The following is a 71,117-nucleotide window of genomic DNA, read 5'->3' as shown; positions in this document are numbered from 1 at the left end:
ACAAAAGGTGTCTCACTTTCACGCTGGTTTTAAAAGGATTATCTTTCCAGTTTATCTTGTGGTCCCATGTATGAAAAATCCAATATTAATCTGTCCAATCTACTCACAGGCCAGTCATGGTTGTTCAATATTTAGGACTGTAGTGTGGGGCTGTGGACGCTGACTGTTTCATGTAAAAACACAACCTTGATGTCATGTGTGAAAGACTCATATTCAATGAGCGCCACACTAAACTGTCATCCAGCATGTGTGTATTGATCCGATGCCACGTTTTGTTCTCAAGATCATTGATTTGTGAGCATACTCTGAAAGTGTGTGGTGTTTTATTTTGGACGAGTCTTGTAGTCTGGAGGGTCTAATGGCTGAAAAATCTATGAAATCTGTCATTCGATCTGGGTTCAGTATTGTACAGTATTAAAGGGGGGCAGTGGTGGCTTGGTGGTTAAGGCTCTGGGTTACTGATTGGAAGGTTGGGGGTTCAAGCCCCAGCACTGCAAAGCTGCCACTGTTGGGCCCTTGAGCAAAGCCCTTAACCCTCTCTGCTCCAGGGGTGCTGTATCATGGCTGACCCCAGCTTCCTGACAGGCTGGGGTATGCGAAGAAAAAAATTTCACTGTGCTGTAATGTATATGTCATTAATAAAGACTCATTATCATTATTATGTTCCAGGTGTAAGAGCCAGTCAAAAGAAACAGAGAGAGAGAGAGAGAGAGATAGACAGCAGCTCTCTGTCAAGAGTGAGACAGTGGTTTGTCCTGAGAAAGGCTATGTTTAGTACAACATACTGTGGTGAAGCTTGTTAAGAGACAGTAAGGGCTCCATCACAAATCAGTTACGGGTGAGGAAATAAACACCTTTGATGTCAGATGAAATTTCACACAACAGAGCACACACAATCAGATCTTAGCCCTGATGACTGGCATGCGCCAACCAAATACATTCCCCACCCGCTCGTACTGATAACTTCAACATAAGCAACACAATGCATGCCTTTGTGTGTGTGTGTGTGTGTGTGTGTGTGTCTTTGCCTGCATGTATGGGATTGCCAAGTTTGTTTTCTTTTACTGTGAATTACTGAACAACCTGCGTTTATGTGTCATCGTGTCTACATCTTGTCTATCTCTGGGTGTGAAAGCAAACACTGTGACATTAAGGCAATCTTGTTGTTTTAAATATTTACGCGTTGATGTCATTGTTGTGATGACAGATGAAGGAGTGGAGAGGAGGTTGACTGAAATCTAAAGCTAAGAGCTGATAAGTCTAACACACACATGACTGGCAGTGCAGAGAGATCAAGCTTAGCCAGGTGTGGGAAGATGAAAATAAAGAGGATTTCAGAAGCTATTAAGATGGATGGCAGATCTGTGCGTGTGTGTGTGTGTGTGTGTGTGTGTGTGTGTGTGTGTGTGTTTGCATACATTTTTCCCCTTTACAAAAATATCTATGAAGTCCTTAAACATGGTTTAACAAAATTACACCAAACCTTATTAAATTATGCCTCTTTATTTGACTAAATAAAACGTGTTTGGTGATTGTAGCTGTCTTGGTTTGTTGAGAGGATTTGATGAAAATCCTAAGCAAATTAAATTTTGTTGGCAGGAATATGAGAAGGGTTCATGTGAGAATACACTGTGTGCCTTTAATTTCCAATTTATACTGCCATTTCTTTCTTTCTTTTTTTTGACATGTTAAGAGCACATAAATAGAACGATTTCTATGTATTATTATGGATTAGTGAAAGATTTATCACAGGCTTTTTGAGCTGGGATGAAAGACAGAGTTCCTGGAACAATTTTATTGGGCAATAATAAATAAATTAAATCAAATAAAGAAGTACGGACAGATGTGTATGGTGGGTTTTTTTTTTTAGATGTTTTAAATATTTGAGAGTTATTTTAATAGAATTTAAAACACGCCATTTTCATGTACGTTCAGTAGCGTATGATGAATTGATGCTGCTTATAATGATCATATGTATTGTGCTTAATTTTATTACTAATCTGATTTTATTACTAATCTGTTTTTTTAGTAACTCACTCTCTTTTGTTATTTGGAACATTTTGTAATGTTTCTTAGCAGTTAAGTGAGAAATACAGATAGTTTTTTTTTTCTTTTCTTTAACATGTTTAAAGACTTGTTCTGCTCAAAGCAGCACATTTTTGAAGAACAACCATTAAAGTGTCATTAAAATGAAGTGCCCCTGTGTAGGTATAATGGCCATCAGGTCCACTTATCCATCCACAAGATTTATTGACCTCACAACTGGAGACCTGTTTGACCACCATCCACAACAGGAAACGGCAATCAGTCATTAACATGGTGACACATCTGTTGACGAGCAACTTCAAGGCGACCCATGAAACATCCCATAGCAATTCCCTATTGTTCCTACCATATCCCCTCTCAGACCCTTTCTCTCACCGGCCATTCGACTTTCCTCCCTCCTGCTGTCTTTTTATTCTCTCTTTCTCTTTCTCTCACCCCAGTCTCCTCCTCTCTGCTTGTTTCTCAAGCTTTTCAACTCAACCGCACCACCTTCACTCATCTGGATGACTGAAGTGAAAACAAACCCGGGTCGTAAATTATCTCTCTTTTTTTGTTGTTTTTCCCGTAACCAGTAATTAAAAATTACTAGGGGTATGTGAAAAGAGATAAAGAAACGTTTAGGAGGTGTGAAAGAAATAATAGAATGAGCATTCCATTGATTTAAGATCAGTGTGTCTGCTAGAGCAGTTCATATCTGAGGTCATGACCCTATGGTGAGGTCGTCCTTTGGTAACATTCCCGCTGGCAATAAAGCTAAGAGCATGATCAGGCTTGTGGTCTCATGGAGAGAACGATGAGATTATGATGAGATTAAAAGAAGATAATGAAGAAATGTAGAATGTCTTTCCTATATAAAACGTCAATGACAGTTCGCTTGATGAGTTGACAATGTTGAGATTAGGGTTAGGGAAGTACTCACTGTGCAAGTTTTGCACATACTAGTTTGACCGGTCATGTTTAATTTTTCCTGATAATCTAAAATAAATCAGTCTACTGATTTCAGAGTAACTTCCTATTTTGTTTTTTGACACTACTATGCACATGGTTTTGTCTGTTTCATTTGTCTAGCTCAGTGGTTCTCAAAGATGCATCTGTGAAGCAAAATCAGGGGGTCTGTGATTTTTTTTTTTTTTTTTTTAGTTAACGTTAAAGTGATGGAAATGACAACCCGCCATTGTCAAAGTTATTGTTTTAATCTTTTTGATCTCTATATATTAATAGTATTTAACTGGTCACTTTGGTTGAACAGGTTTAATCCAGACCTTAATAACTCAAAAACTAGTAGTCTTATAAACAATGCCAATTTGGTGCTGTGTCCTTGGAATGTTCAGGAATACAAAGCACTACGGCTATAAAAAAAAAAATAAATAAATAAATAAAAAGACAAAATATTACTGAACATGTCAAAATAATATTCATTTAGTAACCCTGTTCATGAAATAAATCTCTACTGAGGGGGTTTGCTGAATTTATCTTTTTTTTTTTTACAATTAAATGTATCCCTGGCTAAAAAATGTTTGAGAAACCCTTGTCAAATTATGTTGAACAAAATTAAGCAACATTGCTTATATCAACTTATAGCAACTTAACCCCTGACCTTTTTGCCCCCGCAATCTTCTTATCACTGCACTGACCTCAGCTAACCTCAGAGGGAGTCTGAAATGTCTGACAGAGGTCAGACATCAGTGTAGTACCCATAACACTACTGTCAAACATTATCTCGTGTTCACTAATAATCACTTAAAAGCAAATAATAATTTTCATCACAATAAAATTCTATTCAACTATTGTTTCTGATAGCAAACACGTACAAGCAGTTTATTATATCATATAATAAAACGTGAAAGGAACGTACACTGAAATATAAAGTGGGTCTTTTGACCAACAATGAATCATCTATGTCCTAATGCAGAATGAGAAGTCCAACATTCCTATTTGCAGAGTTGAGCGTCATGCGCATGTTATACAGAATGGATCTACATTTCTCACTCAACTGAGATGGCGAAAGGATTCTCAGCTTCAAAGCCACTCCAGCTGCGACTATTTCAGGCTGCCACTAATAGCACTTGTCAGGCATAATTTTTAAGCTCTTTAACCCATTCATTGTGTAATTAGGTTAACAAAATTAGCTCATTGCCAAATCAGTGAGGAGCAGCAATGCAATAAAGTTATTAACATTCCAGTTTTACAGACAGAACTACAGAGTCCTTCTTGTTTTATTACTGGGTTTTCTTCAGTGCACAATTGATACCAGAGGGCACTAGCAAATTACATTTCATTTACTTGAACGGAAATGTATAGAGCTGACGTAGGGGGCATGCTGAAGCATTATCATCCATAATTAAACCCTAATTTAAAAAGATTGGTGGAAACCAAAGATCATATAGGCTAGTGGAAATATATGGATATTGCTTCTAAAGCATTTGGCAGGATGTTAGTGCTCTGGCTATTCTTCTAAATGGGTTGCCTTGGTTCAAACTTATAGATCTATGATATAACAAATTGCTAGTCTCCAGTGTTGGTTTTAGATTTATAGCCCAATTTAAGTGTCAGCTTGGCGAGATATCCCCTTTGCTAGGGATTAGTGTAGGATTTTTCTGAATCGTGCGCCCTCTGTCTCTCCTGCGCTCCTCCAGCTAGTTCATTATCGCTGCTCTGTGGATCCTGAAGCAGGTAAGATCTCATTTATCAAGCACGAGTGTGCGGAGAGTCTGATCTATAATGACATTTGGAGAGCCTTGCTGTCACTCTGGTGCCATAATGAACATGGATATGACAAAGGATCGATGGGTGGGATCAAAGGAGATAGCCCCGCCCCGAACAGCCCCTCCCATCTCATTAGCGATGCAGCAAGCGCTGATTGGTCGGCGGCTCGCGGACTTGGAAGGTCCTCCTCGCGTTTCGTTTACTTGAATTACACAAGACGGAGCAGGAGCGTGTTGCAGGGCTGAGGAACGGAGAGCAAAGCGCATCGTGCTGTTCTTGGGTTGTTGTTTTTTTTTAATGGTTGTTCTTGTTCTTGCTGTTTTCTGTCTTTGTCTCTGCGTTATTGTGGATTAGCCTTTTCCCTCTTAACAGTTATCAAGTCAACTACTATATATATATATATTTAAAAAAAAAAAAAAAGAGTTGTATTTTGCGCTGTGGATGATCTGCGGCTTCACATCGCGCGCACGGAACGGACCGGAACTATGAACGGCTTTGGAGTAAACATTCATCACCTGTAAAAGCGAAAGAAAGAAAAAACAGGTTCTGGACATTCGTGTTGTGGATTATTTAAAAAGGTAGGCTACACCATGGGCGTTAAACCCAGCCAGTGAGTTTGTACTGTATGAAGATGTGTCGTCTGTGATCGTTCCGCTCCTCGCACCGCTCCTCGGCTCAGTCTCGCACCCAATGCACCACACTCTGAGTGGATCTACAGTTTCCGCTTCACGCAGCCCGACCTCCGAGACCCAACACGGTAACTTCACTTTCAGAAAGCTCGCTGGAATTAAGGACACGTCCACCGCTTTGTTAAAGCCCTCGGATCCTGTGCGTCAGGCGAAGCGTCTCCCCATTAAAGTAGTGAAGATGCTGACCGCGCACTCGGGCCACTTGCTCCACCCGGAGTACCTGCAGCCCCTCACATCTGCCCCCGTCAGCATCGAGGTATGTTATATAGCATACTATACTCTACTGCACTACTCACTTTTCTCTCTAGTGATACACTATACTCTACTATATACTACACTACGCACTATTTTATTACGCACTATATTAATATGGACTGCATTATTCACTTACTTATACTCTATTGTTGCTATTTACTGCATTATACACTTAATTGTACACAATAATACACACTACATCATTCACTTCATTCCATACTATAGTATATACTACATTATTCACTTTACTATGCACTATTCACATCACTATGCACTATCCAGCCAAGGCTTTCACTGTAGACATTTGTTTATATGATGATTTAATACATCATTTTCATTTCATCCAATGTAGCAGTTAAAACGCAGTCTAAAAGAGGACATATGATCTACTCTTAATACTCCAAATAACGTAAACCTTCTCTGTCATTAGACCGCATTACATTTTGGATTAATACAATTAGACAATGTACATATACGTCCAAGTAATCCAATAATAAAAATTATTATTCATATTTTCAGTATCAGCTAGATTTTTGACTTATTTTGTTTCTATTTTAATATTTGACATGTAAGATTTACAATAAATTTTCTGGTTTTAAGATATTTTAAGATAAAGATGCCTCTCTTTCTCGCTCTTTCCATCTGTATATATATAAAGTACAATTTACAAATTATTAAAACATACATTGCTGGGTCCTCAAGTCCTATTGTATTATATTTTACTTTATTTTTCAGTTAGGGGCAATTTTAATAACTTCTAAATCGTATAATTAAAATCCTTAAAAGTACATAAAACATCATTACTAGTGCTATTACTCTAAGCAAATGTACGTCTATATATAGTATACATATATTATATTATATTATATTATATTATATTATATTATATTATATATATTTTTGTCACTTCAGTGTGACCACTGTACTGCACATTATGGTACAATTAAGAAAATCTTTATTATTTTCTTAATACCTATTTACGTTCACTGAAATATATTTTTTTTATTTCCCTTCCAGCTGGATGCTAAGAAGAGTCCACTGGCCCTCTTGGCTCAGACGTGTTCTCAGATAGGTAAACCGGATCCTCCGTCTTCATCCAAACTTGCCTCCATTACGTCTAGTGGACTGGGTGAGAAAGAAGGCTCATCTCGCACTTCCTCCTCATCCCTAAAACTTGCAGAGCAACGTCCTTCATCGGATGACAAGTCCAGCTTCAAGCCTTACTCCAAAACAGGCCCAGACAGCCAGAGGGATGGGAGTATCAGCAGCAGCAGCAGTAACAAGCCTGGCTTTTGTCTTCCCGTGGGTGGAGGTAGTGGTGGCAGTAGCACACCGAGCTGTCAGTCCCACCATGCACGTACTGTTTCTCCAAGTTCCAGAGTGGGCTCGCCTTCACAGACTCAGGCGCACAGACACACTCTTTCACCTAGCACCATGCGTTCCACTGGACATTCACAGACTGGAAACGGGGAGGCAAAAAACACAGAAGTGGCACTCTCTGACAGCAGCAGCAACCCAAAGAAGGAGGCAGAGTCAAGTAAGGTGAGTCTGGACAGTCCTCAGTTGGCCAATTCGAGCCATACCAGAGCAAGTGTCAACTCCAGTAGCTCAAGCTCTGAAAGCAGCCCCAGTAACGAGGGCAAATCAGACCCACAACCATCTCAGCCTGGAGGACTCGGGCCTGTTTCTATCTCTCCTTTCAAGTCCAGTCACCCTGTCTTCCCCCTCCCATCGTCCAGCATGGGCTACCACGGTTCTATAGTGGGCACTTATGCTGGCTATCCCGGTCAGTTTGTTCCTGGCTTAGACCATACCAAGTCCAGCCTCGGAGGTGCTGGCGTAGGAGTTGCAGGTAAACACCCCAGCTCAAGCCCACTGACTGGAGCATCTCCACCTTCATTCATGCAGGGTTTGTGTCGGGACCCGTACTGTTTAAGCTACCCGAACACACCACACCTAGGTGGCAACTGTGGCACATGTGTTCATGACCCCTCCTCTTCAATAAAATCTGGCTTCCCATTGGTTTACCCCCATCATCCTCCATTGCACTCGCTTCACCAGAGCTCATTGTCTTCCAGCATCACACCATCACTTTCTCATCCACTCTACACGTATGGCTTCATGCTGCCCAATGAGCCTCTACCACATGCATGCAACTGGGTCTCAGCCAGCGGGCCATGCGATAAGCGTTTTGCCACCTCCGATGAGCTATTAGCCCACCTGCGCACACACACCTCACTGCCAGGCATGGATGGAAAGCTCCTGTCCACATATCCATCATCTTCCTCCGCATGTCACCTCCATCTGCCTCCCCAGAGCAGTCCAGCTTCTCTTCCTGCTTCCTTCTCATTGAGGGCACCTCCAAGTTTGGGCTTGGCTCGATACCATCCCTACAGTAAAATGCCACTGCCCACAGCACCAACACTGCCCATGCACTCTTTACCAACCTCTGCACCCTATTACTCCCACTACGCCCTCTACAGTCAGAGACTGGGATCTGCCTCAGCCCTGGGCTACCAGTAAAATGGACTCCATTGCTTCAGAATTCTAGAGCCAGAACAAGCAGCGCACTTGCATGATGACTGCTAAGACATCCCGCTTGGGATTTGACCCTGTCTCTATTTTCCCAATAATGGGAAAAGGAAAGTGAATGGAACAGAAAAGGTGGACAAAAAAGGAATCCATGGACTCCCCAACAGCTGAAATTATGGGTGTTCTAGGGTGCATGCAAGCTTGAGACTGTGTGAGACTGAAGCGCCAATGCAGTTTTTGAACAGAATTGTATTTATTTTTTAACAAGCGCTTGGCTTTTTCCAATTTATAATCCAAAACAGTTTACTTCCAGAAATACTGAGTTCATCTATTCATTTCACTCTTAATTTAACTGTTCTCTGCCCATTATTTGTACACACTATGCTGCAAATCTTACGCTTCAGACGTTTCTTTTCTTTTCATAAATCTGTCCTGTCTGAATCTGTCTGCTTATTGTGTCTGTGCGGTATGAATGTGCATGTCAAAAGTCCTCCTAGCCTTTCCAAATGCTTATTTTTTATTTTGAACAGCTTACAAATAAATGACTTAAAGAGCTGTAATATTTTTTGTAAAGTGTCGAAATTACTAGGCTGGTTAAGGTGCCGCTTCAATGAAAGAAAAAAAAAGGAAAAATAGCGATGGCAGAGCTGTCCAACTTTGGAGTTATAATTTTGTTAAATAAATGAAATGGTTATATTTAAACTCCATGCTTTTGTATTTCTTCATCCTTCCTTCAATGCAATATTAATCCTATCTCTGACTGAGGTTCTATGCTATATATTTGCTATTTAGTCTTTCACTATTGTGTATTTTCACAAATAATTAGAGTGTCTAGGATTATAGTATTAAGAACAAAATTTGTTCATTTCAGCATTACTAGCAACCAAAGTGAAATCTTATCAGCAACGTAAGACTGGTCCAGGCCTATCTTTATAAGACAGGTCTCTGGAGACCATATCATTAAGTGCGATATCTATCAACTTACCCGGGCAGTTTTTCCTTTACACTGAGTTATCTGGTTCTGTCTCATGTCACGACACACTGATTGAGTGTTGCAGTTAGAACTATTGTAGAAACCTTGAATTGTCAGCATTATCAGGTAATTAGGTTGACATATACAAGTATTTAAAGACTTATTAAACACAAATTTCATCACACATCATTTTCATATAATAATGTTGGCAAGATTAAATCTAATCAAGCTAACTGCCCATTGTCAATCTCAAGTTACAGGTCTGTTATTAACATTTCACTAGTCAGCTACACCCTATGCTTTTGTATTTGGCTACAAAGTTATAAATATAGAACACTGTCTTATTGCAGACCGTGCAACTGATTTCTGCCTCTCCATCATGCCATAGTGTGTCATCAGAATATTTTAGGTGTGGTACTGTTGTACAACCTTTGTGTCCTGCCTCAGTTGTCTTTTTGTCCAGTACCAAGGCTTTCTCTTTCATGTCACTTAGTGTGACACCAGATGTCAACGGACGTATTTGCAGCTGAGGTATCATTATGCAAACGTTTGCCTTGAAGATTATTGTTCCCAGTGTGCTATTACAGTCTCTGTTCTTACATGTTATTTTTCGTTCCCCATTCTTCCCTGTGTGTAGTAATTAATCCTCCCGGACTGCCATTCCACGGACATTTCAATTAAATTTAATTACATTGAGTCATTTTCGCTACTATGAATCACACTTTTGTAATTAACAGATTAACTTTGTGGTGTAAGCTGCCTATATTCCCTAAGGAAAGCCGCCTGGCCTTTCAGGTTCCAAAGAGGAACCGTAGCTGTTTCTGCCCAGGCATGTTTGTGTGTTCTAGCTCCTTTTTCATCATCTGAAAAATAATCTGTGCTTTTAACTGCCAGCAGCATGTAATGCTGGAGGATGGTGAGGGTAAAATAGGAAATGATGGTGGTGTCTGAGGCCATCACTGGGCAGGTGACAGATGAGGGCTAGTGATTAATGATGACTTTGCAGTGACTCTTCCATCACCCTGCGAGTCTTCAGCATTTCTTAGGCTCAACTGAGATCTGAGTAGTGAATCTTGTCGGTTTGACTGGTCCCAGGTCCCAGGTCATCAATGATAAGAAAAGGAAAGGCTTAAAATCGTTCATCTGATCCTGGAATATTGGTTTTGGACAACATTATCCCACTCCCATGGCTCACAATGGCAGCTTGATTGGAAACAATATTATTGTATAGCCTTGTAAAGAACCAAAACAGGGCCTGTCAGGTCAGTATCTGTATATCATCATTCACACATACTGGCAGCTAGCTTGCAAGGTTACAGTGCCTGGGCCCCTCGAGGCTCAGAATATGGTTACATTCTTATCCAAACTGATCTGGGACCACTCTGGGAGGTACTGCTTACTTAATGCAATCGACGTCAAAGCTTCCAATACTGAACCTGCCTCAGAGAAAAGGCATCATGTCTCCATCAGTTCCAGCCAGGTAACCTGAGATGTCGCCTAAGCTCATTTTTCCTAGACATTCTGTGAATCTCTATTTGTGATGCTGAGTGAAGGAACAGATCCACTTGGCTGGACATGAGTGGACATATTTGCCAGGCAAGCAGTTCACCTTACATCCACTCACTGCAAGTGATCAGCCTTTCAAGGGAACTAACATACCACAGTGACATCTACAAAAAAGGTCAAGGCATATCCACTGTACCACACATATTATTATCATTTTTGCTGTTAGCGTTCTTATTTTTCTAATCCCATGTGGCTTGGGTGCATGTCACTCATTCCAAGCTTTCATTTAGGTACTAGTGAACTCACAGAACAAATCTGAGCTAACATGACATGCCCATTGATGACTGTCTGTCCTAAATGAATAAAAGGTGTGGTAGATGAAATTTCCAGAGCAGAGGTCTGCTCTCGAGGGAAAGATGAATGCTGGCGCCGTTTTCCATTTTGCTGTAGCTCGTCCATCACATTGTCATCTGATCCATCTTCCCTTTCTTCCTCTTTCGCTTCTCATCAATCACTCTGTCCATCTCTCTCTCCTCCCCAGCTCCTAGCCATGGCAGGAATCAACACCCACACTCTATTTCTGTCATCCCTGCTGCTCATACTGAGGAGATATATCACTGCGGGCCCAAGGCAGAGACACAAGATGGACTACCGTGTCTCTGTGGAGCCGTACAGTGCTATTATTTACTGGTAAAAGCCCTGGATGGACACACATTCTTACACAGAGAGATGAGCTAAACTCATAAACACACAGAATCAAGACGTTCATGTACACTTATTGATTATGAGCCCTTCTCCCATGATGAGGGTAAAATGGGAAATGAGTGTGGTGTCTCAGGGTTGAAGACTGACAAGGGCTATTGAATAATGATGACTGAGTTTGGCATCACTGTGCCTGCAAGTGTTCATCATTTCTTAGGCTCAGCTGAGATCCGGACACAACACTGATCAAACCAATATTTCACAATATCTGAAAGCCTGGTGGCAACACTGCTTTGCAGAAGAGCAGATCAAGGTCAGTGTGTGGGTTATGGCATTTACTCCATGCCCTCATTAAAACTCTGATTAAACTTGTCCTTTCCAACCTTCTAAGTCTATAATTGTATTTTTGCAGTGAATGCCACAGTATCCTGCCACAGTTTCCTAATGCCCTAATGCCACAGTAAATTAACATGCCTTGTACATATTGGCATAAAAAGCCAGCTCCTTCCACAGTTCTCCCATTCCCCCGCTGGCCGTCTTCTGACACGCAACAAAACATACAGGCTTGGCCTTGATGGCCTACAAAAGGGCAATGGCAATTATGGCCAACCGCTAATATGCACGGCCCCAGCTGGTTTAGATCTGCGTGCACTCGGAGGGAACGCCGCTGACTTGTCAGCTTGTATGCGTCACGCGCAAGACTTTCGTGGAGAAACGTGCTTTGGCAGCATCATGGCTAACCGACTGGGCCTCGATTCGTCTCACAGTCTCGTTCGAACATTCCTCACGGTATATTCGGCCCCTTTTCATGGACATAACTGAGCCCAGATGCCTGTGCTGACCTGATTCAGAGCCGCTCCCTCTGGTTTGGAGGTTGGTCTTCAATCAAATTGTTCACAGCACGTATGCTTGTGTTTTTTGGAGGAAATATAGGCAATGATTTCATTGTATTTTTCATGACTGATGAGTGACTGCATTAGTGACAAAACAGTGAGTAATGACAGTTATGCCAGCTGACAACTTGTGTGGATGTGTGAAATAAAGAAATGAAACAATGAAATAATCATTTTAATATTAGTTATAATTTGTTTCTGGTATAATAATAAGAGAAACATAAGATAATACAATTGCAATGTTACTAACTTATTATATATTTAAAATAATGACTAATCAGAGGTTTACATATATCAACATTTACTTTGCTGTCAACTGTTATTAGAACACTGAATGGCCTGACTCTCTCTCTCTCTCTTTTTTCTCTATCTCTCTCTCTCACACACACGCTCTCTCTCACACACACATACACACTCTTTCTCTCCCCCTTTCTCTGTAGCCTTTTGGTAAGAAAAGAGCTCCTTTCAGAGGAAAAAAAAGAGGGCAGGAGCAATGCAAAGAGAGGAAGCAGACGTGATTCTCCAAATACAGTCATTAAAGGGGAAATGTGTTTTTCAAACTGTCAAGATGATTAATGGCTGAGTGCGAAGCAGCACAAATGCTCTTGTTTAGTCTGACTGGCAGACACGATCCTGTCCATTGATTTATGGCAGGTCCTGTGTGTGTGGCACTGCTGTGGTTTGAACAGCAGGAAGGTGGGGTCTGAGCACACTGCGGTAAAATAACAGAATAGAACCAAGCCAGAGAGAGAGAGAGAGAGAGAGAGAGAGAGAGAGAGAGAGCAAACTGCATTGTGTTTGCTTTTGCCCTTGGTGAAATTGCAGCTCATTAAACAAGAAAATATAAAATTGCTCTGTCAGTTCATGTGCCAGAGCAAATCAGCTTCAGATTTAAGTAATTTAGTTAATGTCCATACATGCTTGCACAATTTAGTAGATATTCATCTTTTCTTTTAACATCTGTATGTGGTGTCACATTTCATGAATTCTATCTACATGTCATTCATAAAGGAACGTACTTCATCTATGATATCTTTTTTTTTTCTTGTAATCGACATAGATTAGCCCTACAAATATACACTTGAACCCACAGTAAAACTCTTACATCACCATCTTTTTCTTGTCTCTCAGGTTGCTCCAGCCTTTTGACCTCATACTCTGCACAAATGAAGGTGTCTGATTCAATCAGCCTGTGGAAAAGCTTGCACAAGGAGAGCTTGCTGCAAGAGGGAAAAAAAAGAAAAGAAGAAAAATAAATAGGAATTACACTCACTTTTCATGTTACAATTTGTCTTCAAAGGTTTTTATTTAAAAAAAAAAAAAAAACTGCATTCTTTCCTGCCCTCCTGGCTCCACTTGATCTATTAACATGCTCCGCAAGATCCACAAGAATAATTACGGCTGTTAAAGTTAAAGTGGTAGAACTTCATCAAACAACCGCAATGTTGTTTGTCAAATGTAAAGTCGTTCCTGTCAGAGATTTAATGTACTCATGAAAGTTGAATATGATTTTAGATGAAAAAAAAAACAACTTACTGATGGGAAACAGGGAAACCAAAACCTCCAAGCTATGTAAGGACACCAAACAGGGAGATTTATTCTTTGGAGAAGAAAAGCAGCCATATTTCATGTGACAACTGAGGACCTACTGGTTTGAAATAGGCTTTTGAAATCCTCCCAGGACTCGCAGCCTATTTCTTATTTCTCAGTCCGGCTCATGAAAACTTGCTCAAAAAAACAAAACAAAGAACTCTCTAAAGCTTCCAGTTTATAACCAATCCCCAGGGCCTGTAAATCTGGAAATCAAGCGAGGAACCAGGCAAGGTTCATCTGGAATAAGTTACATATAGAAGACAAGCAAAAAGATTAAGGAAGATAAATGGAAGGAGAAAGAGAATGGCTGTGCTTAGTTTCTCAGAAATGCCCCCAGAACTTTGGAATCCTATTTTTGTGTGTGTGTGTGTGTGTGTGTGTGTGTGTGTGTGTGTGTGTGAGTGTGTGTGTGTGTGTGTGTATAAAGTTTGCATACTGAGGGAGGACCAAAAGTAGAATAAATGTGAGATCACTCGATGGATGGATGGCTGCCTGGATGGATGATGTCAGAGATTGAACAGACAGCTGATGCAAATGGATGGATGAGCGAAAGAAAGAGTGAATGGTCATCAAAAGAATGAGCAAAAGAAGGAAAGCAAGAGCAACAGAAGCTTGTGGGCTATGCACCTCCCGTGCCAGCAGTGTGGCCCAGCTGTATGCACAGGGGGGCTACAGCCCCTGCTTCGACATGTCAGAGGCCGTGATTAATGACCCAGAGGCCTTGCTCTTTCCCCCCTTAACCTCCCCAAAAACACCCACCTACATGCACCCACCTCAGCAGTCCCACTGCACTACTCCCCATCAACCTAATGCACTCAGGCAGATTGACATGACATGAAAGCCCTTAGTGCTCCTGGCAAAACACATACATACACAGAGCAAGTATTTATGGCCTCACAGCCATTTAAGATAATCAAGCAAATATGCATTTAAATAATATTTAACAGAATATCAAAGCCCTTCACATGTTCAATCCATAAACTTGGACTTTCAATCCTTGGACCAAAGTGAATCGAAATCTATCCTCATCTAAAAAAAAAACCTGGAAACCTAGCTCTTTGATGACTTGTTTTAGGCAGGCCTGTGTGTGTATATGTGTGTATGTGTGTGTGCGCATGTGTGTTTGCTCTAGCTTCAGATGTGCTGAGCGAGAGGAACGAGAAAAGGCGCCTGCATGTGCGCTAGTTCCCAGCCTGTCAGAGGCCTGTCGGCCTGTGATTTATGGCCACGAGACTCCAACCTGTCTTCACTGCCAGTTCAGTATTGTTACAACTGACAGCTAATGAGGCCAGACATGTTTTCAAGCCGAGCACTTAACAGAGCCTCAATCTCCTCCAGTCACGGGTCCATTATGTTCTCTCTCTCTCTTTCTCTTCTCTGTCTGCTCTCTGCTATCCTCAGAGGAGCCGACGCCACTGAATGCTGAAGTAAGGAGCAGCTCTGCATCATCAGGGATCCAATTCGCTGAAGAAAGATAATAAGAGATGCTCGAAATTTGAGGCTCTGAGCATCAGTAGACAAGTTATTTTGGAGAAAATAGCAAGGCAGTTAGAAAATCTCAAATATTTACTGATTGATTTATTCAAATAAAAGATGGAAAGATGGAAAATAACTTGCCAGCTGTCAAAGATGGTCTATCAGTATGACCAGATCAGCCTGTGTTTTGGCAGCTGGTAGCTGGTCTAAACAAGCTGAATTTTTCAGCAATGCAGTCACTTTGTGACTCTGAAAGGAGCAAAGCAGGATTACACTCTGGGGCGATACGTCAGAATAGATTCTCCTACTCATATATTATGACTGATTTTGCAGTGCTTGGCAAATGGCAGTCTGGAGTTTATTTTTGATTTTCTTTCATTTTTTTGGTGTTGTACAACCTAGGTTATAAGTGTCACTTTTGTTATTCACACTTTATGTCTCAATTAGTGAAGCTGAGGTAAAAATAAATAAATAAATAAAAAACCTGTTATTTCAGCAAAAATGTCACATTTCAATTGGGTTTGTGTGAATGTATGTTTAATCCTAAGGTTATGATATGGTCTTATTATTGAAACGTCAGTCCATATGTTATATGAAAGTGTTCTGGGCTGCTAGGAGAGTTTTTATTCTCTCTCGCTCTCTATAATCACTATCAGAGGCACTGGCAACTCTCCCACCTTTAACCCTGGTTCCTTGTCAGCCATGATTAATGGCAGCTCAGCGCAGTGCAGCTTGCGTTGCCGCTTTCAGCATTGTTCCCTGGACACATAATGAACTCTGACAGGACTTTTCTTCTCCCCTTACTTTCCTTTTCTTTCACACTTTCACAGGCTTGTTTCAGAATGTATGCTGGCAACAGCGACACCTCCACCAGAGGCTCTGTGAGACTAAACAGTAATTAGGACTGAAAAAGGTTAATGTTACATGGATTTTCTGAAAATGTTCTTCAAATGTTTAAGACACATTGGGACATACTGTTAAATACATTAACGCTGCTCACTGTTCAGGTTTTATACAATTCTCTTGCATCTTGATCTCCTTCTACCAGACCCTATCTAAATCCAACCTGTAAACCAATTTAGTTATATATTGTCGCTTGTCCATTTTCAGTCAGCATTAAGTTGTTTAAAATGTCAATACTGGATTTGTTATGTCAAACACAGGGCCTGTTCATCACTGAGGGGCATGTTCTCCATAAAGCACCACAGTTTAATCTCTGGCACTCTCTGCTGGCTACCAACTGCTTGTACACCTGATAATTGTCCTGCAACATAAACTTCTTGAACATCCTTGACACAAATGAGATGAACTTCAAAACTCCTTTTTGTAGAAGATTTTCTAGTATATTTTCTAGAAAACCTCATTTCGCATACACTGAGTTCATCTTAGTAAAGCTGAATAAATAAATCAAAAGTTTGTCACTCATGAACGTAAAGGTGCCGTAGGTAACATTATTCTTTTTTTTTTTTTTAGGTTAGGTGGGTTCAACGATTTGATTTGAGTGCTTCAAGTCCATGTTCACGAAGCTCCATCCCCATGATTTTCGGTGGCCAGTAGAGGATAGTGTCTATAAAATAACTGACAGAAGGTGCTTCCAAACACAAACAAGCATTCTGGACCAGAACCACATTTTCCAATTGGATTTTCTCACCAATTGAATGCACTTTTTTCTAAGGCCACAACTGAATCCATCTGTTTTTTCATGTTCTACATATCTTCCAGTTTATTTGTACTAGTAAGGAATTAAAAAAAAAAAAAAGATAAGGCTTTTGCACCTTTAACAAGGGATCCAGTGCTGTAAAATAAAACCAAATTGAAAATCAATCATTGCCTATTTTCACAGACCTATGATTAAGATTTATAGGAATGTTCACCTTAAGTCCAACTTCAGCTCCTTCTAGCTTCTTTAGTTGATAAGACAAGGATGTTTTATGATGCACAATATGGCTAAAAGTATGTGGATGTCTAACCAAATGTGGACCTTCACCTAACTTTTGTCACAAAGTTGGTATTATTGTCTAGAATGTATTTGTATGCTGTAACATTATGATTTCCCTTCACTGGAACTAAGAGGCCCAAATATGTTCTAGCATGACCCTGTCCCTGTGCTCAAAGTGAGATCCATAAACACATGGCTTGCCTCACTAATGCTCTTGTGGCTGAGTGGGTGCAAATTCCAATAGAAATGTTCCAAAATATAGTGGAAAGTCTTCCCAGAACAGTGAAGGCCATTATAGCAGCACCTCCATATTAAGTTCAATAAGCACATATGGGCGTCATGGACCGTTGTCAGCCATATAGTGTAGTTAGAAGAGCAAACAAAACAAGAACAGGAAGCTTAAGTGAGCGTCAAGTGACAGAGTTACTTTAGTGCATATTTGCTCAAATTGTGGCCATGTCCATGCAGCTTTGAGACAAATATATCCAAGTCAAAGTGTCCAGGCATATTCTGAAGCAAGCAGAGAGATATGGAGTCAACACTGACTTCCTCTAAAGCTATTTGCAGGTTCATTAACACAAATTCACACTTGAGCATCCAGCCTCATTTCAAACTTTAATGTGTTTAATGAAAAGGTATCACAACAGCATCTACTTAATGGGCCCAACAGCCAGTGATCATTAATTTATGGAGCTTGTAAATGTGTCTAAATGTTAACGTAAATTCCATCCCCTATTAAAAGTGTAGAGAATGATTATGTTTATATACCGTAAAATAACTGAGATCATAACACCTGAATATCATGTGAATCACAGATGACTCAAATGTCTCACCTGCATTTTCAACAACATTTCATATTGTTAATTTTTTTTAAAACAGTTTTGTTTTTCTAAATTCAATAAAGGCCAAAATCTGCAAAACAATACATAGTGTTATAGTGATTATATTAATCTTGTTGTCTTAGATAGTCTAGCTAAATTGCGATATATAATAAGACTTGTATTACAGTGTTTTGCCTTTTTTTAAATACATTTAATACATTCTAGTTTAAGTAAGCAAGAAAGCAAAGAAGGAATGAAGGAAAGAAAGAAAGAAAGAAAGAAAAGCTCTGGTCTAATTTAGTACCTTTGAACATTTATGGTCAAATATTATGTTAACCATTTTCATTTATAAATGTTCAACAATTTATTATCGTCAATGATTTTACAATAAATCTGTAGGAATTACTATAGATCATTAAATATATATATATATATATATATATATATATATATATATATATATATATATATATATATATATATAAAACTGGGTATATATATATAACTGAGTGTTTAACTGGGTGTTTGACTGAGTGTTTAACTGAGTGTTAACTGAGTGTTTAAAGTGTTTAACTGGGTGTTTAACTGGGTGTTAACTGAGTGTTTAAAGTGTTTAACTGGGTGTTTAACTGGGTGTTTAACTGAGTGTTTAGTGTTTACCTGGGTGTTTAACTGAGTGTTAAACTGAGTGTTTAAAGTGTTTAACTGGGTGTTTAAAGTGTTTAATTGAGTGTTTAACTGGGTATTTAACTGAGTGTGTAATTGAGGGTTTAAAGTGTTTACCTGGGTGTTTAACTGGGTGTTTAACTGAGTGTTCAAAGTGTTTAACTGAGTGTTTAACTGAGTGTTTAAAGTGCTTAACTGGGTGTTTAACTGAGTGTTTAAAGTGTTTAACTGAGTGTTTAACTGAGTGTTTAACTGAGTGTTTAACTGAGTGTTTAAAGTGTTTAACTGAGTGTTTAACTGAGTGTGTAAGTGGGTGTTTAACTGGGTGTTTAGCTGAGTGTTAAACTGAGTGTTTAAAGTGTTTAACTGAGTGTTTAACTGAGTGTTTAAAGTCTTTAACTGAGTGTTTAACTGAGTGTTTAACTGGGTGTTTAACTGAGTGTTTAACTGATTGTTTAACTGAGTGTTTAAAGTGTTTAACTGAGTGTTTAAAGTGTTTAACTGGGTGTTTAACTGAGTGTTTAACTGAGTGTTTAAAGTGTTTAACTGAGTGTTTAAAGTGTTTAACTGAGTGTTCAACTGAGTGTTTAAAGTGTTTAACTGAGTGTTTAAAGTGTTTAACTGAATGTTTAAGTGAGTGTTTAAAGTGTTTAACTGAGTGTTTAAGTGAGTGTTTAACTGAGTGTTTAAAGTGTTTAACTGAGTGTTTAACTGAGTGTTTAAAGTGTTTAACTGAGTGTTTAACTGAGTGTTTAAAGTGTTTAACTGAGTGTTCAACTGAGTGTTTAAAGTGTTTAACTGAGTGTTTAAAGTGTTTAACTGAATGTTTAAGTGAGTGTTTAAAGTGTTTAACTGAGTGTTTAACTGAGTGTTTAACTGAGTGTTTAAAGTGTTTAACTGAGTGTTTAACTGAGTGTTTAAAGTGTTTAACTGAGTGTTCAACTGAGTGTTTAAAGTGTTTAACTGAGTGTTTAAAGTGTTTAACTGAGTGTTTAAAGTGTTTAACTGAATGTTTAAGTGAGTGTTTAAAGTGTTTAACTGAGTGTTTAAGTGAGTGTTTAACTGAGTGTTTAAAGTGTTTAACTGAGTGTTTAACTGAGTGTTTAAAGTGTTTAACTGAGTGTTTAACTGAATCCGAAATTACTTCCTGTTCCCTATTTACGTGCACTACGCCACGTGCGCTATAATAACTTTAGCAGACAACACGTCCATTTTGGGGTTGTGTATATTTTAACTGATATACCTTTCTGGTTTTCCCTGTACAATTAATAAAGTAGCTTATTTGGTTGTCCTGAATGCGTAGTGCTGACGCGGTTAATACGCAGAGGATTCTTGTTTTTTTTCCTATTCTCGGCAGAAGGGGGCGATGTTTCCCTCTTTACTTTTCCTTTCCCATTCCTAGATAGGACCTCCTTCCCAAATGTAACAGCAGTGTGTGGAGAGTTCTGAGAGGAGGAGTGTGTATGGGTTTCCGTGTGTTTGTTTGAGTCTAGCGGCTCATTGGGGGGAGCTGAGTGTATGTGATTGTATGTGTTTGTATGTGCAATAACCCTGCGCCATGGTGCTGATGATCGAGCAGACAGATCGGATTTTCACACCGCTGTCATCTCCTGAAGGAGGAAAAACCAGCAGGATCGACAAGAAAGACCTGCGAATACAAACTAAGTAAGTCCGCCTGCTCTCTTTTTGCATCCGCAACAAACAGAAGCCTTTACTAGCCTGCTAAGCTAATCCACTCCAGTGGGAAAGTTGATGGTTTTCTCTTGGGAAGAGTTTAACCCACACTGAGTTCATACCAGATGTGCTCTAGACAACTCAAGCTGTCTAGACCTTTCCTCGAGGTGGTTTAAAGGGGTGTATTTTATTTTTATTTTGTTTTTTTTTTATTTATTTGTTTTGTTTTTCTCCATGAACTGCCAGTTATGGTCACCAGGCCAGCTTTAACGTTTCATAAATGTACAAGAAGCCTGTTTGCTAACTTCAAACAATCTGCCAAAGACACTAAAGCTCGTCCATACAATGTCCTCACTGTGCCATTTTGTTTCACTTGCAAATCCGTCTCCCTCGCTTAGTTTGTTTTACAACTTTGCAGCTGCTTTCGTTAACAAATCAGCCCATGGCTGTAATCACACCAGTGAATCGCTTTCTGAACCCCAGGGCCCAGCTGTTCACAAAGTTTCATCAGGATCACAATGATCCGGATTTAAAAATCCCATGTTTTTCGATCCAGGATCAAGTGATCCGTTTTATAATATCAACAGTGGTTTGGATCACCCTGATCCAGATACAAAACCTTTCAAGATGACTAGTGCTTTAAATCAGATTACACATCACAGTGTAGGCTACTGGTTATGTAAAGAACAACAGGCAGAATGGTTGGTAAAAACTTGAAGTGTTTTTACTTGAAGAGACAGAAAACAACACAATAAAACAATACAAACAAACAAATCTACATTATTCACAGAGACATTGGGGATATTTTAAACACGTGTTTGGAATCATAAAAAGTCCAATAGTTAACAAAATTAGAACGTTCATGTACTTTTGACTGGTTAATCTCTGATGATTGTGTCGTTGTAATTAATATACAGAGACAAATGACGGATAAAATGAAATTGTTATTTTTGTTTGATATTGACAGCTGTTTGAGGGATTATTTACACGGACAAAATCGTTTTTCTTTCTTACTTTACTGTACGGAAAGGTTTAATTGGTAGCCTGGGCTCAGCTGTTCAGAAAGTTTCATCAGGATCAGATTGATCCGGATTTGAAAATCCCCATGTTTTTCGAGCCAGGGTCAAGTTTTACAATTTGTGTCAGTTTTTCAAAGCAACACTGGATTGGATCACCCTGATTCAGATACAAACCCTTTCAAGATGACCAAATCTGGATGACTAGTGCTCTAAATCAGACTACATATCACAGTGTAGGCTATTAGTTATGTAAAGAACAACAGCCAGCAGGGTTGGTAAAAACGTTAAGTGTTTTTATTTAAAGAGACAGAGAACGGCACAATAAAACAATAAAAACCCTTCCTTTTTCAATTTCTTTTAAACAGTCTGACCCCTCATCAGACCCACAACAAATAAATACAAACAAACAAATCTGCATTATTCACAGATACATTGGGGATATTTGGAACACATGTTTGAAATCATTAAAAGTCTAGATGTCCATAATGTTCTTCATGTGTGGAGAGCAATAAGGAACGCAACTGTGAGAATTATTATTAGTATTATTTTTGTTTGATATTGACAGTTGTTTGAGGGATTATTTATGGGGACAAAATCTTTTTTCTTTGTTACTTTACTGTACTGAAAGGTTTAATTGGTAGTCTAATGTATACTTTATCTACATTATCACTGTAGCGGTTAAACAAATCAAGTGCAAAATATAAATAAAGTTATATGCTACGTGATACAAATGTTGTATTATTTGACCGGGTTTAAAGTTTTATTACATTTTGTTCTTGAAATCCTCCCTGAATCCACCCTTCTGCTGGGATCAGGATAATCCTGAGCCCAGTTTTTTTTTTTTTTTTTTTTTGGATAACGGGTATCCAAATCCTACTAAAAGTTTTGAACAACACGTACTGAAGGTTTGATCCAGATCCGAAGGAAGATTGGATCACATGATCTAATCTGATTTAAGAATCCTTTTTTTTCCCTTTTTCTTTTGAACAATGTATTTTCAAGATTAAATCCGATCCGATAGCTGGAACCCGGTCAGATTACTCCTGAAGAGTTGGGCCCAGAAGCTAAACTATAACGTGAATAATTTAGAAATATTATGAAGAGGAGGTTGTGCTGTCCAGCTATGACAAATTTAGAGACTTTCTGTTATTGTTAGAGTTGCTGCGTAAATTAATAGTAGATTGACACCAGATATATTTCACTTCACTTCAGCTGTGCTTGTGTTGTGTTCCTGTGTGTTTGCTCTGGATTGAATTGTACATCCACAGTTCAGAAGCTCAAAATCCTGTTTACTTTTTTTTTTTTTATGGACTCTGTTGTTGCACATCGACAGCTCAGAAGCTGAAAATGTAGAGGAGAAGCTCTACACAGAGTCCGATCTGTCTGAGAGCAGGAGGAAGTCTCCTATCCTGAGGTGAGACATGCAGCCATGTTTCCACACACACTGAGGATGTTAATACTAGCAGTAACTACCCCGTTTAGGTTCTTTATTGCTGTAACATTTAAGTCAAGTGGGTTTTTATTGTCATACCTCATATACATCAGAACAAAAAGTTGCTTCTTTAGGACCACGGTTCAACACAATACACAGGACGTAAGTACATCGGACAGTGCGTTCTAACTAGACGACAAAACGGTGTTGGATGCTGAGAAACCAGTGCAAACAATTTGTATTTAAAGTGCACCTATTATGGTTTTTCAAATATTACCCTACATGTAGTGTGTTATAAAGCTGTTTGTGAATGTAAAAACATCTGCAAAGTTTCAAAAATCAAAGCGCAGGACAAACAGAGTTATTGACTCCCAAAAGGAGTTAGTAATTCCAGACTTACTTCCTGTACTAACCTACATGGGTTTGTAACAAAAAGCCCTGCCTCTGGTCTTCATTGGCTGCTCGCTGACAGTAGTAGACCAATCACAACAGTCTGGGTCATCTGACCAATCAGAGCAGAGTATGCTCTTTGAAAGGAGTTTAGAATTAATCCTTTAGAACGAATCCTTTAGAACGAATCATTTAACGAGTCGTTTTTGACACTGGGGGAAAAAGGTAATGCTGCAATTTAAATTATGAGCACGTGAAAGTGTTTTTTGACCTTGGATGCATTTAAATCTACTGTATGAGACCTTTAAACAAAAGTAGGCATGTTTAAAAACCATAATAGGTATGCTTTACGTTCTTGGCTTGTGGAGAAATGTATAGCAGCTGGATCAAGTCGCAGCCAGTAAAGAAAAGTGCCAGTAAAAGTGTCCCTGTCAACATGTGTGTGGAACAGAGATGAACAACAGGGCATACACTTTGGCCCAAATAACAGAAAAGTAGATTAGCGTTGGAGTGCCTGCTTAGATAGAAATGTCCTGTGTCAGTGCTCCACACGTTTTCTGCCATGGAATAGTCTTCAGAACAGAGGAGATTCCTCTTCCTGGTTTCTCTTTCCCATGACAATTTGGGTTGTTTTGTTTTTTATTAGCTTAACAAGAGAGTCCAAAAGTAAGGGAACAGCTGATATGATATGTAGCTGCTATAACATACATAATAACAGGATGTAGCGTGTCTCGAACATTAAATACATCTATAAAAGGAATAAGAAGTCTAAGAGGAATTAAACACGGGACGTAGCTGGTTATTGGAAACAACCAACGTCAGAGTGGCAACACATCACGTCACCCATCATTGATTCTTTTTCTCCAACAGAACATCACGTCTTGTTTTATTTCTAACCTTACTTAAAACATGCAAGGTCCTGAAAGAGAAGGTTTCCTATTGTTACAAATATTGCCATAAATAAAGAATAGCTTTGATAATGAGTAGACCAGTATACACACTAACGGGCAGAATTCACACAGTATTTACATTGTACGTTTTATTTCCTTAATTATTTTTTCCATTTTGGAAATTCTCAGTCCAATTTGGATGTGTACTCCATCCCACAATGCCATGTGGTCACTTCATTGTGGTGAAGGTTGCATCAGCAGCACCTATATGTGCAAATAACTTGCTATACTATGTTCTGTGTTATACTGTGCTATGTTTTTCTCTAAATAAACAAACCACCGTAGCTATTGCCAGTATAAACAAACTAATACTAATTGGCACTTGTTAGTAACGGCCAAATAGTTTGTTAGTCTACAATTTTTTTTTTATTCAGTTTTGCGATGTCAGTTATTTCCAAATGAATATTAGTAAATGTCCTCTGTGCCTATGTAAGTTTTAAGTGGCTGTGAAAGGTAACTTGATACAGAGCAGAAAATTAGCTGTTTGTCATTATGTCGTGCCATTACCACGTTCACACCGCACGCTCAAACGTTTTTCCACCTTCTCATACCTCCATTATACCTTTTTATTTTGAAAATCATTTTCTGTAATCTTCAGTAACTCAAAGTCTTTCTGGATGCGTCGTGCATGGCTCGCCTCATTCAGCCTGGTCTCATGCCTGTTTGCGTCAGTGTTGTTTACAGACCTCACCGCTGTGCAAACACGCAGTTATGGATCAGTGTGCAACCGTGTCACTGGGTTGGGGGTTTTTTTTGGTTGTTGTTGTTTCCACAGATCCTGGCTGCATGGCCTGCGATGTTAGCCATAAACGAATATTCTCCGAAGGTTTTCAGTCATTCAGGTCCTGTTGCATGTTTGTTACAATTATAAAGACATTTCAGCATTCATTCGAGAGGCTTTATGATTTCTGTTGCATTGTTAAAATCCCATCTATTTAAACTCGTGGTTTCGTTGAATAGAGGAAGTAGTTTTATAATGTGAGGAAAGGAAGATGAGGAAAAAATGGCCTAGAAAATTTAAGTAAGGTCGACATGCTCAAGCTAACAAAGGGTTACTGCGTCCAACATGCTAATAAGAAAATAACACCAAGCTAACATCAAACCTAGACGTGTTTACAACTCCAAAGCAATTAAATGGGTGCGATTTATTTTGAAAGAAGTTTGAAGTAACAGGTGTGACCATGAACACCACCCTTGACTTTAATATTAATTCATTGTAAGTTGACCTACAAGTTCAACTTATCATGCAGCCCTTGTTGCACAATATGTATAGCTTCCTCTCAAATATTTATCTTGAGCATATATTTTTCTTAAAATAAACACGCTTAAAAGCCCTAGTGCTGAATTGCTGATACGGTGCAACAGCTACCAGGTGACTGTCTCTAAATGTTCTGCACAAATAAATAAAAAAACCTGAGTAGGCATGCATATTGCACAGTCGTTTTTGTTTCCTGGTGTGACTGGGCCCATCTGGGGCTTTAAATGTGGGAGTCAGGACTTACGATTTGCTATTCATGTAAAACTTTGCTTACAGATTTCAAATGCTTTTGTTCTGTGTTTTTATTTCCTTTCCATTTGAAGGATTAAACTGCCTGATCAACCCTCACTCACACTCAGTCCAACAGACTCTGAGTCAAAACTAGAGAGGAAGAAAACACAGTACAGCCAGGTATGCACCCAAACACACACTTTGGACTCGTATAGTGATGGATGCTTAGATAAAATGGTGCTCTTTGTCTTAAACAAACAAAACATTTCTCTGACAGTCTATGAAGCAAATTGTTCAAATTGTAATTTTAAAAGAAATTGTTTTAAAATTAAATTATTTCTATAATAACAATAACAACAATAACTAATTTGCAGGGACTTGGATAGTGGACACTTCATAATCTAAGGTTAATAATAAGCAGATGTTTACTTTTTTTGTTAACCAGTTGTTTTTTAACCGAGAAAATCATGTTTTCTGCAAGGTGTCACTGCTTTCTTACATAACGTTACACCCCCAATCATATTTCATTCCTTATATATTTGTGTGTGTGTTATTTTTGGTCTTTTTCTAGTTCTCCAAAGCAAACGCACAGTATCATAAGCTCTTCAAAGAATTAAGCAATGATGAGATCCTCAAACAAAGTAAGTCAATATTGTGTTCAAACAAGTTTCATTAGATTACTTTGACTCTTTCCTTATCTCAGTCACAGTATTTTACATCATTATGAACTTTATCAGTACTGTGTGCTGAAAGGAATTTCTTTACTTTGTTCTATCTTATCTAATGTCCACGTCTGTCCTTAGGTTATACTTGTGCTCTCCAGAAGGACATACTTTATCAGGGAAGGCTTTTTGTCTCGGATAACTGGATTTGTTTCCATTCCAAAGTGTTTGGCAGAGACACCAAGGTACTTACTTGAAATCACAAGTTGATCCAGACGTGCCAAGCATCCCAGGTAATTTAGTTAAGCCCAAAGAAAAAGTTCATTAACATAACAATTGGGGTTTTTTTTGTTGTTTCCACAGATCGCTATCCCAGTTCTCTCTATCACCCTTATAAAGAAGACAAAAACTGCCCTTTTGGTGCCAAATGCACTTGTTATCACAACTACAACTGAAAGGGTAAGTGGATCGTTTGAGATCATTTGAAACTATGTTAAATAACGTGTCGTGGGAACAATCTTTGACAAAATGTACTCGCATTTGATTGTATCTCATTCAGCATCTGTTTGTGTCGTTCCTGTCTCGGGACACTACATACAAGTTCCTGCTGTCAGTCTGCATTCATTTACGTGTAAGTCAATGTTTCTCTGCAATATAGCAAAGCCATGGTATGACGTCGTGTCTGTACGCAACAAAACGCAACACTGGTCTTTTTTTTCCATTTTAGGTAGAGAATGCAGGCAGCACCCCGGTCACATCATCAGCAGAGAACAGCTTCAGAGCGGACTGCCCTTCGTCACTTCCTCTGGTTAGTGTTGATTTGCCTGTGGTTTCTTCATTTCCATCCCACAAGAAGGTTTGTCATGCAACTCCAAAGAACATCCTGCATTGTGTAAAGTCACTGTGGAAAGTGAGCTGTTATTAGATTTATGTGCTTTGTACTGTGTAAATGGATCATCTGCTTTCATGATCTGTACATAAACTCTGTGTGTGTGTGTGTGTGTGTGTGTGTTCAGGATTTCTCAGCTGATTTTTCAGATCTTGACGGAGTAGTGCGTCAGAGAAGGCAGGAAATGCTGGACAGTAGCAGTTCAGGCTCCCAGACCCCAGATTATGAAAAGATGACTGGTGTGTATACACAGTTCACATGCGGTTTACACGTTACACACACACTACATTCAGTTCGGAACAGACATATGTTACGGTGTTGTCACACTTAACGTTAGCACGTGAGTGATGCTTTATAATGCATCAACATGTACATATTTCTAGGTAATATAACAATGGTGAGACTTGTACTAACAGGGATGGAACAGTGCACAGGGATATGGTGGGAGCTTTAGTGGAATGGTGTGTTGTAAATATGGCATATTGAATATTGATTGCTCTGGTCATTAATGGTCAGTTGGTGGAGAGGGTTGACTTTTAGAGCACAACACCAGTGAAATTATTGAAAAATATGGCAAAAAAGGAACGTTCTTATTTTGGTTAGGTCAGTGTTCAGACATGTCATGTTCTTTTGTATTGGCATGATATCACCTTGAATGTGGTGCAAAGTTTATATTATTGATGCTTTTATCACAGTGTGAGTGTGTTCACATGTATAAAATAATCTGATGATCGCAACAAAAAATTGGCAGTGATTCAATCTGGGATCCATCCAATAATCTTTTGCTGCTAAACACTGCATTTTTCATTTTCCTTAAGTAAACGATGTATAGTTTTAATCTATCATGTCTATTAACGGTTGCTTGGAAGCACAAATGAACTAAGGTTATTGACTACTAACTAGTCTGCTCTCAAGATGCTTCACAAGTAAATATATTCGTGAGGCTTTATGATTTCAATCATTTCTTTAAAAAATTAAGCAACTGGTGCAGTTTGCAGAGATGCAGCGATTGATGCTATAAATAAATAAATAAATAAATAAATAAATAAATAACATCAGTAAAATAATCAGGCCTGAAAACTCACTAGTACACATGATTAACAGATGATAATATTGCAGTCCAGACAAACTATTAATGCAGAACAGCAGACAATAAGATTAGATTGGGTTACAGGTCTAACAGGTAGGACTATTTCTCTGATGTTGTTTTTTGGACGTTAACCCACCAATGATTACATCACAAGATCAACCATCAACACAAAAGGGAGTGTGACTATAAGACTACAGAATAAAGGTTGTTAGCATTGTTTTTTTCGATTTGTGGAGATAAATGTTTCATGTAGGAAGACACCACCACCATCATATTAATTTTTTTTTTTTAACAAAGTTTCTATGTACGGCAGCTAAGAAAGTTTGTTGTGGTGAAGAACTCTGTAGTGTTTCTACACAGCAGAGGTAATGAATCTGCTGATCTCATGGATGGTAATGCAGTAGCACACGAGAGAAAGACGCGAGGTAAAATCATCATCTGTCGCCACTACGTACAGTACAGTATACCCACTGGTTACATGCATCTAATGCAGAATATCTTGATTCTGTAACAGCACTTCTGGTATTAATCTTTGTTCAGATTAGGGATTAAGATCCGTGACCGCTCATGAATGCATTTTGTGATTAGAAATGTTGCCAGATCTGCCGAAAGCAATCCAAAATGACTTAAAAGAAAGCCTCCTAGAATATATCCAGGTACCAAATGAAAAGTAAAAGACGTGTCGAGCAACAATTCTTGATTAACTGTCTGCCTCTTAGATTGGTCATTAAAAGCATTACTCCCACGCTCAGGCGCAGGCTGTCGCATTTTGTTCGGCTTTTTGTTGAAAAACGTGAACCTGGTGGTCTTTTGATTTGTCAGAGACGCTATACAGCATGTGGTATGAGTGATTGGATTGCATGACACATGTGACCCTGTTCAGACTTGTGTTTAACACAGGTAGTCAGTAAATAAATAAAATGTAAAATATCCTGTATTGTGGATCATTCTGACAATGAAGGATTGAAACCTGAAAAGTTTCAACCTTAAGACTAGACTTTTTTTTTTCTTCCATTTTGTAAGAGAACAATATGTTAATTTTGAATGAGCATTTTGTTTCTCTCTGTTGAACATGTTAAAGGTTGCGCTGAACCGTGCAGTATGCAGTACTGTAATAGTAATATGGATGGAAAGCACTTTCGAGAAAACAGTGGAAATTGGCAATGTTTACAAAAAAAACAAGGCTTTTGTATGGACTCTCAGTGCACTAACACTCTTTTGTAGACTAGACTTTATCCTGGCTTTATCAGCATCCATATGTTGACATAAAACAGCAGTCTTTTTAAATGTTCATTAATATTTCATGTTTGAATAGCTGGAGAGTGGCGGTGTTATATTAGGGCTTATCAAGACTAATGACTCTCTTAATAGCATCAATTATAATGGTGTTTGTGAAAGTTTGTGAAGAAGAATAAAGTTAATGTTTTGGAACAGCCAAGTCAAAGTCCTGACCGTAGTCCAATAGAAATGTTATGGAAGGACCCGAAGTAAGCAGTTCATGTGAGGAAACCCACGAACATCCCAGAGTTGAAGCTGTTCTGTACTGAGGAACGGGCTAAAAGTCCTCCAAGCCGATGTGCAGGACTGATCAATAGTTACCGCAAAAGTTTAGTTGCAGTTATTGCTGCCTTCAATAAATAAATGAGTTTTTAGGTCATATTTATGCAGAAATATAGAAAATTATTTCAAGCACTACTATGTTTTGTTATGCTATAGTGATATTGTTTTGGGAATAGTATCTCTTATTGTTGTTGTTTTAAATGAAAAAAAATTCCCCGAAGTACATAATCGAAAAAGCAGACCCAACATCACTTTATAAACATTTTCCCTCTTCTTGCTTCTAGAGTTCCCCCCCCTCGCTGAAAACTTCCTGGACGTGATGAAGAGCGGAGAGATGGCCGTCCACGCTGACATTCACCTGCAGACCACCAGCACAAAGCAACACAATGGTATGTGAAGTTCCTCTGCACTCAAAGCCAATCATTTCACTTTTCTTTTCTTTTCTTTTCGTTTGTTTCATTTGAAACAGATTTTCTTAGTGGAAAAACAAAAAGATCCCACAAACTAGTTCTCAAAGCTCTCAAGCCTGGTCACGGTTAGTACTGAACAAAATTTAGACAGATTTAGATAATAAAACAGGATGGAGCATGTGATACAGCACATGTTTTAATTCCTAGTCGCAGAGGCGTTATGTTCGTATGTTTAGGTTCCGTGCATCCTTTATTATCCGAGATTATTGATTATTAAGAATAACTGGATGAATGCTTGTAGGATTGATATGGAATTATCCTTGGAACCAGCAGATGACCTGATTACATTTTTTTGTATTTATTCAAATAACGTCATGGTCATAGCAAGGTCAAATGTCTGAAATTGTTTAGAACTTTATATAGAACATTATTCAACACCATCTGACCAACCAGATTGAAGAATTCAACATTGCTGTGGTGTAATGTTAAATAAATCGCTGGAAATCAGGACTCGGATAGTATAAGCACCGTACAGTTGCTCAGTAGCAGTGAATGATTCCAGTATATACGAGTTGATAACTGATCCTACTGTGCTGATATGTCAACGATTTTCTCATGTTAGTGAGTCAGGCTAAGGTTCAGACACACAGGGTCAGTGTAACCTCTTGCCTTTTTTATTTTAGCACAGGTATGCTTTAGGTAATAGTGTAGCATAACTACAGAAGACCATGTGGAGTATTTTTGATTTTCATATTTATAGATCCTTTTATTCTTTAAAAAAGGGAATGGTGTAGAGATCTTGCTAGATTTCCTTTCTAGAAGTCTTTGGGTAATTAAAAATCACAAGAAACACACGAGTATTACTCAACATGCATGTATTCATGTATCCATAGGTCCAGTTAAGGCTGTAAACGGTCCCAACCAGCAGGAGAAGTTTCTCTATCCATTGTCTCTGAACAGTCTTCTACTCGTCTATTTATTCTTGTGAGTAAAAGTTTGTGTACCATGTAATGAATGTACAGTAATTGGACTGACCTGTTCGGCTGCTTTTGCGTGTCAAAACAAGTTTTGCTTTTGTTTAATTCTCATAAGCATAACCGTTTGAGAAATATTTGTCATTTGGTTGATAGAGAAAGTTGTGTCTCGGCAGGGTGTGTGTTCTCGTCTTGTCTTCGTGTTACATGGCTTTTAAGATCCTGGCTCTCGAGCAGCGGCTGAATTCGCTGGGCTCATTGGGAGACTATTCACACGAGTAAGTGAGGTGTTCATTCTGGATTGTGTGACTGTATTTTGGTGACCCTCCTCCTACAGTACACAAAGTGTAATTCCTAGACACAACTGCCAGCAATAGGCTGTGCAAATCTACTTCAAGTTCAAGTGGATTTATTGTCATTTCAACCATATACAGTTGGTACAGTACACAGTGAAACGAAACGACCTGGGTTCCTCGAGGACCATGGTGCTACATAAAACAACACACTAACCACATGAGGAGACACATTTTTACATAAAGTGCACGTGCAAACATGTACTAACAATACAGGACAGTACAATAACTACTTAAAAAGGACAATAGGCACAGTAAGTGACAGTGTAGTGCCGAACAGTACACAGTTTTAGTGTGGAAGTGTCTGATATACCAGGTAGTGCAGAAGATGGGTGCCAAGGAGTAACAATATAATTTAAAAATGGTATAAATGTAAACATAACATGCTATGACTTAGTCTTCAGCAGATAAGCTTATACCAAATATGGGCATAGCAGTTATTGTGGTAGCAGCTAGGTAAAGTGTGTAATAGTGACAATAAATTAAATACTATATTTTTATCTATAGTTTGGCCTAGAAAGAAATTAGCCACAGCCTCACTTCACACTGTTCTGTGTATTTTACTTATGGCCGTTGGCGATGCTTTTGTTCTTGCTTACAAAAAAGTTTTTAAAAAAGAATACACTTTAAGCCATTTTTTAACAGCAAATCATTTTGTTCAGCTAGCAACATTTATACCAGTCAGCCCTGGTTGTGCATTATTTGCACATCCTACTGTAGGTTCAACTTCAGACAAACTAACACTCAGACAATGCACGGAAAAAAACCCAGCATGTTGCTTCTAAATATACTTTTGTTTTTTCCATAACTGTGTTTCTGTTAAAGCTGATCTTAATCCCAATATACTACATGCTGTATAGCAGGGTTCTGGACTGGTCCCAGTGCAGACTTCCTTCCATTGTTACTTCAAAATACATATTTCTTTAAAATAACCTAAAACGTTTTGTTTTTTTCTTTCCTCATACAGGAACGCGCTTTATCATCGATCTCAAGTAGCGGCCAGCGCAGAGATCTATGGCGAGCTGTCCACAAACCTGTTCAAGTTAGAAAAGGTGAGTGAACTGTTTGGTTTCAATGTAGGGTTGAGTAACATCGGGGTTGATCTTTCCTACTAAATCATTTACAGACCAATTTCTCTGTTCAACAACAACTGCAAGATGAACCTGTTTATTTCTTTTGTATTCAATAATGTTGCTGTGAAAAGCAGGTAGGGTTTCACACACCGGTTACGTCATGGGCAGAGGACGTGTATGTCAGACGGAGAAAAACAAAGTGGTGTTTACGCATTTATTTATCACTTTATTGGAAGTAAAAGTCCGCTCTTTAACAGGGACAATTCAATTTTATATTCTTACATATGAGAAAAAAATCCGCACGCGTATATGTATTCTAGCCAAAACTAATTTGCAGCCACAGCTCCTGGTTCGACTTTTAAAGCTGTAGTTTTAACTGTGGTAGTTATTTCTAACATGAAGTGACAGGTTAAGATTTGTGGTTGATCTTTTAATCAAAGATTTTGGTTAATTTCCAAGCTCGTTATGGAAGGAATAAGAACACAACAGACGCTGCTGTGCTGAAAAAATAACTAACGATGATGTGGCATAACGTGTTCCCACCCTGAAGTTGATTCATTTCCTGTGAGAACATTTTCTGAAGTGTTTTATTCCTTATATACACACAATATGACCAAAAGTTTTTGGACAGCGGTTGCCACAAATTTAGAAGCAAACAATTGTATAGAATGTCTTTTGTATGCTGAATGTATGCATTATAATTTCCCTTCACTGGAACTAAGAGGCCCAAACATGTTCTAGCATTACAGTTGGAGCAAGTGTATAAAGCGAGCTCGATTAACACACGGTTTGAAAAGTTGGCGTGGAAGAACTCAAGTGGCCTGCACAGAGCTCTAATCTCAACACCTCTGAACACCTTTGGGATGAACTGGAACGCTGACTGAGCCACAGGCCTTTTCCCCATGACCTCACTAATGCTCTTGTGGCTGAATGAGCACAAATCCCTACAGCCACACTCCACAAACTAGTGGAAAAGTCTTCCCAGAAGAGTGGAGGTTTTTATAACAGCAAACTGAGGACTAAATTTGGAATAGGATGTTCAAAAATCATATGTGGGTGCGATGGCCATATAGTGTATTTTAATTATTAGAACAAACACTTATTAGATTATTAAATTATTAGAACAAATGTGAATTTTAATTACAGCTGGCATTATCGTCACAGCTGTTGTTTATTAAAAAAAAAAAAATTAACCTCCTGACCAATCAGATTTGAGAATTCAACAGTGCTGTGTTTCAGTAAAGTTCCATTTTAGCTACACTTCAGTTTTTTTCCTCTCAAGTTTCTCATTATCTTCTGCACTGTTCTTTGATATACAGATTCAGAAGAACCTGCGAAAGCTGCTTGAAGGGAGCTGAGTGTCCTGGCGGAAGGACAAAAAAAACGCTTCAAAGACTCAACGAACAAGAGGAACCGTAACTGTGCAATAGCTACACAGCCTTTTTCTCTCTACTTGGGAGTGCACACAGTTTTTTGTTTTTTTTTACCTGAATCATGGCATTTCATCCAAGGACGATGGAGAGAGAAAAAGCTTTATATTTTAGTACTGTAGAATTTAAAAGCTTCAAGCTAGTGAGAATAAATGAGTCCCAAGGACTCGGGGTTTTGTATGTTTAACTTTTCAGAAATAAAACCAGATTACTAAAAATGTAGCTTTGTGACGATTTGTTACAATTTAGAATGGTCAATAAAATATTTATAGTTTCTGTCAGTGTGTATACTGGGTGTTTTTTATTTATTTATTTTGTGCAAAATTGTAAGCAGTGTCGAAACCAAATACCAAAGACACGTGATTTCTCTGAAACATGCGAAGCACACGTCACATACAAGCTTACAGACACACCTTCCATTGTGAATGGAGAGAGTAATGCAGTCCTACTCACCCAGTGAATATCTTTCACTACAGTTGTAACCTGTTTATTATTCTGTGCAACATAATATTGCCTTATGGCCTTAAGTTTATGACAATTGTATTAAGCCAGCTTTTACACTTGCTCACAATACGGGTTCTCAAACTTCTGTAGCCAGGGACTCCTTTAAAAATCCATTGGCCTCCTAACCTTAATTTATTTTACTGCTGTTACGAATGTAAAATAAATAGTAATAAATCCCAGCCCTGCCTGACTAGACTTCACTCTCTCCTGGCAGTCCTTAGAATAGACTTACAGATTCATAGGTTTATAAATCTAAGCATTTCTGCAGATTGCAGTTAAATATAATTTCTTCATTTATGCTGTTAACATGGCTCCTTTCCCATCCACCAACATACGCTAGAGCAGGAGTCTTCAACTAAAGAATTTCAGCAGGTCGTAACAAGCACTCAAAATATACAACCCCAGGCAAAAATGATGGAATACCCATCTTTTTTACTTCGTAGTGAATAAAAAAATCACAGATATGACACGAAACAATTTTTGTTTAAATAGATGAACATTCTGGCTTTGTGAAGCGTAATGCAAACAAGTCAAAGGAAAGTATTTTAATTAATGGCATAGTTTAAGTAGAGGAAAAAATGATGGAATCATTTCTAAAACAAATACCAGTACAAGTCTAACAGTATGAATTTGTCTGCAGTTAAAAGAGCGTGCTTACAGACATTAACCTAGACAGGGCCCCAACAAGAGAGTTGTCAATTAAAACAATGGAAAGGTTTATAAAACTCCTTCAAGAAGGAAATCGATGTTGGTTCTTCCCAATCAGCTGTATCTTAAATTTGGTGCAAGTATAAACAAAACGGGAAGCTTATAAAAGGGAAATGTTACATTTAGACAGAGGAAGACGTCAGGATAGAAAATGCGCAACAAAACAAAACAATGCTTGTGACAGAACTGTAAGAAATCAGCTGAATGAAATGGGATTTATGTATAGAAAAGCCAAATGAAAACCAGCACGAACACCTAAACAGAAGAAAACAACGTTACAGTGGGAATCACTGAGTGTGGGAGATTGGATGAAAGTGATATTCAGTGACAAATCTGCATTGGCCAAGGAGATAATACTGGAATTTTTGTTCAGTGCCGTTGAATGTTTCTAATGAAACATATAGACTGAAGAAAACAATCAAATATCCCCACTCGTTTATGATCTGAGCGGTCCTCAACGGTCAATGCACAGGTGTACACTGAAATTTTGGAAACTTTTCTAATTCCATCAATAGAAAATAGGTTTGGTGGTGATGGTCATTTTTCAGGATGATAATGCATCTTGCCACAGAGCAAAGAGTGTTAAAGCTGTTCTTGAGGAAAGACATATCAACTCAAACAGTCCGGATCTCTATCTGATTAAAAATTTATGGTAGAAATGAAAAAAAAAATTGGTCCATCACAAGCCTCCATCCTGCAAAGCTGGTCTGTTGACCGCTATTCCCGAAAGTCCAGCTCGATGAAGAATATGATTTTTCATTAGTGAATCCCTACCCTGTGTAGGATAAGTGGTAGGGAAAATGGATGGATGGATAAATATAGCAGAAACACAAATAATTTAGCTGAAGGCTGCTCATTGAGAAAGGGAAGCATTTCACAAAGTTTGATAGATTATTTTTTTTAATTATTTAGTTTATTTTCTGTAGTCTGAAATGATGATCACAAAAAAAGTTGATCACAAAAACATTTAGACAAATGGACAGAGAATTTGTGTTTCTAAAGTGTGTTATCTGTTTAAAGTATGTGCTGCTAGCACGACTATGAAAGAAAACATAACCAGTTCAATTGAGCTCTTCTTTTTAGCCATAAACTAATGGTTAAGCAGTAAAATGGAATTGTTGTCACCATTTAGTCATGTTGGATGAGACTTTGAGAGCAAGGTGTTTTTCCTGGTATATTCAGGTTCATCTCTATGCCTGCTACTAGTCCACCATTGGCCAGTGAGTAGTCCTACCCAGCTGTGACGTTGTTGACATTTGAACTTGGCAGTAGTGGCTCAACAGTTAAGGCTCTGGGTTACTGATCAGAAAGTCTGGGGTTCAAGCCCCAGCACTGCCAAGCTGCCACTGTTGGGCCCTTGAACAAGGCCCTTAACCCTCTCTGCTCCAGCTGTGCTGTGTCATGGCTGACCCTGCGCTCTGACCCCAGCTTCCTAACAATCTGGGATATGCGGAAAAAAAAAAAAGAATTTCACTGTGCTGTAGTTTATAGCACAGTCATCCTGGTGATGGCTGACTGCTTTTTGTTGCACTTTTCTGAGCAGCATTAACTATTTCACAGCAATGTCACCCCCTGTTGGACTGTGTCATTAAATAATGTGTAACTTTCTAACTGCTGATCATTTCTAATGCTGCAGAAATGTAACATCTAGTTTGTTAATAATAAATTGAAAAGTGGTTAGACCAAACAGATTTATTACTGAAACAGCATCTAATAGCAAACATTCCAGTAGATGAGTCTTTGCAAAACAGACATCTTGCCAGAATATAAAATTCATCCATTAAAAAAAAAAAAAAAAAGTGATCCTAAAATAAAACAGAAAAAAAAAGTGTATAAACAAATAACCACACGTTTGAAAAATTTCCTTCAAAAATAAAGGCATGATTTATTCGTACAAAGTGCCTCAATGTTGACAAGGAAGAGCATTAAAACAGGACACACTACGAAATCATCAAGTGCTTTTTAACCGTTAATAAATGTATTGTAGAACACTGGGATTGGGTATTTTCAAAACTCAAAATTTCATTAACAAATTCAAATTATAAACAAATAAAACTGCCCATTAAACCAATCTAACATGACAGAGATGCCGACTGCATATGCAGGTTCACATTTGATTAGTTTGGAATCAAACATGTGTTAATTGAAAAACCTATGTTTAATGTGTTAGTTGTGTTGTTTTTTTTCCAGGTAATAGTATTACTTGGTTACAGTTCACTCAAACTTGATTCCTTGTGCCAGCGGGAGGTTCTTGCTGTAGTTGATAGTACTGTGCGAGGAAAAAAGAAAATATTTAAAATTTACTATACAGAATTACTCTTCATTATGCACCAATTTCAATCCTCCCTCTCGGAGGAACAAGGTAATATATGGCAGCCTACACGTGTTTCTGTATCAGAGAGGGTTCTCACTAGAACTCTAAGAAGCTAAGGACCTTTAACTATTATATACACACATGCGCACAAACACACTCATATATAAATCCCTAAAATTGCATTTAGCATCACATTCACCAACCATTTTAATAGGAATACCTGTAATCCTTCTCATTCACGCAATTATCCAATCTAGTGGTAGCAGTGCAATGCATAAAATTATGCATTACAGATACAAGTCAAGACTCACATTAAACTTCAGAATGGGGGGGGGGGGGGTAAATATTCTCTCAGTGACTTTGACTGTGGCATGGTTATTCGTGCTTGACCTAGGCTGGTTTAAATATTTCAGAAACTGCTGATGTCTTAGAAATTTTAAAGCACAACAGTCTCCAGAGTTTACACAGAATGGTGTGGGAGGAAAAAGCATACTTGTTAATGAGAGAATGAGAGAATGAGAGAAGGAGAGAAGGAGAGAAGGAGAGAGAGAGAGAGAGAGAGAGAGAGAGAGAGAGAGAGAGAGAGAGGTTGGAGGAGAATGGTTAGACTGGTTTGAGTTGACAGGAAGTCTACAGTAAAATAACCACTCTTTACCACCATGGTGAGCAGAAAAGAGTTTCAGAACACACACCACCATCATCAGACCACAAGGCCATGGGTGTTAACAGCAGAAGACTACATTGAGTTTCTTTCCTGACAGCCAAGAACATGAGTCTGAGGCTACAGTGGGGACAGACAGCTGGAGAGCTGAATACTGAAAAAACATTGCCTAGTCTTTGGCCAATCAGTGTGTCTCCAGTGAGTGAACGTACTCTGGGTGATACATGGATAGATGAATGCCAAGGTGTTGCAAGGGAAGCTAACTCTTGTAGATTATACGTGACTTTGTCCACCCAGGCATGGGGGTCATAGGAAGTGTTTTCTTTTTACATACGTAGTAGTCAAATTACATTCGTTACATTAGTAGTAGCACACATGAAGCTTCATTGTGTATATATCCTTGTAAGTTTTCCTTATTTTTGTGCCTCTCTGCATCACAAAACTTTTTCATAAATCCAAGGGAAGAAAATTTTGCATTTTGTGTAAAAGACAGACAGACAGTGTACGTGGGCACTTACCATGTAGACCTCCTCATATACTGCTTCCATGAGTCGCTGCCTGACTCGCGTCCACCTCCTGTGTGCTTTTCTCCTCCTGTACACACAAAAGCCATACGCTTATCTGCCATTCCTCACAGTAGCGACCAGTAGTACTGTAAAAATACAGTCCCGCCAGGATTTCGTGTTCTTGCGATTGCAGAGACCAAAAATCAAGTAAACTCCGCAATATTCAGCAGAGCTCACAATTTTTCAGAATTACCGCAGATTTGAGCCAAGACGACACGCCATGTGACATCATCACACTGCACATTCAGTCTAAGCCCTCTTAGATTCATGTGCATTAAACATGAGTACAGCTAAAAGTTCTCATTTACCAGAAGACATCACTGTGAAAGACCGTGCAAAACTATTTTGTGCAATTGCGATTTTGCCAATTCAAGTGGTTTTCCGCCAAAAAAAAAAAAAAAAACAGCACAAAAAACTCTGCAAAATTGGAAATTCTGAAAAAAGCCACGGCAAAATCAAACATTTATGGCTGCACCATTCACAAAAACAATCAAAATCCTGTATGGCCTGTAAGAAGGATTCTGTACCCACCGAAGGCTCCTCCAATCTCAGCACCGCTGGTTGGAATGTTGACATTAACAATGCCACAGTCTGAGCCTTTAGGTCTGGAGGAAACAAAATCCGATCTCAGTCTCCAAGAACTAATTTACACATATTAAACATTAAAGTGCATATATGTACAGACTCCACACACCCTAGCCAGCGGAACACTCTGCCCATGTCTTTTGTGAAGATGCTGCTGGAGAGACCCTGTTTGACTTCATTATTCCAAGCGAACGCCTCCTCTTCAGTCTAAAGGTAAAATAAGAGAAGGCGGAAAAAAAATTTCTGAAACCTGAAAACCCATGTAAATGTAGAGAAAAGAGGGGAAAATGTCCTACCTTGAATTTGATTACATAGAGAATAGGCACGAAGGTCTCTGTGTGAACGATGGGGGCATCATGTGCCAGACCGGTGAAGATAGTTGGCTCCACGTAGTTCCCGGAGCGATCCATGACCTGACCAACAGATTGAGAGGTGGGGTTCAGTTTTGCAGGAAGATTTCTTCAGTGCTACAGATACACAGCATATCTACCAAAATGATGCTTTCCAAACCTGTTTACACATATGAGACACAGTTAAAGGTGCAGCACTGTACCTTTCCACCACAAACCAGAGTGCCACCCTGCTGCTTGGCCTGCACTATGGCCGCCAGGTACTGGTCCACAGCTTGCTTGGTGTGCAGGGGACCATACAGAGTACTAGCTGTTGACAAACAAAAAAAATACATTCATAATCACTAGTTCTTAGTTACTTGTTTATGATACATAAATGTAAAAAAAAAAAAATTTGCATGACTATATGATACTTAATGGATGCACCATTTGTACATTACTATGATTTCTGATTTATTCTTTTCCTTCTGAGACAACTTAAAGGAGCAGTTTGTCATTTTTAGAGCCTTCTGCTGGTCTGAATGAAAACTTGAACTGACCCCACCCTCTCTGCTAAAATGATGTAGGCCTTTTAACCAAATTCGTGTCAGTTCTGCCTGGGGAAGGGGCTAATTTCCCCTTATTGCATAGCAATATTGTGAATTACAGGTATATTTGAAATCCTATTATTTATTACAGGTCTAGAAATATTTATGCAAACTGCACCTTTAAATGTTGCTCCCTAATTTTTTTTTTTTTTTTTTTGCATTTGGGCGAAATTAGCGGAAAGATTCTGAGTGCCTGAGCCTGAATGAACTTACGGTCCCAGGGTTCGCCGATGCGGACTTGCTTGTAGGCTTTGATTAACCTTTCCACGACCTCATCATGAACACTCTCATGCAGAAACTAGTGAACACAGTGGCGGGGGAGAAGGAAAGATTTTAGATTAGTACTAACCAAAGCATGGCTCATTAGATTAAACGAGAACGAAAAGGAGGAAACGGCACCACTTTATTTTTCTTTTAGCTTTCACTGAGACTTCATAATCATATCTTTTATCGGGAAAGTTGTGTTTCGCATCAAGTCTGGCTTACAGTACTCTGCAAGTGTAGCTGCAGATTTTCATTCCAACCATCAGGAGCCACATCTGATTCCATTTAAGTTCAATTTTATTTGTATAGCACTTTCAACAACAACAAAAAAAAATTGTGTAACAAAGCAGAAATCTGGATGTAGATTGAGATCAGCAAGTCAGAGGTGACCGGCGACTCCAGATAGTGTGATTGGGAAGCATTACACTTCTATAACTGTGATCTAAAACGTCACATAGCGTTAACTGGATTAAATGATGTTCAATATGAGAATATTGTGAATAAATGTCCTGGGATGAGCACAGAGAAGACAAAAAAAGTATTTATGATTACGGAAGCAGTTCCTCTTGTTTAATCAGTTCATCTTTGCCTTCAAGTGAGATCAGGTGTGGCTCCTGATTGGTCAAAATAATTATTTTATTTTATAATTTATTTTTAATTTTTTTTTTTTTAAATGGCACCACACTGGCAGATAATATTGTACAACCCAAATGAGTCAACACAATGTTTTTTTTTTTGGAAATCAGTGCTTTTGTCACTCAAGTGACACTCACCAGTCTCCTGGTAGTGGTACAGCGCTGACCTGCAGTTCCCACGGAGGCAAAGAGAGCTGAAGGCACTACCAGGTTTAGGTCAGCATCCTCAAACACTAACAAAAAAACAAACAGACAAAAAGCTTTACTCATTCTATCAACTACACAAGAAGCAGGGCTACATGCAAACCTGTTGAACAAGTAACTTACCAATGATGGCATTGTTCCCTCCAAGCTCTAACAACTGTCGACCTGTGGGGGTAAAAAAAAACAAATAAATTAAATTCAAAAAAAAAAAAATTACAGATACAAAAAAAACAAATACCTTTATATTGATTTCTCAAACTCAAGAAACAGCTGTGAAAATGCAACAGCATATAACATCATGTAGAATGTCATGTAGGCTGAAGTGAAGATCGCAGACAGAGTGAAACAGAGCGCTCACCAAACCGCTCCTGCACCATCAGAGCCACCTGTTTGCCCACGTGAGTGCTGCCAGTGAAAGACACAAGGTCGACCCGCTCATCTTTAGCGAGGGCCGTGCTACAAAAAGAACACAACAAAATGTGAATAGTGTGCACAAAGAAGCATCAACGTGTCCTTACAGGACTGACATGGATTTTGCAATTGAGGGACCCCAAAGTGCCAGTGCTGAGATTCGGACTTGAAAACAATCGAGTAGCCTAAAGCCACCATTTCCCATGATCTTATTGTCTCAAAAACCAAAATATACAAAAACACCTAACGGGCAAATGTCTGTGGACACCTGACCATCACACTCATATGCTCTTTAAAAATCCCATTCCAGATTTAGAACCTGCTGTGATGTTTGTGGCAGCAGGGGCATGGTCGAGCGTAGGATGGTGACAGTTCCTTTTGATTTTTGGAAAGTGGACTGAAAAGCACTATGGGAAAAATAAAAGTGAGCCCCGAGCGCCGCTGAAAATCTGCCTGCCTCCGAGTTTTACTCCGCACACCTACACAACACATTCTACAGTGGACTCAGATGCCACCATGGAAGCCTCCCCAATCAGCGAAATCATAAAAACTCTCACTAACCTCCACAAAACCTAACACCAAGCTCTCCTCGACCTGAGCAACGAGCAGCAGGTGTGAACAGCGGAGTGGGTCCAGCCACACACGGGTGTGACTGTCAGATGTCCACAAACTTTTATCATTGTAGTGTATATCTACTCAAAAACACTTTACAGGTTACTGGTAAAAGCCCTGAAACCAGGAGTTCTGGTTGCTTATCAATAAAAACAAATAGAAAGTCAGTACAAAATGTCTGTGCTTTACAGAAATAATCTTTTTTGTCCGTCCATGAAGCATGAAACCAAAAACACTAGATAAAATAGTCCACATTAGCGTCATCTAAAACAGGTACATATCAAAGCTGAACAATAAGTGTGCAAATTTTTTTCGTCAGGTCCATAAATCGCATATAATCTGTCTTGTGTACATACCCAATGTCAGCTCCACCACATGTCATAGAGCAGATAGCACCAGGAAGGTTATTCTGCTCCAACACCTCAGCAACAATTCTGAATGAATGCACAAACACACACACACACAATGATTGTAGTGGGACATAAATTCTGACAAATGTTTTATGGCAGTGTATTGCAATTCATGTCCATTACTACACTCACACTCACTTAGTCACTGCTACACTAGTCAGAGGCGTGGTTGGGGCTCCTTTCCTGCCAATAAAAGAGGCACATTTAACAGCTTTGCAAGCACTGTGATCCATTCTTAGATGACATTTTACTTCATGTTTTATCTTTGAATCCTAATTCTAAAAATCTATTAATATAAAAAACTTCAGCAAGTTTTCTAAGGTAGTCTCACCAGAGGCAGACGTTGCCACAGATCAGAGCGATAGCATTGTTCCAGCCATACACCGCTACAGGGAAGTTAAAGGCAGTGATGATGCCCACCAAACCCACAGGGTTCCACTGCTCAATCAGAGCATGGCCTGGTCCTGAAAACATCAAACAAAAGAGCTTCTGAGAGACTTTATCTGCCCACCAATGCCACTCCTGATTCCAGAGGTGTTGCCTAATGTGGAACCATTGTGCGCTTTTCCAGAAAAGGTCCCGAGTATTGGTACAATCCTTTGCTTATTTATTCGAACTCATAAAAAAAAAAATCTCCCATACCAACATCTGATACCATGTACTATTATGTGACATGCACTGATCAGCCATAACATTAAAACCACCTGCCTAATATTGTGTAGGTCCCCCTTGTACCGCAAAAACAGCTCTGACCCGTTGAGGCATGGGCTTCTCTGAAGGTGTGCCGTGATATCTGGCACCAAGACGTTAACAGCAGATTCTTTAAATCCTGCAACCTTGCGAGGTCGGGCCTCCATGGATTGAACTTGTTTGTCCAGCACATGCCACAGATGCTCGATCGGATTCAGATCTGGGGAACTTGGAGGCTGAGTCAACAGCTTGAACTCTTTGTGAAGTTCCACAAAGCATTCCTGAACAATTTTTGCAGTGAGGCAGGGCGCATTATCCTGCTGAAAGAGGCCACTGCCATTAAGGAATGCCGCTGCCATGCAGAGGTTTACCTTGTCTCCAACAACGTTTAGGTAGGTGGTACGTGTCAAAGTGTGAACCCTTTCAGCAATTTGTGCTACAGTAGGTCTTCTGTGGGATCAGACCAGTTGGGCTAGCCTTCGCTCCCCATGTGCATTAATGAGCCTTGGGAGCAAATGAACCTGTCGCTGGTTCACCAGTTGTCCTTCCTTGGACCGCTTTTGGTAGGTACTAACCACTGCGTCCCGGAAACACCCAACGAGACCTTCCGTTTTGGAGATGCTCTGACCCAGTCGTCTAGCCCTCACTATTTGGGCCTTGTCAAAATCCTTTCGCCGGTCCATTTAACCTGCTTCAAACACAACAACTTCGAGAACTAACTGTTCACTTGATGGTTAATATATCCCACACCTCGAGAGGTGCCATTGTGAAAAGATAATCAATGTTATTCCCTTCACCTGTCAGTGGTTTTAATGTTATGGCTGATTGGTGTAAGCCTAGTGTACGAGGTTGCACAAAATGACAGCACTCAGGACATATTTCAAGATTAATAATTCCAATAAAAGCAAAACAGCATCTGGACCTCAGTCAGTCAGTCAGTCAGTGGAATAGTTGTATTGATGATCTAGTGACTTGTAAACATTAACATATCAGTAAGTTCATCCCAAAAGCCTTCAATGTTTCATGCTCACCTCTCCTGACCTTACAGACACAGTAAATAGCTAACTACAAAAGTGGATGATTTATTTATTTTTTTACTACCACTGATATGACCTACTTTCAGAGGGCAGAACTGGACCGCCAATCATACGGGAGAGTCCGACAGCATAGTCGCACACGTCGACGTACTCCTGCACCTCACCGAGCCCCTCCACGTAGATCTTTCCCATCTCCAGAGACACCTGATAATACATACAAATCTGTGTGAAATATCTCACACAGCAGTCCACATACATGCTTTAATTCTGAAACAACGTCAGTCGGAAGGCAGAGTTTTTAAATCCAAGTGTACCAAGCTGCCAAGAACTTTAATCTTTTTCCTCAGAGCATCTCCAATCTGTCTTACAATCTCCCCTCTTTTTGGAGCAGGGATCTGCAGAAATAAAAAAAATAAAAAAGATGTCAGAGATTCAATAAAGCAAGAATAATAAGGAATAAAATACGACAAGGCGAGCTGTTACAGGAAATAAACAATCCTTTATGATGTGGTCCAACATGGAGCAGAGTTACTGTTATTTACATTAAATACCATGCTCTTAAATCTGTTTAATATTAGGCTTATATGGAGCATCCATCATACAAGTCTCTTTGAATGAGCTGCATTAGAATGAGTGCATCGTTCTGCATAAACTTTAAGCTGTTGTTGTAGAAAATTGTTCAAAACCTTCTGAGCAATCAAATTAGAGAATTAAACAGTGCTGCGATACAAGTATATTTAAACCATCAATAAATCTCAGTGCCTTCACTTGATCTCAGTACTTACATCTGCCCAAACTTTCCATGCCTCTCGTGCCTTCTGTACAGTTTCCTCATATTCAGCCAGGGTAGCCTGATCGAAAAGGTAGAAATACATTTTATAAAAGATCATAACGAATCAGAGCATGACCAGAATGCAGTTCGTCTTCGTTATGGTACCGTATACAGTTTTGGGTGTTTCATTTTTAATTTTACGAAAGCTTCAAGTGCAGTTAATTATTTGTCAAGCTAAACGGCATACTTACCTACTATATAGTAGCCGAAATACATGTATTATGCCAAATATATAGTAGGTAAGTATGCGGTATGCTCAAACGGTTGAGCACTGCCGTGTGTGTGTCCTGTCGCAAAATGCGGTGAAAACTCCCACACGGTGTTAATAGCGTGATTAAGGTGTGTACATGTCTGTAATGCACTTCGATAATGCGACTAAAATAGGAATACTCCACACCTCTTAATTCCATTTGTGTTTATTTCGAGTATGACTTTAGTCGGATAAAGGTCATCAATAATCGCTGTTTACATGGTAGTTTCTTAATCAGAATATTGTCTTAATCAGGTTAATATTGGATTATTGTTGTCCATGTAAACGTACTGAATGATAGCTTAGTTGTGCCTCCCCTTGGCTAGCGACACAAAATTAGCCTAGTCTCGTGTTCGATATGACAAAAGTTTATTTTATCTGTCTAGTACTCCTTCAAACAGTGATACCCGAGGCAAGTTTTATGATAAATCCAGCTTTCTGTCCAATTTTCAATTTTTTAAGCAATTAGCCCTCACATGCAAGAAACAAACGCATGGAAACAGTTCATTTTGAATATATTTTGCATGTTTTTAAACATTTTTTTGATTGAGAAGAATCTGGGAATCAGCCCCGGATGATTAACAGTCCAGCTAACGCCCTTGGTTAAATTTATCAATTTAATTTAATACATTTAAAGAAATTAATAAAATGACTAAAAGGCACAGCCTGCAACAGAATGCCACACACAAATATCATAATTATTCTCTCTAATACTTTAATGGAGGCATTTATACAAGCAATGTATTACAAACTGAAACAAGTATACCAAGTGAAATTTCATGTCGGAGAGGGATGAGTGCACTTTGTTTTACCGCTGAGTGCGAGCGGTACATGAGCAGAGCATTCGTTTGGGCAGTGAGCGACTGAGCGGAATATTGAGAGCAGTGTCACACCGCTCCGCTTCGCTCACATGCTCTGAAATGAACCATTTTATCATACACATTTACCTATTTATCCACTTGTTATAACAGAGCATAACTCACAACAGGAACACTCTTTCAAGTTCAAAAAGTCATTATTTAAAGTACAAAAACGCTATTTACCAGCTTTATTTGAGATAATTACCACTTTGAAGTGACTTAAAAGACATGCAGACTTTCAAATATGTCTATAGTTTACTGTTTCCTAAAGGACTCTTTGTGCATGATTATGGTATTGGGTGGTAATTTGTGCATTAGTATTGTACAGATATTTGATTGCATTTTAGTCACCTATAGTTTCTAGAGTTCTGACACTGATACTTATTTCTTAGGAACAAGCAAGGAACATGGTAATGTGTATAGAAGTAAAGTTACCTGTCGGACTCTGGCGATGGGCTCGTTGTTAGCAGGACAGAATGATGTGACCACCTACGAGCATAAGATAATAATCAGACATGTAGAAATCACACTCTGTGAAATTGGACTGAAACATACGAACATACTCCAATTGGAGGATGAATATACCCCATGAACATACTCCACTAGGAAATATTGTGATTGTGGTTTGCTGTGGCATTCAATACATCCCGTGAATTATGTGATTAATAAAAAAAAAAAGAAATAAATAAAATAAATTTGAGTCTGTTGAACCTGAGCATGTTAAGATGTTCAAAAGACACAACGAAACATTTTGGGATTTGATAGAGGTCTCATTCTCATACTGTAACCTTTGGTAAAATATCATAGGTCAATGTTGCAATAAGGATTGACAAATGATTTATTGTGTAACCCTACTGGGAAGCGATCTTAAATTAACTTGCACTACAAATTAGAAAACCTTGGGTCCTGGTATTCATGTACATGGTTTTTTTTTTTGTTTTGTTTTGTTTTTTTGACCGTACCACCTACCTAAACATTGCTGCAGACCAAGGATTATATATTCAAAATATTGTCCTACTTAGAATAAGGTCAATAATCAGATTACTGCTGTCCATGTAAACGTAGTCTATAATGCACTTCGATAATGCGATTAAATAGGAATGCGCCACATGTCTTAATTCGATGTGTTTACTTCGAGTATGACTTTAGCCGGATTAAGGTAATCAATAATCGCTGTTTACATGGTAGTTCTTAATCGGGTTAATATCAGAATATTGTTGCCCATGTAAACGTACTGAATGTAACCTGAGAGCAATGAATTAATTAATAACCCCAGGTTAGGTTAGAGGCGTTAGAACCTCACATTACAAAACATGATGCAACAGCTACAAAGTAAACATCAGCCTGGGTGTTTTGGCAAAAAACTGCTCCAGATACAAGTTTCCAGCCAATAACCTACATAAAGACAGGCCCGAGTGGGCCTCTGTTCAGTCCAGGCGCTTTGTGCAGCTACCTCTCTGACTAGCGTATATTTAGTACAGCTGTCACCTGCTCTAATCTTCAGCTCTCACCTCTCCTTTACCTCCCCACGTCCCGTTGTAAACGCCGTCGTTGTCTTCGCTGAGACCGAGTTCTTTCAGCCAGGAATACTTGGGCTGATTGATAAGAAGTGTAGACATGGCTGCAGTCTGCCGAATAGTTAGAGAGCACAGTTTTTTCCGAAGAGTAAAGTGACGGAGAGCAGTGAGGGACATTACACGCTGCATGATGGCTGGAGCAATTAAACACCAACGCGCATGTGCGGACTACTACTTCATGAAGCTTCGAAATCTTTAAGAATCGTTTGTTTCGAATCAGTTGTTCGGAGCGTGAATCAACTTGGGCAAGTCACGTGATATCAGCAAACAAGGCTTCGTTACGTCATTACTGTTTCGAAACTCCGATGGTTGCCACTAGGGGCGTATAAGGCTTGAAACAACATATGTAAATAAATAAATAAATAAATAAATAAATAAATAGCTACAAACCATACCTGGACCTTAATATCATCATGTTCCTTCTCCTGAGTCATAGCATTACCCCCTTCGTTATGCTAGTGTTTTCTATTCAGCTTTAATGACAAACCAGTGTGTGTATAATTAAAAAGGTATGGAATGCATCTAATTGCATGTAAATGGTCTGATTAGCAAATACCCTAACTAAAACAGAGAATACAAGCACTAATATTTAATGGGTTTTTTTATGATTTGTAAATTATATTGAAAACATTACACTATTGTGAAGTATTTGCAGTTGTTTTGTAAAAAAAAAAAAGTGTCACGTACTGATTGACAGGAAATCAGCAAAATCTGACATAAAAGCTGCATGTGTCTTAGCCTTAGGTGATTTATAGACTGTCGCAATGATGGTAGATATAGGAGCAGAAATACTCAAGACCAGGCATTCAAATGATGAAAACTGGGGAACGGATACAGAGCTTATAGTGAACTCCAGGTTCACAATAATGACAATAATAAACCACTAATAATAAAACAATAATAAATCACAATAATGCCTCCGCCTGTGCCAGATGACCTCGGAAGATCTAATACTCCAAAGCCCGCTGGAGTGACCTGGTTAAACAGGAGCCCATCGTTTTCTTTATGCCAGGTTTCGGTTAAAAACAACAAGTCCAGCTATTTATCTGTACAAAAATCTTATAAAAGCAGAGCCTTGTTATTCACGGACCATGCATTGAATAATGTGGCATAAGTCAGACGACAATGGTTTAATCTCCACGCAGGGAACCGATATCAAATTACTGTGATCAACACCAGTATAAAACAGTTTGTGGGTCTTATATAGACAGATAGGGATAAAGATGTTAGGAGAGGGTGAAACAGCAAAACTGCACCTCAAACCCCGATGAACATATGGTTTAGGACGTAGCAATCCAGTGTCTCGACAGAGTTTGTAAGAGTCTTTAGCTAGACAATAAGAGCTCTGTTTTAAATTCAGAAGCTGGTGTGTAGTGTACCTTAAGGCCATGGTCATTAAGTGCACACTCACAGCCGGGCCGAGGGGTTGATTCCCCGTTGCACACTGCAGGTTATTCTAGGTGACAATTCTAGGACAGAAGTAAAAACAACAGTCCAAAGTATATAAAATGGGACCATCGCATCACAACCGTAGGGGCACTGAAAACAATATAACTTAAATAAACAAACGAAAACAAACAAAACGGTGACAGGAGCGGCAGCAAAACGTGCCAGTGTACCCTGTCAACTGGAACCAGAATTCAACAAACTGCAATAAGCAAAAATCTACAAATTGGAAAGTTTGAGTTGGAATAGTTTGCAAGCGTGCGAGTTTAAACAGGCTGTAGTGGATGAGCTTTCTTGTTCGGCATGATGACGTTTAATGTCCCCGACAACCTCTGTAGTCCCATTTAGCCACTTGTTAGCAACTGTCTTTTTTAAGACATATAAAAACCTTTTTAAAAAAATCACGAGTGGGGTATTACTGATGTATTTTATATCGTAGAATAAACTGTGAAAGTATTTATCAAACATATTACTTAATATTTATTAATATATTTATTAAAATACAACCCCAATTCCAAAAACGTTGGGACGCTGTGTAAAATGTAAATAAAAACAGAATTCAATGATTTGCAAATCTCATAAACCTATACGTTATTCCCAATAGAATATAGAAAACATATAAAATGTTTAAATGGAAGAAATGTACCATTTTAAGGAAAAAATAAGGTCATTTCGAGTATGATGGCCGCAACACGTCTCCAAAAAGTTAGGACGGGGCAATGTTTACCACTGTGTAGCATCACATCTTCTTTTAACAACGGTCCGTATACGACTGAGAACTGAGGAGACCAGTTGCTGGAGTTTTGGGAGAGGAAGGTTGTCCCATTCGTGTCTGATATAGGATTCTAGCTGCTCAACAGCAACTAGAGAAGTCCTGGGTTTTCTTTGTCGTATTTTTTTCGTTTCATGATGTGAAAAATGTTTACAATTGGTGGAAGGTTATTTACATTTTACACAGAGTCCCAACTTTTTTGGAATTGGGGTTGTATATTAAACTCACCAAAGGTCTATATGCAATAGCTGGTATGTTTAATGTGAATAAGAAGGTGACTATACATGTTTGGTATTATTCAAAATGGGGCGTTGGGGTGCTTGAGGCTTTTGGGGGACTGAGTCCTGGGAGTGAATTTCAAGGGGGGGCGGCCTCCAAGTTCAAACTGGCTACGGGAAATGAAGAGAGTTTCTATTTTCTTTTATCGTCTCAAAAGCCTAAGAAAGCGAGTTCCCCACATAAGCGTAACAGGGATATTCTGCATGTGCTTGCACAATGTTGACTTTCGTGATCGACAAGAAGCAGCCAACGGGAATGCTTCCCTAGTCTTAGTCTCGGAGCCGAAGATCTTAACAGAAACAGTTGCTTTAACAGATGCGATAGTAGAAACTTTGATATGGATAAAGCTGCATGGATGAACCAGAAATTATCCTGGTTTAATCTAGTTTCAGTTTAATCTATTTTTAATCTATTTCTATCTTAATTTATTTTCACTATCGTAGCTTGCTAAGTATTATATCCACAGGTAATTGAAAATACTGAATTTCAGTCATGTTCATGCAGTGAGAAATAATGAATGTTATCTCTGCACATTATCACACCGCGATACAAGATTACTTGTCACATAAATGAACATTTACGTTTATTCATTTAGCAGACGCTTTTATCCAAAGCGACTTACAAATGAGGAAATACAAGCAAAGCGATATATCAAGCGGAGAACAATACAAGTAGTGCTACCATGCAAGATTTATAATTGAGTTCTAGAGAAGCAAAGTGCATAGAGTGGAGGTGTAAGAGCCAGAGTAAGTTTTGTTTTGTTTTGTTTTTAAAAGTGGGGTTGGCATTTTAAGAGTTAGTTAAGTGCTCACGGAAGAGGTGGGCCTGATGGGGTGGGTAATCATGACACTAGCTAGCACGATGCTAAATGGCACTACAGAGGTTGTCGGACATTAAACCTCATCACACCGAACGGGAAAAAACTTTGCAGATAAACTCAGGGCTCTACAGTGTGACCATTTCACTCATGTTTGCGAATGAAGTACTTTGTGCGACTGTGAATAAATATTTCTTCGCACCGGTGTGAGTGACCTGTTCGGAGTTGTATAATACAATCGGAATAAAAACCACAGGAAGTCCAAAATGCATCTACACCGAGCAACAATTACTTTCACACTGCTTTTCATCTCCTCGGTCAACCGAACAAGTGGGTAAATACTGCAGAGAAGCCATTATGATGACGAGTAACACTGTACATCATCTGCTTCTGTCAACTCTCCGATCTCACAAACCGCCAACTTTTATTGATCACGCAAAATGACCTAAAGTTTCACCTGCTCGTGTACACTAGCGGCTTCGTGCGGAGTAATTTAATAATAATGCTAACGCTACAAGGTGGGTTTAATTCAAACTTCTTTATCAAAAATTTCCTCACCAATCATAATCAAGAGTAGCAACTGTTCAGGAGGAGTACGCTGCTGCTCTCCTCCACGCTCTTCACTACCTCAAATACACAGCGTATTCACTTCATTTAAACTTAAAGTTGCCAGATATCACTAGAAGTCATCACAAGGTTCCATGTTTTGATTTTAATAACCCCCAAAGCACAATATTATCAGCAGACATGGCAACACTGTACTGGGGAACTGATCTAAAAGGAAAAACTGATAAACAAACAAACAGAAAACTAATAAAATGAAAAGACAGAAAATGTGCTTAGTTATAAATAAATAATTGAATATAAAAAATAGATATTGTAATAAATTCATAAAATATAAATTAAATGAGAAATTAAATAATGTGTAATTACTATGGATTGCATTTAATATCAATTTGATATTATGCTTAGTTCGCTATCCCCTTATGAAGGCTATTAGCCTTTTTCCTAATATGGATCATGCTGGGGTTAATCTACTTTTAATTAGGACTCTTTATTGTTTAAGATATTTAACAAAGAAATATTTTATGCTTGTTTATGCTTGTATCAATTAACCAACAGTATCTCATTGCTATTATTTTAACTCAAATAACAGTGACCATGAGCAGAGAGCTTACATAACTTACATTAACTGTTTATGACAGACCTCCTGATTAAAGCTTAAATAAAAAAGATTGGTATCTGGATCGGTTTTGGTCGTAAAAATCCTAATCGGAGCATCAATAATGAACACCATTAAACTAAAGCGCTTTGCATCTGACAGGTAAATTAACTCACCCAATCACATCCTATATGAGATTATTCAGATATATACACAATATACACAGAGTGGTTCGAGAACTGACTCCAGCCCAGAACCATGACAGTGGAAAATGTCTAATAGTGTAGCTTTAAATATATTTAAGAGGAGCAGACTTCAAACACTGAACATTGATGTTTATTGCATTTGTTTACCAGGTGGAACAGGTTAACGTTTGTTTTTTGCATACAGTCTGTAAGAGTAACTGAAAATATTAAATTTAGTTTATCAGAAGGTAAATGAATGTGTCATAGCTCACACTATGTTCCTAAATTCTGTCATAATTGAGAAGCTCAAGTTTTCTCATGCCTACTTGTGTGTTATATTGTGGCATGAGAAAACTTAATAAATGTGAAAGTGCAATAAAAATATGTTGTCACTAAAATCAATTAATAATCGTGATAAATAATCGAGATCTCAATATTGATAAAAATAATCGGGATTATCATTTTGGCCATAATCGTTCAGCCCTACTTTAAAGGTTCTGGAAAGGACCTTGAGACACGCTGAGTAGACACTACTAAGCGTCGGTTATTAATCGATCGCAGATTGTGTGAGGAAACATAAGCCTTCAGGAGATTGTTGAGGTAGAGGGGTGTTCCAGACAAGGTCTTGAATTTGATACGGGCGGCTACAGGAATCCAGTGGAGGGAGATGAAGAGGGGTGTGACATGAGGTTTTTTTTGGACTGGTTGAAGACGAGTAGTGCTGCTGCATTGAACATGAAACATTCATTTGAGTTGAAAGTATTTTATTAGCTTACTTGTAGAAATCTTAGAGTGATACATGACACTGAAAAATGACTTGCAATAATCCTGAGAATAGGTTAAGATAAATGTTAAAGTGTGTCCCCTAAAAACACAAGTGGCCCCTGCCTAAAACATACATACACACAAAAAACAAAGCTGAGCACTTAAGTGGTTAATGTTATGGTAAAGGATTGTGTATCGTTATAAACTGTACACACTTGTATGTGTTTTCCAGAAGGTTCTCAACTTCCAGCCTGTTCTGCAAGAAACACAACATGGAGCAGAAAGTCTGAGCAACACATAAACACATTTCTGTGGAGGTTTTTTTTTTTTTTCAAACATGGCACACATTTTATAGTCTATAATGCTGCCCTTTGTGTGTTGTTTTGTTCTTGTTTTGCTTTGCTTTTTTTTCTGCAATCCATTGTGATAATGCAGTTGTAGTAATTTGTAACATTTTTAATTATATACGGTATTATTATTAGTGGTGACACGCAGCCTTACAGCTTCAGGCTCCTCGGTTCGATCCTGAGGTTCGCATGTTGTCCGTGTGGATTTCCCACCTCTTAAAAAAAATGCCAGTAGGTGTATTAGATACACTAAATAGTTTAATTAAACAAAGTTAATGTCACATTGCACTTTCTGTTTAACCATCACGCTGTCTTTGTCTTCTTATTTATTTATTCCCACCTGCCTATAACATGTCCTGCATTTGTATAACTTTGCCTTGTCTCATACTTGATGAGATTTTACGTGTCTTGCTAGAAATACAAAGGGTAAATGTTGGAGAAATATATTTTAACAGGTTCCTCATTCTCATTCCCAGTCATGTTCCTTAATTAATGGCATGCCTAGTAGGTGTTTGTGTTCCTTATACTGAAAATGAAATTACAGATATCTTGAATTTCAATTCTTATGAGTCTATTTGAAATCACTGCGCTTGGAGCGACAGTACTGGTCAAAAGGTGTCCATTTTCTATGATAGCAGCTCTGCCTGTAAAAAAATTATATATATATATATATATATATATATATATATATATATATATATATATATATATATATATATATATATATAAGCAGTAGCAAATCATCCATCCATCCATACATTTTCTATACCGCTTATCCTTCAGGGTCGCAGGGAACCTGGAGACTATCCCAGTGAGCATCAGGCACGGGGCGGGCTACACCCTGGACGGGGTGCAGGGCACAATCACATGCACATTCACACAACCATTCATACTCTACAGACACTTAGGACATGCCAATCAGCCTACCATGCATGTCTTTGGACTGCAGGAGGAAACCGGAGTACCCAGAGGAAACCCTTACAGCACGGAGAGAACATGCAAACTCCGCGCACACACAGGGCCATGGCGGGAATCAAACGCCCAACCCTGGCGGTGTGAGGCGAACATGCTAGTAGCAAATCATATTAATGTTTATATTATTCCACCCCCCAGAAAACATGCCAACAGGTGATTGTGCTACGATAAATTGCCCCTAGGTGTGAATGTGTGTACATGTGGTGCCCTGCGATGGACTGGAGTACCACTGGTGTAGATTGTATTCCCAGCTCACCCCCCAATGTTCCTAGGATAGGACGTGGATCCACCATGACCCAGATCAGGATAAAACGGTTACTGAAAATGAGTGAATGGACTTCAAGAGAGAGGACAAAGAGAAGCTGGTAAGGGAACTAATTTTTTACAGCTGCTATAATGTAAGTGTAGAAAAGTATGATGTGTCGGTACTTAATGAATAAAAAAGTTCTTGTTAGCAAAAAAACAAACTTAATAGAAACCATCATGTAATTTGTAATTGTTTAAAATGGTTAAAATGGGAATTGTACTGATTTTAATAGAAACTGTAATTGTGCCTGTGGGTCTATATTAATATATATATATAGTTTATTTATTGGGAATATAAAATGTTCTGACTGTCATTTATTTATTGCAGCAATAATAGAAAATGCATTTAATGCTAATACATTAATAAATAAAATTAATAATTGTATATGCATTTAGTGGTTGTTTTCCATATTTGTTTAAATAGGCCAACTGAAAATATTTTTTATTTAGGTTTAATGGATAGGCCTATAAGGGGGAAGAGGTAGCTGTGTATGATAGCATTAATATTTAAAATAAATAAATAAATCCCAGTTTGTACAAACAACAAAACCAAAAACAGGTCAAGAGTGCATTTATTTGTGGAAGTGGATTTACATTACACCACATGGTTTTACAATAGATATTTAGATATTCAGGGTGCGTTTAATTTCAACCGCGACTATTCTAGTCTATTCTATTCCGTTTTATTCTATTCTAGAATTTCTGCAAATTTCTGCACATACTGGAGGCAAGTCGACTATCCTTGTGCTGAGCAGAGTGAGTTGTTTGATTATAAACGAGCTATAAGTCTAGTACTATGTTTATAACTGAATACACACAGAATGTTATATATATATATATATATATATATATATATATATATATATATATATATATATATATATATATATATATATATATATATATATTAAATATCAAACGGTCAGTTGATGTTTCACGGAGCTTCCGCTGGGTGTCAGTGTCGAGCGCGTTGTGTTTATCCAGTGAGCTGCCGCTAATTAAGATGGGCTTTTACAGCGTCCAGGCTAAATAACGCTCATTATCATTTAAACGAGGAACAGACAAATGTTATAGAAAAGAAGGAAAATGTTTTAAAAGACTATATAAACACTAGTAGCACAATCAGGAGAGAGCACAACCTCTCACCGGGATGTTTAAAGCATAACTCTGATTCTCTGATCCTAACGCCATTTTGATTCCCCCGCCGCCATTTTGTGACATTTCGATATAAATCCTTATGCAAAATGCAGCAAAAATGGAGGAAGATTATACCACCACACACAAGAGTATACATCATAACAGACCTTTTAAACAAACGTATTTACATTATGGTGAAAGTGAACTCTGGTGGTAAAAACTGGCATGGCTTTATATCTCCTGTTGATACTTTATGTTTCTGTTTTAGAGAAACTTTTTATCATTTTAGAAAATTATATATATATATTTTATATATTATATATATATATATATATATATTAACACAGATTTTGAGAAAGTGAATCAAAATGACGACTGTAAAGACTACCATCGAACGTACAGTGTTTCCTGAAGCAGAACCTGGAGTTTCAGGTTCATACAGTTCAGGTAGGACACAGAGAGAGAGAGAGAGAGAGAGTGCATTTTAGAAGTAAAATAATACTGAGTGAACATACATCCTGTGGAGAACTTGAGATTCTTAAGTTAAGTTAAGTTAAGTTAAGAGGAACTTTAGAATGTGTGAGGTTGTCGTTTTTCCATCATAAAATGTCAAATGAATAACATTTACATGACCATAGAGTGGTATAGTTACTCCATAGCCCTAACTGAGGTTTTGACTCCAGGGACAGACACTGTAGATTATTCTGAAGAGGAGCCTGTTTATCCTGGCCCTCTTATGAGGTGAGACCCGCTTTCTCCTCTTAGTATAGTACACAAGTTAAGCATTCATTTTAAGCTCTAAACTATATTGTTAGGAGTTTAATAATACATGTGCAGAGTACTCCATATAAATCAGTTGTTTCAACATCTGTTACAGTAATGAGATGCCGAAGGAGGACCTGATATTGTTTATACAGGCCCAAGCACTGGAGTGTTTCGAAAATATTGATAAAAACGACCAAGTGGAGGCCTATTTCTTCTGGCGGATAATGGAATTGTTCTGCCATGAAAATGGAGTAAGTGTTAATTGATTGTTTAAGCAAAGTTAAAATATTTAAACCCATTTAGAACACATTCTCTATTTGTTATGAATAACGTACTTGTATTCAGTTACATCTCCAATACTAACAACAGATGTGTTATCTAATGGTATTTCTTTTACAGAAAGTGATGATGTGTGAAGTTGGCGCAATCATCTTCCAGGTCTACACCTGGCTTAGGAAGAAACTACCAAAAGTTACTATATCATGCATCAGTATCAGCATCTGTCTGTATATGACTGTAATTTTGCAAAAAAAATTTTGCCAGCACTGTGCTAACTAATATGACAATTTCAGGGCAACAATGGTAACAGATGGAAGGAATGGTGTCTTCCTCTGGCAGACCTTTTGTCATCTTCTGCACCAGATGATGAGCACAGAGAGGCTGTTATTAAGATGGGAGATGATCTTGGTATGGATATGCTGCACAGTAACAGCATATTGTTTTCTAGCATTAGCATGTAGTAATCGTATCATGTATCATGCATGTAACTCTGCACTGTGGGATGATTCCTGATCCTCATATGCATGTTTGGTCTTTCATCTGCAGCCTCCAGAAGCTGGACCTACGCAGCACATCTCTGCTACGTTGTGGCAAAAGTGGAGCTGGGGTCACGTAGTCAGTTTGAACTGATCGGATGTGACAGGTATTGTGTGTGTGTGTGTGTGTATGTATGAGTGATGACTTGCTACTGACACATTATTCTATTCGCAGCATCATGCCATTTGGCCTGAAAATCTTGTTTAAAGCCTTTGTGAGAACCGAGACATATGAATATGTGCTTTCGCTGACCTCAGGGCTGGCCCAGCCAAGCTTCCAGGTTGGAATGTATCTTCTTTTCTATTTCATGGGCACTGATCAGTCACATTTAACCAATGTACTGAGAATGAATGACTCTCTTGTCTCTCTTAGATCTGGAAGTTGTGTCAGGCCAGCAGGCTGGCCATTGTTGATTTTACTGATCTCGCCTTTAAATACTGTGAGAACATTGCTAAGGCAGTCTTCACTTTCCCTGACAGAATCAAAAGGAGCTTCGTTGAACGGCTTATTTTGGTAAATAAGATTATTAATCATTGTAAAATGGTTTCTAGGTTTCAAATGCAAAGTATGGTCTTCATCACCAATTTACTTTCCTTGTCTGTCTTGTAGCTGTCTTGCAAACTGCTAGACAAGAAGGCAGAAGAACCTGAGTGGCTGCTAAAGCTCCGGCAGCTGCATAGAATTAAATTAGCAAATGCTAATGGTGACCCGGAGCAGCACATGGCATCTACCAGCCATGACTTGGTTTCTGAGAATCAGGACTCAAAATGTACCCTGAGGACAGACGAGATCCCCGCTCTCCAGTCCCCTGATCTGGAGCAGCACACCTACCCAAATGGTATGTTAGAATCCACCATGTGGACAAAAACTAACCTGAACATTTTGCATAATTTGAACTGTATTGTGTAAGCTGTAAGTACCACCATATGGACAAAAACTAACCTGAACATTTTGCATAATTTGAACTGTATTGTGTAAGCTGTAAGTACTCTTAAGGGCAAGACTGTACTCTGTTTACTAGGTATTCATGTTCAAGGTACTTTACCATACTCAAAGAAATTATACCATAATAAGGACACTCTAATATAACAGCTATTGCCAACACAAGCCTCGTTCTTTACTGCAAGCGAGGACACTAAACATGATGCTCTTTCATTCCTTATTCAATTGAAATAAACTAAATTATTGTCTGTTCAACAGCTGTGTTTCAATCGCGCTACACCTTGGGAAAGCTGCTGGGGATCGGAATCTTCGGCTATGTCTATGCAGGAGTCCGGACTGAAGATGGGAAAGAGGTAAATGTTCTCCCCCACTGTCAGGGCACCATGGTGCCACCATTGTCTAGAATATCTGTCACATAAAGGCCGTGTATTTTATCCTATTCTGGATTCTGAATTCAGTACAGGTGCCTGAATGTCCTCCTTTATTTCCGCTGTCTGAACATTTTAGCTGTGGCCTCTTAGAAATGAGGTTACACTGGAGCAGGTTAAATTTTTTTATAGAGAAAGTGATAAGTTTCATGCAAGTGTTTATAGATAATAAATCCAGTATAAGAAAATTTCAGAACCCGAAGCAAAATTCTGAATTTTTAATGCATGACTTAATAAGGTAAAGTTTTTGCTGACACATAATATAATGGCTGTGGGTTTGTACTAACTAAACTAATTAGAAAAAAGGTAGCGTTTAGAAGTTACTAATTATGTCTTGTATGTGTGAATAGGTTGCCATTAAATTTATTCAGAAGGACGAGACCAAAACCATAACCATTGTAAGTAAACTTAGTCTTATTCATAGTAAGTAAACTTGTTCCTGCTAACATAAAGGGAAACAATTCACCCTCGATCATTTCATTACCTGTCGTTCATAATAGATATTACAGGAAGACTGATCTAGCATCAGAAACAATCCAAACCTTTCCCATCGTAACATTTCTGCTTAGCGTAGTTTAGATTGGTGTATTCCCACCAAACCCATGTCTGTTCTTATTCAGCCTGGAGAGACACAGGAGCTGCCTGTAGAGGTGGCGCTAATGAAGATGGTGTCCAGACCACCTCGCTGTAGCAAAGTGGTGGAGCTGCTGGAGTGGTTTGACATAGCCGAGCAGTACGTCATGGTCCTGGAACGGCCCAGCCCCTGTATGAACCTCTATAAATTCATTGAACTTCAGGAAGGCCGCCTGTCTGAAGCACAGGCTCGAGACGTCATGCTGCAGGTGATTCGGGCGGCTCGTCACTGCTGTGACCGTGGAGTGTTACACCGTGACATCAATGACAAGAATCTCCTCATCAACACCGATACCTTGGAAGTCAAACTGATCGATTTTGGCTGTGGGGAACTGCTGAAGGACACCCTCTACAAAGAATATTCCGGTAATTTCAGTGGCTCAAATCAAAGGGAATGCAGTGGAGAATAGGTTTTTAAATGTTTTTGTGACCTTGCTGACGGTGCTCTTTCTCTCTTTTACACTCAGGCACTAATTTCTTTGTACCTCCTGAGTGGGTGAGGAATGAAGAGTACATGGGCATTCCTGCCACCATCTGGGGTCTGGGCATACTCCTGTTCTACTTGATCTGTGGAGACTACCCCTTTGACTTAGAGGAGGAGGTTCATGATGGACAGCTGGAATTATGTCCTGACATGTCTCCAGGTGAGTCGATGCAGAAACATCACGTGTATAACATTTAGCAAAATGACTTTAAAATGCACTCTTGAATCTTTTCTCAAGAGAGTGCGTTGATCTGATAATGTGGTGCCTGGATTTCAACCCTGAAACGCGGCCGTCTTTCGACGACTTGGTCAGGCACGAGTGGTTTACGGAGGCAGTTGGATAAGTTTTATGATAGAAATAAAACACAAGGGCACCAAATGTGGAGAATGAGAGTATATTGAGAATGAGGGAAACCAGAAACACCGGACTCAGCTTATAGGATGTCAATCAAGAGAGACAGATCAGCAGTAAGATGTGCTAGTTGATAGCGAGTGTTCAGGTCTAGGCCTAAGTCGTGGAGTGATGGTGAAAAGAATGGGCGCTGATCAGCTGTAAGGAAAAAATAACAAAGTTATACTATACTCTTTTTTCCTCATAAAAAAAGAAGGCCCCTCTGAGTCAGACATTACATAGCCTCGACAGAAAAGGGAAGCACACACACACATACACACACACATACACACACTCAGACATGGAACACAGAGAATGAACTTCAGTGAATAACGAAACAAATGGCTAACATTCATTACATATTCATAAACATATACTATTGACAAAGAAATACATACACTTACCCATGATAAAGAAAAGTACAAAGATAGCTAAGGTCCTCGCTCAATGATGGTCAGCTCAAAATGCCATAATAAGCAGAAGTAGTTTAAAAATAAAAAAATAAGAGGCACTAGAACAGTAAAGGGAAAAAATACCTTAAACTCGAGCAGAATGGTTTTCAGAAATACCAGAAAATCAGAAACAATGGTTGTCGAAAATTCCAGAAAATCAACCATAACAGTTTTCAGAAATACCGGAAAATCAAACATAACAGTTTTCAGAAGTACCAGAAAATGCACTCTTGATTCTTTTCTCAACAGAGTGCTTTGATCTGGTAATGTGGTGCCTGGATTTCAACCCTGAAATGCGGCCGTCTTTCGACGATTTGGTCAGGCACGAGTGGTTTACAGAGGCAGTTCAGGACAAAGTCCAGGTTAGACAGCGAGGATACAGTATACCTAATTAATATGAGCTAGGGCATGCTGTGATAGTGTAGATTGTGTGAATTGTACTGGATCTGTAGTGAGTTCTGTAACAGAGATTGATGTGTATGAGATTGATGTAATGAGAGTAAAAAAAGTGTAAAATAAGATGCTTAATGTTTTCTGTCCTGTTCTATTTTAATATCTGTTTTGTTTTGCAGATTCCTCTTGAAACCAAAGATCGTGTACAGTAACTATTGCCTGACCCCCCCCCCCACACACACACACACACACACTTACACACTTATATATGTTAAAAATTGTTATTCAGTATTTAAACATTAACAAATGTTTATAATTGACAGTTCATATTAACTACGACGTCTGCTGCAAATCTCAACAGCATATACAAAGCTTTTCCATGTACAAATTTACAAAAAAATATATAACAAATATACAGTATTACTCAGTAAAGTGCCACCTTGTTTTGTTCGGGTTGATGTTGCACACTGCATCAAGATGATCTGCCAGTGGGACTGCTTGAAGAAAAAAACACATCGCATTAAAGATTTCTTTGTGAGGTCAATGGCACAGCTTCTCAAGTCACAATCCATGGACAATGCAAGAGAGCTACTACGCAGTATTACTGTTGTGGCTCTCGGTGAAGCAGAGGGCAATGACAGCTCTGGAGCCCCACTTATATCAGAAAGGTGCAAGAAATACCTGAAAGCCCGAATTGCAGAAGAGTGTGTAATCATTCCAGATGTAGAGGGTGAGGACCTGGAAAAAGTGGATCCATGTGACCAAACACAGACAGACCTACGGCAGTGGGTGACAGACATATGTGAGGAGAACAGGTCACTTACCATGGCTAACGGTGATCATGATAATATGCACTTCCTCCCTGAGATTATTCCCAATATAATCTGGCTTGCAAACTACTTACCACTCTGGACAGGAGTAATGATCCCTCACTTCCGAAGCACCACCATCACCCCAAGTTCAGCCAATGTTGAAGCAGAGTACAAAAACATCAAACACAGGCTTTTCAAGCATGAAAACTTGCCTGTTCATGTGGATCGATTCATTGCTCGACATTTGTCCTTCATTGAGGGCAATATGCATTTTTTTTCTGCAAAACAAAAAGGTGAAGAAGATGCAGCTGTTGCAATAGTGATCATCACAGGAGCCAATCCACTGCGCACCACAACTTGCAGTGTAGACGGCAAACCAGAAATGGATACTTCCTGTCACAAACATCCATCCAACAGATGAAGACCCTATTGAAAACTGGAGAGGCCTAGCAGTTCCACCCAAAAAGAGGAAAAGGAAGTCATGCCTCTCTTCTTGTTCTGAATGGCTCCATGCAGATCCATCTGTGAGGGGGAAAAGACTGAAAGTAGAACTATTGAAAAATTGAAATAATAAGCAGCCTGTAAAACTCAGGAAAACAAGAATCTCTGTGCTGAACACATGTGCATTTGATGCTTTTTGTCAATGGTTATGTTGTGCTTTCTGCGATCGTGTCACTTTTGGAACTATTGTTTGCGGCAAGGACTCCAACAACCTCCTCCAGCTAGTGAAAACAATCACCACAAAGGGTCTGAATGCACAGGTCTACATACAGAGGGCAGAGCTGCTGAGTGGAATATTCAAAGCTGTCCAATTGAAGTCTGGTGCTCTCCAAATAGATGCACAGTGCCACATCTCCACTATCATTGAAAAGTCAGTGACACAACGTGCATGTGTTTCCTTCACACAACAGTGCTCCTCACAGTAACGCAGTCTCAGCACAGAAGACACAAGGGAAATTCCATTTGTTTGTACTTGTGTTGCTGTACTGCAGGCTTCTGGCATGGCTCATCTTCAGACCGCGGTGGAAAAGGCCTTAACCTTCCAGAGTCCCCCTGCCTCAGGCCAATCCAAAGTCCGTCACAGTGTCCCTCTGCATTCAAGACAGACTCTACCTCAGGAAAAGTGTTCTGTACAGGGGAGGTTTCTCACAGTTACAGTCTGGGAGAACTTCTGTGGATTGACACTGACCTGGGAAGCACCTCCACAGAATTTTCTTTGTGTGAATTTCCCTCCAATCTGATGCTCCAAGGAGAGAGATTTACTTTAAGGGCAGTCATTGCTTTCAGAGGAGGCTTAACCCAGGATGCTCTTGGACATTATGTGACCTACTGCAGGAGGTCTCCATGTGTCTGGGAGATGTATGATGACCTGAGAAGTGGAGTGACAGGAATGTCAGAAAAAAACAAAATATGCCCGCATTGTGTTATACACAATAGACTGATTGCATAGTTTAAATTTACTTTAACAAAGTCAAGTATTTTTGTTGTAGGCCACACACCCTCGTTTTCCTACTCCTGCTTGGAGAAATCGTCTCTGCTTTTCTGGAAGTCGGGCTTGATGGTGTTTGCACTCAAGTCTTTGTTTGAAGACAGATAGTGGCTTGTCAGTATTAAGTGTTTTTAAGTTTGTTTTTAAAGGTCCATTATTTGCATCCAACGATTTTTGATAGTACACAGTAATTCAAGTTCACAAGTAAAATCATTTTGACTTAATTCTTCATTCATTGAGTCATAAGTTTCCATATACATATACACACACACACTCACACACACACACACACACACGTATGTATACACACAGAGCTACAGCAGACAAATTATGGTGTGTGTATTTATATTTATGACAGTGTTAATATTACGATTGTTATTCTCATAACAACATAGACAGTAACAAGTAAAAACACTTACCTTGGAGATTGTGTTACATTTCACACATCCTGTGATCCGCTGTGTCCCTTAAAAGTTGAAAATGCACAGTGGATAGGTAACAACTAAGTGAATGCGACTATTTAATGTGATTTGTTTTGCCGTTTGGATATTACCTTGTTATTTCAACTGCATTGTTAAAAAAAGACAGTCACAAAACGAAGCTTTTAGTGGCACAAACCAGCACAAACGAAGCACAAACGATTGAGACTATTTGGGGTGAATTTGGAGCATGTGGGGGGGCTGAGTGACCTCAGAATGATCTATAAATATTCTTTTAATATCTCCAAAACCGAAGCAGCACAAACAAAGCGTTTATCGGCACAAACCAGCACAAACGAAGCACAAACGATTGAGACCATTTGGGGTGAATTTGGAGCGTGTGGTGGGGCTGGTGACGTCATCGCACCATAATTCAATGTCTAATATTTTAAAAACGGAAGCAGCACAAACGAAACTTTTTACGGCACAAACGGAGCACAAACGATTGAGACTATTTTGCCGACGTTTTGCATTGGTTGGGGGGCCAACTTATTGTTTTGAAACATGCCTTATTTTGTTTTAAAGGTCTCATACAATAGATTTACATGTATCCAAGTTAAAAAAAAACACTTTAATGTGCTCATAATTTAAACTGCAGCATTATTAAATGATCCGTTCTAAAGGATTCACTCTAAACTCCTCCTTTCAGAGAGCATACTCTGCTCTGATTGGTCAGATGTCCAAGTCTGTTGTGATTGGTCTACCGCTGTCAGCGAGCAGCCGATGAAGACCAGAGGCGGGGCTTTTTGTTTCAAACCTATGTAGGTTAGTACAGGAAGTAAAGTATGGAATTACTGACAACTCATTTCAGCTGTTCAGAATCGATTCCTTCTTTTTGGAGTCAATAACTCTGTTTGTTGTGCGCTTTGATTTTTGAAAGTTTGCAGACGTTTTTACATTCACAAACAGTTCTATCATGCTACATGAAGGTAATATTTGAAAAACCATAATAGATGCACTTTAAGAGAAGTCAGCCTGGTGGTGCAGTGAGTAACGTTGCTGCATCACAGCTCCAGGGTCCTGGGTTTGAGCTCGCGATTTGGATGACTGTCTGTGTGGAGTTTGGCATGTTCTTCCTGTGGCTTTCTTCCCGGTGGTCCCGTTTCTTTCCACATGCCAACAGGTGACTCGGCTACGATAAATTGCCCCAAGTGTGAATGTGTGTACACGTGGTGCCCTACAATGGACTGGTGTACCATTCAGATTGTATTCCCAGCTCACACCCAGTGTTCCTAGGATAGGCTCTGGATCCACCGTGACCCAAATCAGGAAAAAGCGGTTAGTGAAAGTGAATGAACGGACTTCAGGAGAGAAGCTGGTAAGGTAATTAATTTGAAAGAAATTGTTAGCAAATTGTTGTTGTATAAGAGGAACACTTTTGGATGGATGCGCTCTTATTCCAAAATAATCAACTTCAGGGTGGTAAGAGTAATTCTGCTTCATCACAACACCCTGTTGTTGCTTATTTTCCTATATCAGATTATCCCTAATGTATAACTGCCTCCGCTGATACAGTAATTGTGCTTTGAATGAGCCATATCTCAAATAGTCCAACAAAGTTTCAGAGTTTAGACTTTATACTGCAGTCCAGTGTCAAATGTCCTTGACACATTGTTTTTATCATATTTAGTCGACCTTATCCCATTTTTGGCCATTTTAGTCTTATCTTAGTCAAAGAAAACCGTAAGTATTTCAGTCTAGTTTTAATCAATGACAACTGTTGACATTTTTAGCCATAAGATTAATATTACGGAACATTTCACTCAATCTAGTCTAGGCAAGAAATGGCCAAGATACAGTGGGGGGATACTATGTGGGGAGGTTTCTTTTTTATGTGTGTGTGTGTATGGGGGGGTTGGGGATATATATCTAAATATAATATCAATATAACATATATATACCTCTTTAATATATAATAACATTGCACTTATCTCATATCTCCTCCAAACAATATGCTTTCTTGAGTATCAAGACAGGAACATGAACAGTCAATGAACCACCTTCATGAAATATGTGTGGCACAAAACAAACAGCGTTCATTCATCATCATTTTCCATATCACAACCCTCTCACTCCTTCCTTTTTTATCAGGTGGTCCAAAGTAATTTAATATAGCCTAGTTTTTTTGTTTGTTTGTTGTTGTTTTTTTTTATGATCAGAGACCTTTAAACACTTGGTAAAGTCACATCGTAAAAAAAAAAAATCGACAGTAGAACTCATGGCCATGTTTAATAGAGAAAATAAGAGCATTTCCACACACACACACACACACACACACACACACACACACACACACACAGTGCGATGAGAATTTACAGGATTGGGATTAAACAGATGTGTGGCCTAATCTTTGTGAGACTAAACAGTTAAAAACGACTTCAGTTTGCTAGGGAGCATAAAGATTGGACTGAGTACCAATGGAAAAAAGTTGGTCAGTTGGTCAGGTCTAGGCTCAGCAACATTATACGGCCAATAAAATGATGTTAGCCGAGTACCTGAATGTACTGAATGACCAGGTTATACAATCAATGGATTTTTTTTTCTTTCCTGACAGCACAGATATATTCCAGGATGATAACGTCAAAATTCATTGGGCTCTAATCGTAAAAGAGTGGTTCAAGGAGCGTGAGGAATCATTTTATATTTTGAAAATCTAGAAGGCTGGTACACAAATCGTCTGGGTTATGCATGTAACCCTGTTCCCTGAGAAGGGAACGAGATGTTGCGTGAGCTCAACGCTGTGGGAAGCGTTAACAATGTGCACAGTCAGACCTCTCGAGGCTGCCTTGGCATGCTCCACCCATAAACACTTCACACAGAAAGTGTGTCCCCCGACGTTAATAGTGTGATTAAGGTGTTTACATGTCTGTAATGCACTTTGATAATGCGACTAAAATAGGAATACTCCACATTTTAATTCAATTTGTGTTTACTTCGAGTATGACTTTAGTCAGAGTAATGTAATTAATAATCACTGTTTACATGATAGTTTCTTAATCAGATTATTGTCTTAATCGGGTTAATATCGGATTATTGTTGTCCATGTAAACGTACTGACTGTAAACGTACCGATTGTTTTTGGGCTTAGATCTCGTTGCTGTTACACTGATTTTACCAGCAGGTGTCGCCAGCGTGTTATGTTTCGAACGTTTCCAAACAGTGAATCATTTTTGCGAAGCAATTGGTTCAATTGATTCGAAGCTTTGAAAAGCTTCGTTTCTCCTGCGCCATAGACCTGACGCGCCCGCAGCGTGACTGAGACCAGGGTTGCCTGGTCTCCGTTTTTATTTTTTAAAAAATCCCCAAAATCACGTGGCCTGCAGTTTCGGTGCCACATATTGGGAAAAGCTCCATACTATGAAAAAGACAGTGGCTGAGCAGAAGCACATGCGACCAGTTTTACATTAACACCTGTACACCTGCTCATTCATGCACCTATACAATCAGCCAAACATGTGGCAGCAGCACAATGCATAAAAATTGTGGACCACAAAACACGATTCCACTATCGCTACTGTCCATCTCAGATGAGACCTAGCCCAGAGAAGTCGGTGGTGCTTCTGGACAGTTTTGATGTATGGCTTCTGCTTTGCATAGTAAAGACTAGGTAAAACATCAAATACCTTGGCTTTATACATTTTATGTTTAAATACAAGTCAAAGTACATTTTACCGATTTTTTCTGATTTGTTAAACTTTTCATAATTAGATGTAAAACACCACAGTTGTATCAACTAGCAATATGATACATGAAATGAAGGGGGATGACCCTGAAGGAAGGAAAGAAAGAGAAAAAAAGAAAGAAAGAAAACATTCATAACATTAAATTATTTATTTGTTTAGATTTTTATCCTGGATATTAAGTTGACATTTCGTAGGTTGATTTGATATAGAAAATAATATTCAGTACAATATATTCAGTACAAGTTTTCGATTAGTAACATGGGAAAATAACGGATCTGGCAACACCGACTCTTACACCATCATTGGTCCAATCTCGACTCTCCCACTTCAAGTCAAGTCAAGTGGCATTACTGTCATTTCAACCATATGCAGCTGGTACAGTACACAGTGAAATGAAGCAGTTCCTAGCAGTTATTACTAGACATAGCAGTTATTGCAGTAGCAGCCAGGTAAAATGTATAATAGTGACAAGAAATTAAATATGATAGTTTATAAATACAGTAGCAGCAAAAAAAATGCAATACAGTCAATACATAAATGTGTAAATATTGCAGTGGGATGGTGTTCAGTTCAGAGAGTGTGTGTGTGTGTGTGTGTGTGTTTGTTTGTTTGTTTGTCTTGCGATCCGATACGATGCAATTTCCAAGCCAGGCAGTGATGCAGATGCTCTCAGTGGTTCCTCTGTAGAATGTGGTGAGGATGAGGGTTGGGAGATGGGCTTTTTTCAGCCTTCTCAGAAAGTAGAGATGCTATTGGGCTTTCTTGGTTATGGGACTGCTGTTGAGGGACCCGTTGAGGTTCTCTGTCAGGTGAACACCAAGGAATTTGGTGCTCTTGACGATCTCCACGGAGGAGCCGTCAATGTTCAGTGGAGGGTGGTCGCAGCGTGCTCTCCTGAAGTCAACAGCCATCTCTTTTGATTTTTCCATGCTCAGAGACAGGTTGTTGGCTCTACACCAGTCCGCTTGCACCTCCTCTCTGTATGCTGACTCACTGTTTTTGCTGATGAGACCCACCATAGTCATGTCTTTGCGAACTTCATGATGTGATTGGAGCTGTGCTTTGCTGCACAGTCATAACTTGTGAATCAGCAGAGTGAACAGCAGTGGACTGAGCACACAGCCCTGCAAGGCCCCTGTGCTCAGTGTGTGGTGCTGGAAATGCTGCTCCCGATCCGGACTGACTGAGGTCTCCCAGTCAGAAAGTCCAGGATCCAGTTGAAGAGGGAGGTGTTCAAGCCCAGCAAGTTCAGCTTTCCGAATCAGGTGCTGAGGAATGATTGTGTTGAATGCTGAAATCTAAGAACAGCATTGGAACATAGGTGTCCTTTTTGTCCAGATGAGTGAGAGCCACATGTACGGTGGTGGCAATGGCATCATCTATTCAGTGGTTGGGGTGATATGTGAACTGCAGGGAGTGCAGTGAGGGGGGCAGCAGGGTCTTGATGTACCTCATGACGAGCCTCTCAAAGCGGAGCCAGGACGGTAGTCATTGAGGCAGGACACTGACTTATTCGGCACAGGGACAGTGGTGGTGGCCTTGAAACACGTTGGAACGACGGCACTGCTCAGGGAGATGTTGAAGATGTCAGTGAGAACATACGCAAGCTGGTCTGCACATACTCTGAGCACTCTGCCATAAGGTCCAGCAGCTTTCCAGCAGTGGGTTGACTCTGCATAGAGTTTTCCTCACATCACTGGTTAGACACAGCACCTGGTCGTTGGTAAGAGGGGTGGTCTTCCTCGCCCCCACATCATTCTGCACCTCAAACCGAGTGTAGAAGTTGTTCAGCGCATCTGGGAGGGAGGCATCATTGTCACAGGCAGGTGATAATGTCCTGTAGTTGCTGATGGCCTGAATGCCCTGCCAAATGGCGCATGTGTCACCGCTGTCCATGAAGTGACTGTGGGTTTTCTGGGCGTGTGCGCGCTTTGCCTCTCTCATAACCAAATAAGAAAACACTGTACAAGTTAATATCGTACACGAGTCAAAATCATTGGAAGTCAATCCTTTATATTAGATGACTGCCGAAAATAAAACTTTTAAAACCCCGCGAATGAAAAATATTCGAAATAACAGCTTAGATTTAAAAAAATGTATAAATAAATTAAGTATAAATAAATAAACTTCACGACAGGGAATTAATTTCGAATGTAGAGTTACAATAACGTCCATACTCTATTCTACCATGTACTATAATGCTATAAGTATAGTTTATACGTACAAAAGCTTTAGTGCATATGAACATTCCACAGCAGAGTGGCGCAGCGGAAGCGTGCTGGGCCCATAACCCAGAGGTCGATGGATCGAAACCATCCTCTGCTAGCTTTTCTTTAATAATAAATATTATTTGAATAAATAAAATAAATAGATCTATTGTACTACCTTTATAGAACAATTTTGACTTTTGTTTTAGTGAATACTGTTGTCATGGTTATCATGCGTTGGTTTGAGCGTTGAGTTTATAATCAATAATTCAATATATTTAATCCCCCATTACAGCCGTAGAAAGGTTTGTCTATAAGTAACATATAACCGATTTTGTGCCACCAAAATAGCTCTGAGGCATGGACTCCACGAGACTCTGGATTAATTCATTAATAAATATAATAACCTTGTAATTCATAGTAATATAGTATTTCATTAATAAATATAATCACCTTGATAAAGTTGGATTACAATTTCCTGTAACGTTTTTTAAATTATTTTTTTTATCACCCCACTTATAAACACTGCTATACTATAATAATGTGTAATATGTAGCATAATATCATATAATATATTTACTAGATTGTATTGCTCTTTCTGCTTCAGAAATGCTATGATATTTTAGCAATTTGCGGCTTCTCTGTTAAACAATCATGGGCAAAATATTTAGAGAAAACCACTCGTACTCGTAAGATTAATATA

At 39.0% G+C, this 71,117-nt stretch overlaps 5 protein-coding genes across 8 annotated transcripts in view; 4 read left to right on the top strand and 1 right to left on the bottom strand.

Moving 5' to 3' along the window:
• The first annotated feature begins 4,974 nt into the window (after window positions 1–4,974).
• Window positions 4,975–8,711, top strand: LOC128620111 (zinc finger protein 703-like). Its single transcript, XM_053644788.1, has 2 exons — window positions 4,975–5,697; window positions 6,714–8,711. The coding sequence occupies exons 1-2, from the start codon at window positions 5,443–5,445 to the stop codon at window positions 8,217–8,219; spliced, it is 1,761 nt and encodes a 586-aa protein (XP_053500763.1). The 5' UTR covers window positions 4,975–5,442; the 3' UTR covers window positions 8,220–8,711.
• An 11,437-nt stretch (window positions 8,712–20,148) lies between these two features.
• On the top strand, window positions 20,149–34,478 carry LOC128620113 (GRAM domain-containing protein 2B). Of its 3 annotated transcripts, none has more exons than XM_053644790.1 (14): window positions 20,149–20,462; window positions 22,824–22,904; window positions 25,844–25,931; window positions 26,323–26,392; window positions 26,555–26,658; window positions 26,777–26,872; window positions 26,973–27,044; window positions 27,141–27,269; window positions 27,430–27,541; window positions 30,237–30,341; window positions 31,256–31,346; window positions 31,513–31,614; window positions 32,657–32,741; window positions 34,082–34,478. In XM_053644790.1, exons 1-14 carry the CDS (start codon window positions 20,356–20,358, stop codon window positions 34,118–34,120), a joined length of 1,281 nt encoding a protein of 426 aa, XP_053500765.1. In that variant the 5' UTR covers window positions 20,149–20,355; the 3' UTR covers window positions 34,121–34,478. The 3 variants fall into 3 exon arrangements, with proteins under 3 accessions (XP_053500765.1, XP_053500767.1, XP_053500766.1); XM_053644791.1 differs by having other exon boundaries at window positions 20,151–20,462; window positions 27,141–27,221; XM_053644792.1 differs by lacking the exon at window positions 22,824–22,904 and having other exon boundaries at window positions 20,150–20,462.
• A 2,786-nt stretch (window positions 34,479–37,264) lies between these two features.
• On the bottom strand, window positions 37,265–48,449 carry aldh7a1 (aldehyde dehydrogenase 7 family, member A1). The gene is made up of 18 exons (XM_053644789.1): window positions 48,184–48,449; window positions 47,108–47,161; window positions 45,516–45,581; window positions 45,045–45,125; window positions 44,811–44,934; window positions 43,335–43,467; window positions 43,142–43,186; window positions 42,950–43,027; window positions 41,929–42,026; window positions 41,694–41,735; window positions 41,505–41,599; window positions 40,681–40,765; window positions 40,084–40,190; window positions 39,827–39,943; window positions 39,640–39,737; window positions 39,477–39,550; window positions 38,898–38,973; window positions 37,265–37,673 (listed from the first exon to the last, which is right to left on the bottom strand). Exons 1-18 carry the CDS (start codon window positions 48,376–48,378, stop codon window positions 37,619–37,621), a joined length of 1,623 nt encoding a protein of 540 aa, XP_053500764.1. The 5' UTR covers window positions 48,379–48,449; the 3' UTR covers window positions 37,265–37,618.
• Window positions 48,450–54,814: 6,365 nt separating this feature from the next.
• On the top strand, window positions 54,815–65,149 carry LOC128620860 (serine/threonine-protein kinase akt-1). 2 transcript variants are annotated; one of them, XM_053646199.1, is made up of 17 exons: window positions 54,817–55,362; window positions 56,001–56,059; window positions 56,788–56,887; window positions 57,124–57,181; window positions 57,318–57,456; window positions 57,605–57,676; window positions 57,778–57,892; window positions 58,031–58,127; window positions 58,196–58,301; window positions 58,394–58,534; window positions 58,631–58,859; window positions 59,222–59,316; window positions 59,742–59,789; window positions 60,012–60,390; window positions 60,492–60,668; window positions 61,601–61,713; window positions 61,924–65,149. In XM_053646199.1, exons 3-17 carry the CDS (start codon window positions 56,809–56,811, stop codon window positions 61,954–61,956), a joined length of 1,881 nt encoding a protein of 626 aa, XP_053502174.1. In that variant the 5' UTR covers window positions 54,817–55,362; window positions 56,001–56,059; window positions 56,788–56,808; the 3' UTR covers window positions 61,957–65,149. The 2 variants fall into 2 exon arrangements, with proteins under 2 accessions (XP_053502175.1, XP_053502174.1); XM_053646200.1 differs by lacking the exon at window positions 59,742–59,789 and having other exon boundaries at window positions 54,815–55,362.
• Window positions 65,150–71,112: 5,963 nt separating this feature from the next.
• The window catches only part of phax (phosphorylated adaptor for RNA export), a 7,144-nt gene continuing 7,139 nt past the window's right edge, over window positions 71,113–71,117 (top strand). The window contains exon 1 of the mRNA XM_053645212.1: window positions 71,113–71,117. This exon is cut by the window's right edge and continues 198 nt beyond it. The gene's annotated coding sequence lies outside the window, so the exon portion shown is untranslated.

The sequence above is a fragment of the Ictalurus furcatus genome, chromosome 16, assembly GCF_023375685.1.
Source record: "Ictalurus furcatus strain D&B chromosome 16, Billie_1.0, whole genome shotgun sequence".
In the NCBI taxonomy this organism is placed as follows: Eukaryota; Metazoa; Chordata; class Actinopteri; order Siluriformes; family Ictaluridae; genus Ictalurus; species Ictalurus furcatus.
This window is presented reverse-complemented; position numbering and strand designations above follow the sequence as displayed.

What these genes read in the sequence shown, in the direction of transcription:
- LOC128620111 (XM_053644788.1), top strand. Translation starts at nt 5,443, where the DNA reads ATGCACCACACTCTGAGTGGATCTACAGTTTCCGCTTCACGCAGCCCG. An exon ending in CTGCCCCCGTCAGCATCGAG is followed by an intron (nt 5,698 to 6,713) that starts GTATGTTATATA and finishes TTTCCCTTCCAG; the next exon opens with CTGGATGCTAAGAAGAGTCC.
- LOC128620113 (XM_053644790.1), top strand. Translation starts at nt 20,356, where the DNA reads ATGGTGCTGATGATCGAGCAGACAGATCGGATTTTCACACCGCTGTCA. An exon ending in CAGCACAAAGCAACACAATG is followed by an intron (nt 30,342 to 31,255) that starts GTATGTGAAGTT and finishes ATGTATCCATAG; the next exon opens with GTCCAGTTAAGGCTGTAAAC. An exon ending in ACCTGTTCAAGTTAGAAAAG is followed by an intron (nt 32,742 to 34,081) that starts GTGAGTGAACTG and finishes TTTGATATACAG; the next exon opens with ATTCAGAAGAACCTGCGAAA.
- aldh7a1 (XM_053644789.1), bottom strand. Translation starts at nt 48,378, where the DNA reads ATGCAGCGTGTAATGTCCCTCACTGCTCTCCGTCACTTTACTCTTCGG. An exon ending in CTCTGGTTTGTGGTGGAAAG is followed by an intron (nt 39,944 to 40,083) that starts GTACAGTGCTGC and finishes TCTGTTGGTCAG; the next exon opens with GTCATGGATCGCTCCGGGAA. An exon ending in AGAGTGTTCCGCTGGCTAGG is followed by an intron (nt 39,551 to 39,639) that starts GTGTGTGGAGTC and finishes TGTTTCCTCCAG; the next exon opens with ACCTAAAGGCTCAGACTGTG.
- LOC128620860 (XM_053646199.1), top strand. Translation starts at nt 56,809, where the DNA reads ATGACGACTGTAAAGACTACCATCGAACGTACAGTGTTTCCTGAAGCA. An exon ending in TAAGATGGGAGATGATCTTG is followed by an intron (nt 57,893 to 58,030) that starts GTATGGATATGC and finishes TTTCATCTGCAG; the next exon opens with CCTCCAGAAGCTGGACCTAC. An exon ending in ATGTCCTGACATGTCTCCAG is followed by an intron (nt 60,669 to 61,600) that starts GTGAGTCGATGC and finishes TTTTCTCAACAG; the next exon opens with AGTGCTTTGATCTGGTAATG.